Consider the following 72,089-nt stretch of genomic DNA (forward strand, 5'->3'; position numbering starts at 1 on the left):
GGAGCTACATGTATAGCATATTGATGCTGCTGGCTCGATCATGCAATACGTAGCTAAAGATTCACAACATTATTTTTTCCCCACGCTATCATTCATTACATGGTGGATGACAACGTAGGGTCACTAGGACGACTCAATGTCTTCCAATGAAGGTGCTTATAAAAAATTACTCACTTGATTAGTTTCCTTCTTCGTTTTCCTTTCCACGACTAGCTTGATGCACTTTGGCTACACATGGCACTGGCCTTTATATACCTTTGTGTATATTTTCATTTGTGGTAGGCCTCGAAGAAAGATTCTAAAATTCGTAGGTTCATTAGTTGTAAGCATCGCTCTAATTCCTTTCATTTTCTCCCTTCATAGTAGCGGTATCAGTCAAATCAAACTGGCATGCACCTCCTAGGTCACTCACGGGCTAGCCTGGTCAAAGTAATAAACATTAGCAGAGAGTGCACCTGAAGCGCACAAGGACACCCAATCAATCTCTAAGCAAAAAATACAGTCATGCGTGTTGAAATAGCCTCCTTGTATACGATTGTTAGAGAGATGATGTTGTACATTTGTGCTGGACAATAATAGCCCCCTTCACGTAAGATAATAGTTGACATTTTGTACCGTCCCACGAGACTAATCATGGTGATCCCATGGATGACGATTTCATCTGCTTGGTACGCTGCATGGTTGATACTATACCAAACACTAGGTTAAAGCTTTGTTGTGAACTAACCTGGGTTGTTGGGAGCCTATGAACCATGACGCTCCGCCTTTGGAAATGTATGAGCCTGTGTTGGATCTCCAATGTATCGTTTCCTTGGTTGCATTCCCACAATACCTCATGGGTGCTTGGAGTGTAGTCTCTATGATTCCATAGAGTATGCAGTCTTTCATTGGCCCTACACACCCATTTCAATCTCACGTTTCCTTATGTTTGTCCCTCCATTCCGTATCAGCGGGGAGAGGTGCAAAGTAACATGAGGAAGCCCCAAGCCTTCTTGAGTAAGTAATGTGGGTGAATCTGTTGGTAGAGGTTGAGTGTAGATAATGCAATGGGATGCCTGGATAGTTTGACTCCTCTAGACCTTCTGCTACAAACTGCTTCTCCATCCCTTCTACCTAGTGATTATGTGAAGCCCTCTTTCCATCTTGGAACTCAAATGGAATCAAAATGAGATCTGAGTGTTCATTTGAACATAGGGAAGCAGTAAGGATAGTAAGTATAACAAGAGGATGTTCAAGTCATGGGGCTGAGTGCTTGCCTGAGCATAAGGAAGCTTTGGATGTGACAAGATTAGACACCCTCATTCCTTCCTATCCATCTTTGTGTCTAGCTTGCCTCAGATTTCCATCTTTATTTGCAATTTTGAGATTAAAGATAAGGGAAATCAATTACAATGCCTTTAAGAATTGCAATGAACCGGATGCAGGAAAGTTTCATTTATAAGGCTCCTCCAATGAATAAATGTTACGTCAGCCATTATCTCGAATCTGTGTGGTGTGATTATGGTTAGGCGGGAAACCACAAGGCTTGATGATGCTTGCATACCATGAGGCCTAGAGGGCTTGGGACTACTAGGGTTATGCCTAGGCCTAGACATTAATGAAGGGGTGCAAATGGGCTCTATGAGAGGGCTAGAATGGTAAGGTCCCTTATGGCACACATGGCACCAAGGTATGAGGCCAATTGGCAAGCATTGGGCTAGGGAGAGGCTTCTAGAGAGAGATCTGCAGGATGAAGAAGGAAAGAGAGCATTCACGTGGAGATCACTGGAATCCATGACTAGGTGGAATTAGAGAAAGAGCCCTCATGATTGCAACATTCGTATCAGAGCTAGTCTATGAGAGACACGCCTGTCGGAACTCATTAGATGCATTGCAAAAGAGGAGAAGCTACCGCCTGGAACAACTGCAGGTTGACAACCGAATATCCATGCAATTTCTTCTCCACTTGGCGATGAAGGCATCAGAACCAAAGAGCTTATACGCTTGTTTGTTGAGCCCATTACAATAGTGGTTGTGTTTCTAGCCCGCTTTATATTATGTGTGGTTGCTACAAGAGGCCTTGTAATCCAACAAAGTTCAAGATATGATGTTGGGGTGAGGATGTAGGCATCGCAACTGTTTATCAGATCTACTTATACTAGTTGTAGCGGATTGACAAAGAGATAGTCATAAGACATTCTGCTTCTCATCTGTCGCTCACTTCCTCGCATCAATTACAGGCAGCGGATTCATCATTGTTTGCCAACTTGCACATGTCGACCTACATAGAGAAAACACAATTGTCAAGTATGTGGTTGAGGAGAAGTAGCTCGACATAGAAGCAGTAGAGAAGTAGTTCGCCAGTCCATGGTGCACTTGTTGCCTCACTACGAGTTTTTGAGAGCCCTTCGGTGCTATGAGTGACAAGAGACGGGATTTTCTGCGACATTCTTACGGGATTTTTTGCAACGGAAAATTGCCACAAAATGCTTCATCGACCTGCAAGTTTACAAGATAGACAAAGAATAAAGCCACGTCATCCTAAGGTCATTGGACCTTAGGAAAATCCACTTCATCCTTTCTTTTTTCCCTCTCTCTAAAGTTTAAAGCTTCCTTTTATTTTCCAAAGGTCATTTGCACCCCTCTTTCCCTTTCAAATTTTATTACTCCTAAGTTTTAAAACTCCTTAGCCTCGCCAAATTGAAAGAAGATAATTGAAGCGAGGAGTTTGGTATCGAAGGAAGCAAAAGAGAGGGATTGAAAGTAGGGTTTGTGAATAAAAAAGAAAGCATGAAGACGTGAATCCAAGGCCATCGAGCAAATTCCAGGGAAGTGGCAATCATATATTTCTCTCGATAAAGCTTTCTACTTTTTTAAAATATGGAAAACTCACATTTGAAAATGTCAACTCCAAAAAGGGATGAAATGGTTAGGGAGAGTGAGGACAGGGATAAAAAAGGAAAAACTATAGTTGGAGAGGAAATACATGAGGAAGTACAAAATAAAACTCAAGAGGATAACGTGGAAATGGAGGATTTAGACTACAGTGATTATGGAATTCCGCATATGGAATTCACTAAGCTTGAAACTTGAACACAAAATATGGAAACACAGTTAGGAACTATTAGTGGCACATTGAAAATCCTAGCTGAAGCCATAACCAAGTAGGTGATTCTGAATCGGTAACTCCTATGGAAAAATCCCAAAGTCCTCCTAATCAAGTTGAGAGGTCCACCTCTCAACTTAGAGAAACCTCTAACATTCTTAAGAACTTGAAATTGGCAATTTTTAATGGGGAAGAAATAGAGTGCAATAAAGATGCGATTAATGTGTTCTTGCAAAAGTGGCAAGATTTCCATTGACTCGGGAATACCCCTCCTGAAAATCAAGTCGTGGAAGCAAGTCTTTCCCTTCAAAATAAGGCCTATAGATGAGCCTTTAAAAAAATGATAGAATTCCTAAGTATTGGGATGAGTTTGAGAACAAGCCTTCTTAAAAGAGTTTCTACCAAAAAATGAATTAGGAAGAGCATGGGAGGCTTGGGACACTTACACTATGGGTAAAAACAGTCTAGGCTAGTACATAGCAAACTATAGGGAGGCAGTCCTTAGGCTAAAGGGAATTGATGAATTCCAAAAGATAAGGGGTTTTGTGAGAGGTCTCAAAGACACTTATAAGGTTGAAGTGAAAAGAAATGAATCTTCCAAAACCTTTTAGGAAGTAATTAAGTATGCCCAAATATACGATGATACAATGGGGAAATGTAAAGTTGAAACTTCAAAGCAAATAGGTTTTGTTCCTAAGGTCAACAAATTTCCCAATTTGAAAAGGAAGGGGCACTTTAAGAAGGAGGTTCCTCAGGTACCACTTAAGAAACCTCAAATGCAAAATTATCATCTCTTGAAGAAAGAGGATTATAAAAGGGCCAGATAGGAAAATATTTTCTTCAAATGTTTGGGCAAAGACCATGCTACTTGGAACTACCCTAAAAATAAACAAGCAGGAGGTAAAGCTCCAAATAGACCTCCAAAAGAACAAGTACATGCGATGGTGTTGCTTCTTAACAGTACTAAAAAGTACATTGAAGTAGAGGTCTCTCATGAGCATAGCACCCACATGTGCTGTCTATCCCACCTTTGGTCCTCATGATTTAATGAGGATGCATGGAAAAATAAAGGGGCAAAGAGTAAGAGTGATGGTCCATGATAGTGCAACACATAATTTCTTGAACTGCTCATTAGTTAAGAAATTAAAATTGTCTGAGAGTCCAAGTGCCCATAAATATGTGCTCTCTTTAGCAAAGGGCAGTGATATTTAAGTTTGGGACACCATGATACATGGTGTAGAGGTGGATATTCAAGGGTATCAAGATGCCTTGGATTTCCAAGTCATGCATCTTGATCGAATAGATGTGGTGCTTGGTTGAGAGTGGTTGTATAGTCTTGGGCATAGTTTGCAGTGGCTTTATCTTAATAACTCCGTTATGTTTGAAAAAGAGGTACAGTCTTCTAGATTCAAGGAGAACATGATGTGCCAGACTCTCCTCTTATACATTGTTCGATGGAATTAGAATGACTACTACACCAAGAAGAATGCGAGGTATATCTCTATGAACTTACTTTAATTGGTGATTTTATGTCTTCTACATCAGAAAGAAGTAATATTGTTTTTGATAATGTTAAAAAGTATAAATCTTCTTTTAATGATTTAATGTTTGAATTTAAAGATGTTTTTTTGTCTGTTTGCCTGATGGTTTACCCCTTGAGAGAGAAGTAGATCATAAAATAGATTTAATTCTTGGATCCACCCCTGTTTGTAAACCCCCATATAGGCTTAGTCGAACGGAGGAACGTGAGGTCAAAAGACAAATAACGGAACACCTTATGAAGGGCCAAATTCAACTTGGTCTGCACTTGTTTTACTGGTAAAGAAAAAGGATGGCACTATGCGTTTATGCATAGATTACCAAGCACACCATTTAAAAAAAGTATCCTATGCCTCGCATTGATGAGCTCTTTGATCAATTGCAAGGGTCAAAATATTTTACTAAAATTGATTTAAGGTTAAGATATCACCAAGTACAATTTAGGGAAGAGGATGTCCCTAAGACATCATTTCATACTAGGTATGGGCATTATCACTTTAAAGTAATGCCATTTGGATTAACAAATGCTCCAGCAACATTGATGACACTTATCAATAGTGTCTTCAGGCCATATTTAGGAAAACTTACAATAGTATTTTTAGATGATATCCTTGTATATAGTAAAACTAGAAAAAAGCATTTGGAACATTTGCGAAAAGTGTTCTAGCTACTTAGAGATAATTAACGCTTTGCTAAATAATCCAAATGTGAATTCTTTATAAAAGAAATGAAATACTTGGGACATATAATATCCCAAGAAGGGTTTCATATGGACCCTAAAAAGGTAAGGGCCATATTGGAATGGCCACATCCTACAAACCTAGAACAATTACATATATTCTTAGGTTTGTCTGGATTCTATAGGAGATTCATCCAAGATTACGCTAAGATTGCTGTTCCAATGATGGACCAGCTTATGGGGAAGGGAAGCACAAAACAGATGCCAGTGATTTTGTTGTTGGGGTGGTACTTTTACAAAAAGGTCAACCAATGGCTTTTGAAAGCAAAAATTTAGATAGTGCCCAACGGAATTACTCGGCATATGAGAAGGAACTATACACTATAGTTTATGCTTTAAAGAAGTGGAGGCACTATTTATATGGTGCCAAATTTGAGATCATCTTTGATCAAGAGAGTGTTAAGTGGATTTACAATCAGCTAAAGCTTAAAGGTAGAAAAGATAGATGGGCTGAATTAAGGCAAGAGTTTGATATACAATTGACATATCAAAAGAAGAAGTTCAATGTGGTAGCAGACTCTCTTAGCCGAATGCCAATTGTTAATGAATTGAGTTTTACTCAATTTCAGAATGATTTCCTAGATTCCTTAAAGGGGTAATGTGAGTTTGATTCTCACTTCTTTGAAATATGGAAAGCAATTAGAAATAGGGATCCAACTAATCAAGAGGCTTTCACTGAGGAGTCGCATGGAAATGGCGACACACCACAGGTTGGTGATAAAGGACTCAAGTGGAAAAAATATACTATTGAGGATGGCTACCTGATCTACAAGGGTAGAGTATGTGTTTCAGATAATAACGACATTAGGCACCAAATTCTTTTAGAATGTCATAATAGTTCCAGTGTTGGACACCCAGGAATTTAGAAGACATATGCGCTTCTGAAAAGGCAATTCTTTTGGCCTGGAATAGGTAAGGACGTCCAAGATTATGTATTGAAGTGTCAAAAATTTCAGGTCAATAAGGCTAAACGCCTTAAGTTAGGAGGTCTCCTACACCCATTGGAGATTCCATTTGGTGAATGGGAAAGCATCTCCATGGATTTTATTGTGGGATTACCTAGGACACAAAGGGGGCACAACTTGTGTTTGTAATTGTGGATTGGTTGACAAAGATGGCTCATTTTATTCTTATCAATGAAGATGTTAAAACAGCTAGCCTATTTGTGGAGCATATCTATAGATTGTATGGGCTACCATCCAGTATTGTTCGTGATGATTGAGATAGCAAATTTAATAGCCAGTAAGGTCCTTTATGGGACACATGGCACCAAGGTATGAGGCCAATTGGCAAGCATTGGGCTAGTGGGAGGCTTCTATAGAGAGATATCCAAGATGAAGAAGGAAAGAGAGCATTCATGTGGGGATCATTGGAATCTATGGCTGGGTGGAATTAGTAGAAAGAGCCCTCATGATTGAAACAATAGACAAGTTCCAAATCATTCTATGTCACCTATCTAACTAAAAGAATTTTTCTTCCATAAGTGAAACACAGGATATGTCTTATCTTGTAACTTTTACTCTAGCATTTGGAAATTACAAAGAAAGATGTGATTAAGCAGCAATTTCCTCTGTGCTCCAAAAACAATCTCAAGGTGTCTCCATGTAGCATGTGCAGTTTCATAACCATCAATGTGATGAATAAAAAAATCACTCAACCCAAGTGCAATGATATCTAATGCCTTTTCATCCCTAGGTAACCATAATGCTTCTCCTTCCCTAGTAGTAGGATTCTTCTCTTTCCCATTAGCAATATTCCAAATCCCCTTTTTCATGAGAATAAACTTGAGTTTAGTCTACCATGTGTGAAATCCCTCATTCTCAAACTTATCTATTTTTGTCTTGGTGGCCATAGGGAAGGTCTTACCAATAATGGCAGTGTCTAATCCCTTTACAATTCTTCAGAAAGAACCATTGCATATTGCAAGCAAGAAATTTTGAAAAACCAAGTTCCTTTGCATATTGATAGTAGTGAGGGACTTGAGTTTTGGTTGGAAGCTTTGTGACCTTTCTATTGACAACCTTGGGCTTCTTCTTGAGAGGTATCTTTACTCTAATGTACTGATGTACTGAAGTTTTGAAGACTCACAAGAAGTAGCCATTGGACAAGCAAACGAGCATACCACAATCAAGTGAGCATGTCACTCTCATGAATGCACATGAATCCAAATTTGAATCATTTCTATAAGTATGTTGAATGTCTGAGCTAGTCTTGTAAAAGAGCAAGACTGAATCTTGGAAGTATGTTGTTAGTGGAGCAACCTTAACACATATTCAGACTTGCTCTTAGCATCTAATGCTCAAAGTTATCAAAAAGTACTTGAATAAAATAGAGGAAAAGTGGAGGAGTACTGAAGGTGCAAATTCAAGACAAGTCATCAATGAGAAGTCGCTCCAGTTCGACTGGTTTTTTTGGCAAATACACCTCAAGTACTAGACCATTACTCCTTAGATTTGAACATGAGATAGCTCTAGGTGTCTCTAGCCTCCCCTAAGAGGAATTAGACAGATATTTTTCCAGTTGGTCACATTTTGTCAAATGGCACAGGCTGATCTTTGTTTTGGCACAGGCTGATCTTTGTGTCGGCACACGTAGAGGATGCAAGCACTTCTTAATTCCTCCTAGCCAAAGGTTTTTCCCTTTATGAGGATGCTTGGGTGTAGAGGAAGTGGGAAATGGCATAGAGAATAAGGAGAACTTGCTTAAGCAAAAGTTGGGGAGAAGAGGGAAGAATGGAGGAAGAAGGTTGAGGTGAAGAGGAAGATGATGACGTGGCTAAATGGCATGGAGACTCAAGGAGGATGGAGTGGCTCTGATACCACATGATGGAGTAGCAACAGAAGCATGGAGTGTACCAACAATGAAGAAAAAGACTTGTTTATTGATGAGTATAAGTGCCCTTATGAAGGCAACTGATACAATGCATGTGCCCAAGGGAGAGCACCTCTAGATCTACTGATCTCTCAATCAAACACATGAATCTCTCAATCACACCTAATAGAACCTTCGACCACCTAACTTGCACACTAACCACCATGTGGTGGCATACAAACTCACACTAACCTTGTACCCCTTGGTACAACCCCCATTATCTCAATTTGTCCCAACAAGATGAGCCCATGGCTCTTGAATAATTGTGAATCTATGGGGTAATATGAGCTCTAGTAGGAGTCATATGGGCTTAGAATGTCAGATAGCATTTTTTGGTTGTAGGAAATGAGAGAAGGGTATATGCCCTAGAGAGTAGACTATTTTCATGTATTTTATATGAAAAAGGAATTATCACCTTAAATTTTTAATAAGAAGTAGCAAATTTTCATAGGGATTCTCTTGTTTGATTTAGAGAAGAAGCTACTTTTCCATGGCCCTTCTATTTCCATGGATTAATTAATACTAATACAATCAAGATATTTAACTACATTTGATTATGGAGATTATGTTTTAAGCTTCCATGCATTGATTAGGTTAATTAAAGCACACCTAGATGCTAGGTTATGCTAAGAATAGGTTTTCCATTTTCTAGGACTTCCCCCCTCCCTTTCTTATGGTTGAAATGTTGAGATTGACATGGATAAAAACTATGGTTGGGCATGGAAGCCCGCGGTTTCAAGTATAAAACAGTGATGTTGACTTTTGTTTTACCTTGATTTATGGAGGTGAGTCCAACTGATTTTTTCAACATCTTGACTTATGAAGTTGGGGAACAAGCACTCTCACCCTAGACATATGAACATTTTGATGTTTTCTAGATCATAATGCACGATACACTTTTTTGGTAGTAGGGTAGACTGGAACATGCATCAATCTAGTATATGTATTTTCTAGCAGAACCTTGAACTAGAAAAGTAATTTGTCTTTTATAAAGATAATGATATGAAGAAACCCGTTAATACATAAAAACTAGGGGATTTATGTCCTTATGGACCATGGGCATGTTTTTAAAAAAAGTGAGGATTTTTGTTAAATTATGAAAAAATGTCTAATGAAATGAAGGGAATGGTGGATTTCCTAGAAAGATAAGTTCACTCCATAGATCCTACAATTTTTATATTGTTGTTCTTGCACTTTGGTATGTTGAGATTGACCAAAAAATGCGTTAACACAAGGAATGAATCAAGATCTTATCATATATGTACCCCAAAAAAACAGAACAATCGGTAGGGCCCCATGAAAAGAAAAATTATGTAAGGGACCCCATAGAAATGACAGAATATTAGTGACCTCTTGGGCAATATGAGATCTTGGAGCATTTGTAAGCATAGTGTGATGGAGGCATTGGCCGCTAAGGGTATCTCGGACATAAGATTTTAACTAAGGCAATTGAGAATTGGAGAAGTAGATGCAGGGTAGATGCACTCAAAAGATAGTTAGCACACACAAACCTTTGTGCAGCCCTAATATCACTCCAACCAAGAGATTATTGTAACTTCTGCATTTATAATAATAAAGTAGCGTAAGCCACCTCCCTAAACATATGCAAGGTTCACGTCAGACAAAGGCCGCCTCGAGCAAAGTGAGGTGGTAAAATATTGTTTGACTATAGATCCATGCCACAAGAAGGGTTTCACAAAAATCCCTTTTGGCCTCAAGAGGTTGAAAGTGAGACATGACCATCCCATTTTCACGATAGGAATAAACCCATGCAGGAAGAACTCAAGACTAATCACTCAACCCACTCATCAACCCATCGGCTACTTTCCCCCCTGTCATATTAGAAGGGCTTCTTGTCAACGCATTGGCTACCAGGCTCATGGTTGGCAGCCACCTGGTACTGGGGTCGTCTGAACCCATATTTACCCTCAATAGGCTAAGGAATGCCTTTGCAATTCTACTCTCGATGACTGCCCTAGGGACCAGTTTGCAATAAGAGTTAAGCATAGCCTACGAAAACTCCCTAAAAAGAGTTTAAAAAAATGGCTTGCCTATAGCATAAATGCTAATCACGACACTATATGCAAATATGTAAATGCCCCATCGAATGTGAAAGATCATAAACCAAGCTTCCTCCGCATTCAAAGATCCCCCCCCCGACCCCCCCCCTCTCTCTCTCTCTCCCTCTCCCGTGTGCGATTGAAAATTAAAGCAAGTTAATATGCTCCTAGCACGAGGTGTACATTAAAGCAAGTCACTCATAAAAAGTAAAAATAGTTCCCCCTTGGTGTGCCCTTGTATCTATTTTGAGCTTAACCTCCCTACTCTTCATCTCCCTCCCTCATTGTTTATCAGCCCTTCCTCCTCGCTCAACCTTGCTCCTCTCCTCCCCTTCCTTGAATGGCACCTCGCCCCCCTCGTCATTTCCCTCCCCTCTACTCGCCTCCCCTTCCCAGACTCTTCCTCCCCCTTCCCTCCCCGTGTCTCTCTCTCTCTCTCTCTCGCCCCCTCTTCCTCTCCCTCCCTCCTGTTGGAGATATTATAGCCAAAGAGTGTGGTGATGTGATGTGTTAGTTTGAATTACTAGGTGATCTAGTACTAGTCTATGTGAGTGAGTCTTGTGTGAGTACCACGTGTCATCATGGGACTTATCCCATATTCACTAGGTACTAGTGTATGAGTGAGTAGACTTTATAAGGCTTGTACTTCACTTGTCTTGTTACACTTGATGAATGAATGAAAGCCTTCTTCATGTCTTCATTTGAACATTATTTCCTCACACCCTAACTCTCTCTCTCTCTCTCTCTCTCTCTCTCTCTCTCTCTCCCTTCACCATGTTTCTAACATGGTATCAGAGCCACCTTCCATAGTTGCCATGTCACCCTTGCCCTAACCCTAATTCTGCTTCAGCCCTTCTTCCTGTAGCCTATAGCTGCCTTAGCCCTGCTCCATTTTGCCCTATTTTACCTCCATTTTCTAGCTGTTTGCACCCGATTAGAGCCTCTCCACAACCTACCTTCATTGCCACCTCCATTTGAGAGTTTTTGGAGCTTTAGGCGCCTATTACTTGCTGGTTGGCTCATTGCATCTACACGTGGGAACCTTTAAGGGTCGTTTCAAAGTTCTCCATCACCAAAATCATGGTTTTTGAGTTGTTGCTACATACCAAACAACCTCCGAGCAGCTCCAATGCCATAGCCACCACCCCTGAGTAGTCTCCATGCCCGCAAGTGCTGCATATTGCATTTTGGACCACTCTCTTTCTTGCTGTGTGCATTTTGGAGCACACTAGGCATCCGAACATCTGTTGCAGATGTCTACAACACATCTATTACAGAAGTTTGAGGTCATTGAGGTGTCCCTGAGCCGTTTTGAGACTGTTGCATCATAATTGCCTATAACAGAGGAAATTTCAAACTATTTTGAGGCCTCCAGCACATCTATATTAGCTATTTTTCTACATTAGAGACTTGCTATAGGACTCATAGCTGTTCAGGGGAGCTGACTTTCATTTCAGAGACCTACTGTTGTGTTTTGGAGATAGCTGGTCCTTCATCTTAGCTTGTTGCATGCCTTCACGAAGTCCTCTTCAATCTTGACTTCCTTGTCTTCAAGTTCTATCCTCATGGAGAAGTTTAAGGGGGAAGATTTTCCCACGTGGCAAACCAAGATGCAATTGTTGCTTATGCGTGAAGGAGTTTTTTCGAATCGAAAAAACAATTCGAGCAAATTAATGCAGCTTAGCTGAAGGGGGGTGTTGGAGATATCATAGCCAAAGAGTGTGGTGATGTGATGTGTTAGTGTGAAGTACTAGGTTATGTGAGTGAGTCTTGTGTGAGTGCCACGTGTCATCATGGGACTTATCCCATATGCACTAGGTGCTAGTGTGTGAGTGAGTAGCCTATATAAGGCTTGTACTTCACTTGTCTTGTTGCATTTGAGGAATGAATGAAAGACAAGTTCTTCCTGTCTTCACTTGAGCATTATTTCCTCACACCCTAACTCTCTCTCTCTCTCTCTCTCTCTCTCTCTCTCTCTCTCTCTCTCTCTGCACCATGTTTCTAACACCTCCCTCCCTCCCCCCCCCTCGCTCTCTCTCTCTCTCTCTCTTCTTGTTTGACAAACAAAATGTTCACAATGTACATTTTCTATTGGAGCACTAATATCAAGGCAAATTGACCATCTAGCTTGTATGCTTCCGCCTACGTTCATTGTCTCACATCACTCCCTAGCACTTTCATTGTCTCTTTGATAGCCGCTACATCTTAGAGCTCAAGGGAGCACTAATATTAAGGCATTGACCATGTAGCTTGTATGCTTTTGCCTAGGTCCATTGTCTCACATCACTCCCTATCACTTTCATCGTCTCCCTAATAGCCGTTGCATCTTAGAGCTCAAGGGAACACACCTTAGTGGTCAGCTCCTTCTATTGCTACCCAATTGATTTTCCTTGTGCACCATTGTTTGGACCTCTTTCATTGCTACCTTCTCTTGCATCTTCTGGCAAGGGCAGTAGGTGGAGATGATTTGAGAAAGTTGATGCAATTCATTGAGAGTGGAGATCCGATGTGAGAGTGTGAGTGTAGGTGAGAGTGGAAGAAGTGGAAGGAGAAGTCCTTGTACAGTGGCTATATTGTTGTGTCATTTTTGGAGTAAAGAAGGCTTGAACATCACCATTGTGAGCTTCCATTCTCCTAATAGCATGGTCAGACACGCTTGTTGGGAGGAGTAGTTGCAAGCTTATTGTTGACTACAGGCTGGGCAATGCAAATGGGTTGAAAAATGATTGAGGGGACTTCCTAATGCTCCCACTACTACTTCCTCCTGCCATAGCCAAAGGTACAACAACAATAAGAGGAGGTCATGAGGCTGCTTCCCCTCACCTACCATTCCCTTCCCCCCCTCTACCCCTCACGACCTCCCCTTTCGAGGCATTCCCTCGCTGCCCAAAGTGGCCCCTCCCCCTCGTGATCTCGCCGTCCTTGTGCCTGCCCTTACCACGTGCCTCTCAACAGTCCCATCTTAGCGTTAAGGTAGATAGGGTTACATTTGGGCTATGTTAGGGTTAGGTTAGGTAGTTTAGATCGGGTTAGATAAGCTTGGGTTAGTTAGGTTACATTGGGTTACATTAGTTTAGGTTATATAGCATCTTCTATGCTTTGATTAGCATGTATTAGACTTTCAGTAAAGGTCCCATTAACATTGAAGTCTTAAGTTATAGGTTGAAAAGAAAATTCATGGCATGTAATTTTTATATGCAAAAATAGAAAATTTTTGGCTTTGGTAGTATGGTCATAGGAGTTGTAAATTAAAAGTTGGAGATTTTACAAGAAATTGTGCCCCGAATAAGTTACAAATCTATCAACAAAAGCAACTAAGACTTAATATCTATACATACATACATACATACATACATAGGTACGTTCGTGTGTGTGTGTGTGTGTGATATTGAGCATGGCCTTAAATTATCCCCCCCCCCCTCCCTCCCTCTCTCTCTCTCTCTCTCTCTCTCTCTCTCTACACACACGTGTGAGATATTGAGCATGGCGTTAAGTTATTCCCTCTCTCTCTCTTTACACATACACACACACACACACACACACACATGTGTGTGTGTGTGTGTGAGATATTGAGCATGGCCTTAAATTATCCCCCCTCCCCCCCCCTCTCTCTCTCTTTTTACACACACACACAAAGTTCATCATGGCTCTACTATCGGCCAACCAAGATATTACTCCTTCACTAATAGTACTAAAGTACATGAAGCCACCTCCCCATAGCTAAGCAACACCTTTGCAAACTAGGCCTCGATAGGGATGAGTTTGCAATGAGAGTTAAACATAAACCTAAGGAGACTCCCTAAGAAGAGCTGAAACAAGCCATGGCCCTGCTTTAATGAAAGGAAGTAGAACTAAAATAAGGCAACCTTTAATGCCCATTAACAAGTAACACAAAGCAAAGTGACAAAACCACTATGACCTTACTTTAATGAAAAGGCAACCTTTAATGACAACTATCACAAAAATTAAACAGGGCCTACTTTCTCATACGGGAAAAACTACTAACGCTCTTCTTTAAAGAAAATGCCTCTTCTTTAAAGAAAATGCAACCTTTAATGCCCATTAACAATTAACACACAATTAAATATTGACGGACTTTCAAATACTCTCAACTTGATTTAAAAAGATCCTTGGCCAAATTGGCGAAATAAACCTAGCGACTCTTAAAAGGGCTAATTCAACACCAACCTACTTTGCAATATAGTTAGCTTGACCAAAACAAACCAACACTTTCTGGCTACATGCATTCAAGCCATATTCTAAAACTGGCTCAGGTGTGCTTGGGTTGTGCGCAACTAACAATCTCCAAGAATGGTGCAATAGCTTGACCAAAATAAACCAACACTTTCTAGCTACATGCATTCAGGCGATATTTTGAAACTGGCTCACATCTCTCAGAGTAGGCGTGCTTAACTAACAATCTCCAAGAATGGTGCAATGGGTTGGTGGTTCCTTGGATGGAAGCCTCACAAATGGATAAGGATCTCGAACCACATGTCAATCCTTAGTGCATGGGGACTGGAACTGAGGGTCTGTGGTGGACAACAAGCTTGAAGAATTTGCCTCCCAGGGGGGGGGGGGGGAGCCTTCTGCACGAGGCCTACTCAGCGCCGCGATGTCAAGGCTGATTGCCTAGTGGGTGCTCAAGAAATGCGATCGGTGGCGAGGAGTACTTGAGTGCGCGGGATAGGTGGTAGGGGAGATTGTGGTAGGGAAAGTGAGCCGGAGACCCTTGGCTGTTGAGACGAAAGCCAATATATATTAATAATTAATATAGAGGAGGTGCAAGGGAGGGCAATATATATTAATAATTAATGCACCATGGGAGGGCCAAAATGCATTCAATTTAAATATTAATTAATGGCAAGATTGGGACTAATCACGAGGTTATAATAGATAGATGCGAATTGCGAAATGCACCCCAAGGTCGTGAGCCAAGCAAGCTCCTCATCGCCAGCTATGGCGATCCCCTTCACCCCTCGCCATTTTCTCATCACCATCTCCATCTTTTCCTCCTCTCCGCCTCTCCATTACACCACCCAGTTGTTCAGGTTCCCGCCTTCCTGGATTCTACGCTGCGAACTTCGGATATCTATGTGAAACACAGAGAGAGACACAGAGAGAGAGAGAGAGAGAGAGAGGTATCTTTGAATGAGAGAGAGACATGGCGGGACGCCACAGTTGATCATCATTCAACGGGAGCGCGAGAATCGTGTGATCGTGAAATATACCTCCGCCGTTAATTCTCTGCCTCGGTACAGCGGATAGTAGCTCTCCGAATGCGTGACGCTCTTCACGTATTTCAATTCGGAAAGCCAAGTGCAATTCCCCAGTACACGTCGACGGGCAAATCGAAGGATCAAGAATCCCAGCAAGCAGTTACGAGTCACGAGCGCAAGAAAGAGAGAGAGAGAGAGAGAGAGAGAGAGAGATCCTTAATTGGCGGCAACGCTCAACGCGAACACAGGAGACAATGAACACAGGAGACAATGCAGATCTGACTCAATGAAAGATGAGATGCTGCAAAGCCATCGCTCCTTGCCACCACCTCTGAAATGAGCAGGTACCTCCTCCTCATCATCATCTTCTTCTTCTTCTTCTTCTGATCATAAGCAATAGAATATCAAGGTGCTGAGATCTTCTGGCCATGCAGAGACGTTTACGGATTCCGGGTGCAACCTCACATCTTGGAGCTCTATAAAGAGTATGCCATCATCTACAAGGTAGTATTACTCTTAGTTGATCAATCAATCAAGAAGGTTGTTATTCCATCATGGAGCGTGACTTTTTTCGCTGCTCATACAGGAAGAAGAGACCGAAAGATCAGCGGGATGGGAGCGCTTTTTGAGGACTTACGGCGAATCTCCGCCTTGCCCAGAAAAGGATTTGTCCGTCAACGTCGAAGCTGGCAGCACAATTACGATAGAACCGAAGGCGCTCACAGTGCATGATGAGAAAATTGGACCTGCTGCAAGAGATGCTAACGGTTACCGCGACAGGGACCGGCATTTCGAAATATGGGGGCAGATACGCCCGAGTCTGCGTCCGGTGGAACGTGCTTTGCGGTCTCGGTTCAATAACAAAATTCATCCGTCAACGAATGGTGGCTGCGGAGCAGGAGGGCAATCAGCTGAGGAGGCGGAACCCTTCAAAGCAGCAAGCGCGAGCAAGGAGGTGAGAGAAGGGTCGACGGAAAATGGATCGGAACAAGGATGCTACGACGTTGATGCGGTTCAAAACGGCTGTCATGACGTACCGAATGGCATAGCCAGTTCCGAGCAGCAAGAAGAAGAGCTTTGTCAACAAAAACAGGAGTTGGACGTTCTGGTGCGAGGTGGCGTTCCAATGGCATTGAGGGGCGAGGTAGAACGTTACTCGCATGCAATCAAACAACCATTGCCCATGCTTCAGTTCCGGAAATTCAGTGCAACAAATTGTCTGATGGCTGCAATCGTGATTTTGGTAAACAGCTATGGCAGATGTTTGTGGGAACAAGGACACGAAGGATACAAGGTCGCTACCAAGCGCTTTTGTCTTCGTTGGCTGATGCTCGCGGAGAAAGCAATGGTTTTGGAGGCCTTCCCAGCACTGGTCCTGACCACAGTTTTTCGGGATCTGGCACTCTTGAGAAGTGGATCAGCCAAATTGAGAAGGTCCTCGATCTAGTTGGATTGATAAGTCGTTTCCACATGCACTTGATGGATTTCCACAATTCAACCTTTTATGGATCCTGCACTGTGTAGGACTTGCCTAGGACCTTTCCAGACCACCCAGCTCTCGACGAGAATGGTAGAAATGCACTCCGTCGCCTGCTCACAGCCTATGCTTGCCATAATCCTGATGTGGGATACTGCCAGGTAATAGATTGTGTCAGGACGTTTGGCTTGTACGGTACACTCTTGCCATTCTTCCGGAAAAGCAAATTTGCGATCATTTCACAGAATAATGAGTTGATCGTGGTTGCTCTGTCTGTATCCAGGCAATGAATTTCTTCGCGGCCCTTCTTTTGTTGATGATGCCTGAAGAAAATGCATTCTGGTAATGCTTCGTAATCTGTTTTGCTTGTAATTATAAACGTGCGTGCTTTATCGCAACCTTATCGTGCCAGTTAAACGTACAGGACTTTGGCTGGCGTTATAGACGATTACTTTGAGGGATATTACTCGGAGAAGATGCTGGAGTTTCAGGTTTGCGAGTGGACCCTTTATCCGTCCTTTTTTCTATTTAATGTTGAAACTAAGAGGGACTTGAAGTCCGATCTTCAGTTAGTCGATCGTTAATCTGCAGATTCATTCCTCAACAGTCCCTGATTTCTGAAGTAATATGCCAGGTTGACCAGCTGGTTCTAGACGATTTGGTGCGCATGCATTTTCCAAAACTCGGTGAGCATATGTTTGTTGGAGACCATAGGCATAAATTTACAAAATATGTCGCTGACTATGTGACAATTTCCTTTTTCTTGGTCTTTGTCAGTGGCGCACCTGGACAGTCTTGGAGTTCAGGTGGCCTGGGTCGCTGGTCCTTGGTTTCTATCCATATTTGTCAATATCCTACCCTGGGAAAGCGGTTGGTACTCTTTCGATACTCCCTCTATATCCACGTGGTAATGAGAATTCATGCACTTTATAACCTTCAAAGGTCTGAGTAACCCCGGATTGCCCACCAGCATGAAGGTTGCCCACTAGCATAGGGAAGGATACGATGGGTTTGGACTCTTTTTGCTCTCATGTGTTTTGAATTTCATCAGGCTCAGGGTTAGGTCACCAAAAGGAGGGCCTAATGCTTCATTAGTCATTAGCATGGTGCATTGACAAATGTAAACCTTAGATTTGTGAGGGAGCTGCTTCCTCACGTTGCCCTTTCTTAGCTTCAGACCACCTTTGTTCCAGAGAATTTAGAACCCATGTGCGATCAATATCTTCTGTATGGAGATATGTTAGGGTGAGTCTCAGGCTGGAGCCACATGAGCTCTTCTCCACAAGTGCAGTTGTTTTGAGTGGCATGAATTGTGGTACTGTTTCATATCAGCTGCTTCTCTGATCTTTTAGGTCAAAAAGTTGCGCAACCAAGTTATTTATGTGATATCCTCTCATTAGCCAAGAAGGGTGTATTTTTGGCACAGATAACTGGTGCACTCACTCATTTACATGAATTGATGGGGTTTTGCAGTCTTACGAGTGTGGGATGTGCTTCTGTATGAGCAAAATCATAGCATGCTTTTCCGAACAGCACTTGCCCTCATAGAACTTCATGGTGAATCTCGTTTGCTTTAGTCCATATGTTATATCAGGAATTTGTAAACATTTCCTTTCCCAACCCTGCCCCTTGTGGGTCATTTCCCACTCTGCATCTTGTTAGTGCTTTAATTGTGAACAGTATTATTCTTGGTATGATTTTGTGATACTTTTGTACAGGATCAGCACTAATGACCACAAAAGATACAGGAGATGCTGTGGCAATGTTGCAATCTCTACCTGGTTCAACTTTTGACAGCAGCCAATTAGTTCTGAACGCTTGCATGGGTTACCAGTCAGTACATGAGTCAAAGCTGCAAGAACTACGCTTGAAGCACCGCCCTCACGTGCTTACTACCCATACTGCAAGTTCATTGAAGCAGTCTCTTGGTTGGCAAAGTGCCAATGGATCAATCTCTAACAAATTGTACAATTATGAAGAATCCAGAGGTGACATAAGCCAAGTGTCTGAAAAGGACCTGAACAGAAAGATCATCCTTCCAGGGCAAGGTTCTGAGCTAGTTTTGCCTACTGTTCCCTTCCTCAACAATGGTGAAGCGCCAATTAGCTCTGCAAGCTCACTGGAAGGCAAGCCTGAAGGTGCAGTGCTTAGCGAAGAGGAAACCAGTGTTGCAGACCTACTAGAACAGGTGCTACACGTGTGTACATTCTATTTTGCATTTGTGGGCTTTGCGGGGAGTTGTATGCAACCCCTGTGCTGAAATTTTCTCATATAAAAGTTGAAAATTGAAAGATGAGAAAATTCTATGTTTAGGGAGAGCCTTAGATGCAGTAATAACCAATGCAAGAAGGCTCTAAGAAAAATTTCAGATGACATTTCTTTCACTCAGTATAAGTATTGAGAAGAGTCTTACGATTGCCTGTCCAATTTTCCTCCCTTTCAAATCTCTCAAAGAACAAGCTCCTTAATATAGGCTGCACCTACAACCAAGATGACTTTGGTTGAAAGAAGATTTCTTTGTGGACTCTGCATTGGTTTGGTTGTTCCAGTATTTCAATTTGTGCTTTGTTACCTCTCTTTGTATTTGTAGCACGCATGATCTACCATAAGTTTTTTCTTTGTTATGTAAGATGTTTTGTTTTTGTTTTGACTTCAGTTCAGTCTTAAATTTACTTTCACCCTTCCTTATTTCTTTAGTTTTTCAATTCATATTGGTCGCTTTTGCAAAATCCCTCATGTGGAGACCATGTGTTTGGTGTACTGGTTGTGAAACGGCAATATTTGGCCAGCTGTCGGAGTCACTAGGCAGTGAAAATATGCTTGATTAAAGGTGCCCACTGCCACGTTGTCAAATAAAAATCTGTTGTGGGAGTCCAGCTTGTCATGAATTGCCATAAATTCTGAGGGTAGGCAATCTTGTTGCTTTGAACATGAACATTTAGTTCCATGAATATCCGATTTATATACTGTGAAATAGACATGCATCCTACCTTATCATGTAGATCTTACACTTAACACTCGGACAGAAGTCATCAAATACTTGTTTTCAAATACCCATTTGGTGAGAGGGGAACAGAGAGCTGTTTTTGTTAAATCAGGAACTCCCTAAAATTTCCTATGCATCTTCGTGATCAATACTCTCGGGGCAATATATAAACTCTGCTGAGTGTTGACGTATCTTCACTCAAGTAGTAACTTTGAGAAAGTGAATTTGGGATTTCTATCAGTTTCTCATCCCATTTGGCTTTGTCAATGCAGCGCTTAGTTGTACAGACTACGATAAATCTAACCTGTACAAGCTAGCGTTGGAAAGAGCCCTTTAAGACAACCACTAGTATAGAGAGTAACCAAAAGCTGACAGAGATCAATAGTGAGCAAAACAATAGAGGGCGATTCCCTGCAAGTTCAGCAAATCAACAGAGTTGTACCATTTTCAGCATATCCGCCCTTTCTTATGTCCTCCCCATTCTTTTCCATGCTTGGCCACTCCACCTTTTGTGCCATCTGCAATCTTGTTGCTTTGAACATGAACATTTAGTTCCATGAATATCCGATTTATATACTGTGAAATAGACATGCATCCTACCTTATCATGTAGATCTTACACTTAACGCTCGGACAGAAGTCATCAAATACTTGTTTTCAAATACCCATTTGGCGAGAGGGGAACAGATAGCTGTTTTTGTTAAATCAGGAACTCCCTAAAATTTCCAATGCATCTTCATGATCCATACTCTCGGGGCAATATATAAACTCTGCTGAGTGTTGACGTATCTTCACTCAAGTAGTAACTTTGAGAAAGTGAATTTGGGATTTCTATCAGTTTCTCATCCCATTTGGCTTTGTCAATGCAGCGCTTAGTTGTACAGACTACGATAAATCTAACCTGTACAAGCTAGCATTTTGAATGCGAGTGGCTTGTTTGCTCTGTGGAGTTATTATTGTAACCAGACCTTTGATCTCCTCGGCACCATGTTGAGCATGAGCATTACTACCTGATTTGTGTCCACCTTCTGACCAGCTTTTCAAAGTGGTCCTTGATCACATCCACATTGATGAGGTTATCATGCATAGAATCTCATTCCTCCATCCTTATGGTGAACAATTGATTCTAAAGTATACGGATCCTTACGAGTATTAAGGTGACTGTTGAGTCAATTCAGTTTCAATGGAAGTCAATGTCCTCGTCTTATTGAGTACATGTATCCACAGATTTGTGTGTCTCTAGAAGTATGACGAAATAACTGGATGATCTTTCATGGTAGCCAGGGTTGCAGTGGAACCATGAGTAAATTAGGTCAGTTGCTTCATACTCAAATGTTGTTTCTTATGTTGCGCAATCTTCAAGATGCCTTCATGAAGCCAAGGCTTCATGTGCATTTGTTTGCTGTGAAAAATGAGATGAGGGAACCGTTGTTAATAACCTACTTTACCTCGATAGCCTTTACAAAGAAATGCTTAATATGGCAATATATTCTTCATGCCATCATTTATCAACATCCTATGCTTTGGATATGTGATCCTTTCTAAAAATTACTTGATCCTATTCTTGAATTTATTTGCATTTGTTCTTCTAATTCTGATCATGTAGTATCACCAAGTTTTTTATGCATGAAAGAACATTTTATTATGAAAGACATTTATGATCAGGAGGTGACCAAAATAATGGTTTTCTGTTGGCATTCAGCTTCTTCCATGGAATATGTGCAACACAAGATGTTCTATATCATGTTGCCAAAGTGATATGAATTTCATGGATTATGGCATTTAGTCAGCCATGGTATCTAAAGACCAGTTTGAGTTTAACATTAAAATTCTGAGATGTGTGAGAAAATTCTTTAACAGCTCAATTTGTGTAGGTGAAATGTTTGAAAATGGAACTTTCTCAAGCTCTTGAGGAGAGAAGAACAGCAACTTTAAGGTTTCCATCCTTTCTTAACTTGAAGCATATAGAGTATGGAAATGAAATTCTAGTTTGCATAGAATCTCTTGTGATGAGATAAAAATTTATTCATTTTATGCAGGGCAGATGAGTTGGAATCTGCTTTTATGGAGTTAGTAAAAGAAGACAACAGGCGATTGCTATCTGCAAAGGTGGGAATCTCCTTTTTGTCCATCCGCGGAAGTTAAGAGATGAAATGGGAGGCTTACTTAATTGGGTAAATAATACTGGTTGATATACAATTCGCCTGACAAAGGGAACTGAGTTTCTCCTCTTACAAAGTAAAATATAAGAAATGGAACAAGAAAAACGGTAATGAATTATAGAGATGTCCCAGTACAGGTGTTAAGGGAAGGACTAAATTTTAGAGGGATGAGACACCTTTCCCTAAAGAAGAAAAGGAAAGCTGGAGTCTAAGGGTACATGAGGTTTCGAGCCTTTCTTTGAAGTTTTAAGATACCTACCTTATATAGATATAATGGTTTTTGCATACAATTGTAGAGTCTATACACAATTTAAGAGGCTCAAGGAAAAATAAGCATGTGTGCAAAGTATCGTACGCATCAAACAAAGGCACATACGTTGGGAGCAAGTAGATTCGTATTTTTTAATACTCAAGTATGAGACGCAGTGGAAAACAAGAAAATAATCATGCCCACCCATGCAAACGGCTATATAACCCACATGTGTGCACATGCATGAAACACAGACTAGAAAGGTGAACACACATAAAAACATATGCATCTAATAAGTTGCCCACACTTTGTATACTAGGAGATATGCGTAGATTTATCGATACACATGTATATACTCCCACAATCTAGGCATTAGTTCACCATCCATAACCTTCTCAAAAACAAAGTCAAGCAGTCTTAGAGACCTCTGCAAACATGAGCAACTTTATAGCTGCCTGCATGTGCCAATAGTTTAGGGCACCGGTCTGCATCAAAGCAACTTCTAGGTCATCCAAATTTATGTTAATACAAGTTATCAACACTTTTTTTTTGCCCAAAAAAAAAATAAAAATTTATGGTCAAACTTACTCATGAGCCTGCAGCATGCAGTCAAATTGTTGCCTTTTTTATGACTCTAGAGTAATGTATCCTCTGAGTAATGTTGCCTTTTTAACGACTCTAGATTGCATCTAATAAGTTGCCCACACTTTGTATACTAGGAGATATGCGTAGATTTATCGATACACATGTATATACTCCCACAATCTAGGCATTAGTTCACCATCCATAACCTTCTCAAAAACAAAGTCAAGCAGTCTTAGAGACCTCTGCAAACATGAGCAACTTTATAGCTGCCTGCATGTGCCAATAGTTTAGGGCACCGGTCTGCATCAAAGCCACTTCTAGGTCATCCAAATTTATGTTAATACAAGTTATCAACACTTTTTTTTTGCCCAAAAAAAAAATAAAAATTTATGGTCAAACTTACTCATGAGCCTGCAGCATGCAGTCAAATTGTTGCCTTTTTTATGACTCTAGAGTAATGTATCCTCTGAGTAATGTTGCCTTTTTAACGACTCTAGATTGAGTAATGTATCCTCTGAGTAATGTTTCCTTTTTTATGACTCTAGACTCTAGACTGAGTAATGTATCCTCTGGCTACCTCCTCCAAAAATCCTCACATAGATATGTGTGTGTGTGCACACGTGCATGTGTAGAGAGAGAATTCCACAAAAAAAGAGTGTGTCGAGAGAGGAAAAAAGAAACGTATACTAACGTCTTTGGGAGGCTTCACGGGCTTGAGACAAGGTTCAATAAAAAAAGTAACTCATAGAAGCCACTATCGGATGAGGCAAGGGCTCGTTGGGGCCCTTGCTGAGTGCTATACTAAGAAACTAGAACTCAAAAATCCAAACTCAAAATCCTAACAGATGTAATTGACTATCAACTATGATCCTGGTGCATGGCAGGCCACAGCCCTTTGGTGGGATAAGAAGATGCCTCATATCTTCTCTATCGGGTTGTCTCTTGTTTGGGTGGGACGCGTCGTCTGCGTAATCTCTATATCCGGTGGGCCATATCAAGAGTGCCACCTTGACTTTGTTGATCCCATCTGAGTAGAGTCAGGATAGGTTGAACCTCTGTCGTGCCGCGTGTGTGCTGTGGCAAGCCTCTGCTCTATGTCTCTAGCTTCACAACTCCATGTCGTCTCTTCCCGCTAATCCACTCTGCCCTCAAATCAGCCAGCTCCTCCACTCAACTAGTGTCATGGGGCCAACTCAAATGTGTAGAAGTCTGTGACATGTCGTTGTGTCCGGTCTAGCTCTATCCCTTGTGCCACCGTCACCTCCTGTTGTCTAATCTATTTGAGCAAGGTCTCTCTGTGTTGTCGCATTTCAATCAGGTAGAGACCAATGCAAACTTAATCATGTAAGTGGACCGGCTGACAAAGTGGCCCAAAACCGTGTCCCTCTTGGAAAAGATAGTGGTATCATCCATGAATCTCATAGTAGACTAGGCATGTATATAAGAAGTTCTCTCTGTCCCACCTCTTCTAGTGTGCATAGCCTACAAATCTACCGCTCTCTAGGAGTGCCTGTGGCTCTCCTTGTCTTGACCCGCTCTCTAGGTGTGCCTGTTGCTCTCCTTGTCTTGACCCTCAGTTGGTGGGACGAAACCCGTAGCTTCCCAATGGCAATCCTTAATGCATGTGAGACTCGTCTATCCTCCAAGTGTTGGAGTCTGATAATCACTCCATTCTCTGATACTCTCAAGAAGTGATCGCTATGGAATCGGATCTTGGTGGGAAACTCTTGGTCTGCCCCAAGTCTGTGATATATAGACCTGTAGTAGATCCAATCGTACGATGTGTTTGATCTCGTCTCGTGGGATCTTGGGGACAGGGCATGCAAATTGCATTGAAAGTGCCAACCTCGGTAGTGTCCAGCTAGACAAAGCGCAAACCCTATGAAGGTATGTCACTGCCTGAACAACTTGCAAAATTCTTTCTATCTTAATTGTGCATTGCCCTATCAGCTAGACAAAGCCCAAACCCTATCAAGGTATGTCATTGTCTGAACAACTTGCAACAAATTCTTTCTATCTTAATTGTGCATTGCCCTATCAGCTAGCTTGTCTAAGCATTTTTTGCTTAGAAATCTGGTTTGGGAAGACTAAAACGAAATTGTATAGTCTTCAATAGTAGTTGTAGCAAGAAAGAAGAGAATATGGACTACTTTTTGATTAGCACTAGCCATTGTCAGGCTAAGTCTAGCCTTCATTGTTGGAGTGCTGACATAAACTCAGTATGAAAACCTTTCTATAGATGGATGCTCAAGTATGTGTGGTGTGTGAATATGTATGTATGAGAGCTATGTTTATATTATCGTCCTACACTCAGTGTTGGGCATTTGGAGACGTCAATGGGGATGTCATAGTAGCTGGTCCCTACTATATGTGATGGGGTTTATGGTTTTAAACCTTGTGAGTGACTATCATGAGATTGAACCCACATATTTTGTTGCATTTTCAGACGATGAGTTTGGGCGTGTTCCTTGATTCAACCAGACATATATTGGTGGCACAAAAGGTGGCCCATTTATCTTTTTCTCCTCCGCCTCTGCCTCCATCTTCATATGCATTACACATGTGAAAATGTATGTATGTACGCAAGTATGTGTGTACACACAAACGCGTGCGCATGCACACACACACACACACACACACTTTTTGTGGGAAGAAATCTTTTATTGCTGTAAAATAATTACATTCATAGTTACTTCAAAAACGAAGTAATTACTATTCAACTAAAGATCTCAGTATAAGCTGTATACACATCTTGATCAATCAAACGAGTCTGAACACAATCGTAGAATGATTGTTGCAGAGATCGTTTGAAAAAAAGAAAGGATGAAAATAGTGGATCACCAAAGACTCTATGATTTCTGTCCATCCATAAAGTCCATAGGGTCCAGTAGCGCACCCATACAAAAAATAAATCAAAACCCTGTCTCGGTGGATGAAAACCAAACAACCAGAAAAATCTGCCAAAAGTAACAGTAGGAAATCTCGCTCGAAGCCTCTATCGGATGAGAGCGATGAAATCACAAGTATGTGGACAGAACCAAAAAATGTGAAGCACAGATTCAGTAGAGTGCTGGCATCTGTGACAAACAGCTGGAGCAATATGTCTGTGTGCGAGTAACTGGCCGGATGGAAAAATGCCAAGGAGAACTCGCCAAAGGAAAAGCTGTTGCCGAAGAGGGACTTTGTAATGCCAAAGGAGACGCAGCCTTTTTCTCCACCACTTCATTGGGCGATCCATATGCCAAACAGTATTTGCTCTGTGAGAAATCCAAGGCGGAGGTAATAGCACTTTATACAGAGATGACACTGTGATATGTGAGAGCTTCAAGGGACGGGCGTATGAGGAAGAAGAGCGTAAAATCCAATCCTCAAGCCGATTCTGAAGTTCCAAACGAGGTACCGGCAAGTACGGTTGAAGCATTGCTGAAATCCTATGCCATAAAGGACGATAATGAGCTCCCAAGCCGTATTTGCTAGCAGCCATAGAAAAGGATAAAATTGTGCCATCATTCTGAAGTACATCCGCGACAGATGAAATGCCTTTGAAGGAGAGAAAATAAGAACGTCTGGGTTCTTGTATGGCCAAAGGAGGGTGGAATACTTTAGACAAAAAAATATTCTCAGCCCTCAAAGAGTTTCCCGACAGAGAATCCTTGCCATGCCATTCCAAGTGGGATAAGATATGTTTCCAATCAAGAAGCAGACGAGAGACAGAAGGGCAGCCTCTGATCTTGCCTTGGATAGAGCCAAATAAGAAATCCCACTGAGTAGGCTGCCAATGCCCAAAGGTAGAGGTATGAATATGTAATAAGAGAGAGCGGATCATGAAAGCCCAAGGCTGATCTCCTTGCATAAACTGTATCATCATTTTCCCTCTGTGAGCAAGTAAATGCATTTGAATATTGAGAATGTTTAGACCCTCGTACATCTTTGGAGAACAGAGACGATGCATAGAGAGTAATCTGAGACTTTTCTTGCCATTTTTTGAACACGTGAAAATTTCCATGATAGCTGACATAAAGGAAACCAGATCTGCCTTAGTGAACATAGTGAGAGGCAGATAAAATTGTATGTATGCTATCAAAATGGTTTGTGTAATTCACAAACGAACATGTAATGGCCAAGTTGCAAGCTTCCAATATTCAAGTTTTTCCCTTAACTTTGTTAGCACCCAATCAGTTTGTTGGGAACGGTTGTTGGGAACGGGTGAGTCCCCAACCTAGAGGATAACCGAGATGCCGAATGAATTGAGAAGCGGGGACAATTTCCCCAGGCCACAGAAGGCTGTGCCATTCCTGTGCATGCAACGGCAACAATTTTGATTTCTGAAAATTTACCCGAAGACCAGCAGCCAATCCATATGTAGAAAGAGCTTGCATAATCATGGACAGATCAGCCCGAGTATTTTTTGGAGTAAAGAATGAATCATCAGCATATGCCTGAGCAATCATTCTATGACTGCCAAGAATCTCCAAACCGTGCAACTGGTCAGTGTCCAAGAGGTGGTCTAAATATTGAAGCAGTGGATGAGTGGCTATGGCAAAAAGTAAAGCACTTAGGGAACATCCTTGCCTGACAGAACAACCAAGAGTCCAGGATGGAGAAACATCCCCTGAAAGTATGCAGGCAGCTTTACTATCTTGATATAGCCAAGTGATGAGTTGCTGCATTTTTGTGCCAAATCCCAATGCCTGCATAGTCGATGAAATAAAATCCCATTGAACAGTATCAAAGGCTTTGGCAATATCAACTTGCAATAACAAAACATCCTGCTGCGTGTATTTGGCATATTCAATTCCAACATAGGCATTAGCAATGTTATCTGTGATATGCCTACGCGGGACAAAGCCATATTGGGCATGATGCAACCCATCATGTAAAAACCCCTTTAGCCGATCAACAATCATTTTGGTAGTGACTTTGTAAATGACGGGCATAAGAGTGATAGGTCTCCAGTCTGCCAAAGACTCACAAATTTATTTTTTTGGAAGGAGTTTAACAAGACCTCTCTTCCATGTGTCCAGCATTTTCTGATTTTGCCATGCAGCGTTCACCATATGTAGCAATGTATGCTTCAAAATAGGCCAATATTCTAGAAAAAACTCGACTGTTAAACCATCCCATCCTAGAGATTTCCATCTGCCACATGATTTGATTGCATCCGACAGTTCCCTCTCAATAAAGGGTTCCTACAATTCCAAAGCTTGAGTAGGGGAAATGATAGGAGAAACATGTTGCAACAGTAAATTTCGTGCAAGCAAAATCTGTTGTGAAGGAGGAACTGCAAAACCAAATTGCTGAGAGAAATGATGCACACAAACAGAAGCAAGCTGTGACCGTGAAGTGGTCCATGATCCATCAGGCATAAGCACTCTGCAAATTTATGTTTTGAGTCTCCTCTGATGCAAACTTTTGAAAAATTCTTTGGAAGAGCAACCTTTATCTGTAAAGGCTCTTTGTCTTGCTCTAGTCTCCCATTTGGCCAGTTTCCTGTGATCATTTAGTTTAAGACAATGTCTGGCCTGGCATAGTGTTGTTTGCTCATGCATGGACAACGAACGATAATGGCTGAGTTCAGTGAGGTCTTGACAAGTGGATTTGGCCTGAGCAATGGTTTCCCTCAGAGTCTTCATGTAAGACTTACCATAAGCTCTAATCACAACTTGCATTTTGGAAATAAAAGAATCCGAGGCATCATCAATATGAATATGGCTGCTAGAGGACAGACAATGAGATGCTTCAGTAACCATTGCCTTGAAATCAGCATGTTGCAAATAGCTATTGTTTATGATTAGATGTCTCCTTTGTGGCAATCTATCATCTGGCATATCATGAAAGGATAGCCGCAACCATAGAGGTGCATGGTCTGAATGCACAAAGGCATAGTCAATCCACATTTTGCATGTAAAATCCCCATTTTGTTGTGGAGCTACACTATACCATCGATCCAGACATGCCTGATAAGAGGAAAAGGCATTATGTTGAAATGTGTAGCCCGGTGACAAAGGCTGCAATTCCTTCCAAAGGTCAACCAAATCCAGATGCAATAGTAATTGAGACCATGCATGCCTTTCAGGAGTTAACATATGGTCATGTCTGGAGGTGTTGTCACCCTGTTGTGGAGCATTATTGAAATCCCCACATATGTAGGCATGATATCTCCATGGATATTGTTGCATGGCATCCCAAATTGCAGTTCTTTCTCTAGAGGACTGAGGTGCATAAACAGAAGCAAATTCAAACACCTCTCCTCGAATAATGCATTGGAGAACAAGCCATCTGCCTTTGTTGTCATTTAAAGCAATAACTGGTTGAAGCTCATGTTTGATCAGAAGGACTACCCCTGAGAAAGAGTGCTCCCCAGCATAGAAAATATCATAACCACAGTAGTGTCTTGTCTTTCCTGCATAGACATGTTGGTTGTGTTCTTGTAATGCCACTATGTCAGGCTGAAAACTATTGATGTACAGCCACACATATTTCCATTTCCTACTGTCACACATCCCCTGGACATTGAGTGTAAAACATTTGATATGAGCAGTCATATTTACAGATATTTATAGGAATATAACAACTATGTGAAGCAGCAAAATTTATGAGGTCAGCCTTGCATTTCTATCTCAGGGTCAAGGCCTCGCCCCTGAGAAGAAGTAGCCACCTGAGAAGTAGACAGCAAAGCAGCAACCTCTTCTTCAGGGAAGAGTGTTCTGCTGGCTGTTACTGCAGCCCATGTAATCCCAATTCCTGTATTTATCTCTGGGGTATTTCCACTAGAAGATGCACCATTCCAAGTGCGGGGGGGTGGAATTCTTTGAGCAGAAATAACTTTTCTTGGACTTTGCCATCCATCAGTTGGAGGTTTCTGTCCTTTGGTCAATGGTTGAATAGCAGGAGGTGAATGTGAAAAGATATTCCCATTGGAAACCATTGGAGCTTTGCCTTTATCTTGACTTCCAGAAAGCTGTCTACTGCCTTTGTTTTTATTTGCAACTGGAGTAGGAGCATCCTTGGTAGGCATTTGAACCGGCAAAGTGGTATGAGGCATTTTATGCTGATTCATTGGACACTGTGAAGCCATGTGTCCAAATTTTTTGCACTTAAAACAAGCCCCTGCAAATAAACCCCATTTGAGTTTATAAAAAGCACTTCCCATGTTCACATTATTCACCGTGACTGAATAAGAGTCGGGTGTGGGATTATCAGTATCCCAGAGAATGCAAAATCTGTTCGAGTTGCCATTTGGCCGTGGTGGGCAGACCACTTTACCTAAAGATGCTGCAATTTTAGGCAAGAGTGAGGCCATACATTGTGGGAAATCGACAACTTCAACCCAAACCGGGCATCTGTGTCGGATTAAAGCCTGAAAATCCCTTGTGGGAGACCATGGCAATACATGCACCATTTGCTGCCCAAAAAAGAGAGGCGAATGTTCCAAGAGCATTTGTCTATGTATATCATTCACCATGATAACCTCAAAAAAACCCCTGGCTGCATAGTGTACTTTACGAACAAACGAGCCAGCCAGTGTGCGTGTCAACCAGTTGCCTATCTTTGCGGCATGTGGCATCCGGCCTGGAAAAAATAATATGACTGCATTCTTAGCATATTCTTTGACTGGATCCACAATTTCATCTACCTCAACCATGAGGCCAACTGAAGGAACCGAGTCTTTCCACTCTTTCCTCGTGTCTGCAAATCCTTCATGCATGACATCATATACGAGTTGAGCCTCAAGAGTATCATGCATCGGGTCATGCTGACCCTCAACCTACTTTTGCTTCTTGCAGGGAACTGAACGCTCCTTTTGAAACGTTTTTTCATATGAATATTCTGCCATAGCTTTGTAAGAAAGGGAACTCAGGAATGAAGTACCTGTAAAAGGGTAGTGGAAGCAAAAAACCAGTCCCAAAGAAATATCCACAGGAAGCCCACAGAGAAGAGAAAAAGAGTATATTGGTAAGGAGATAGACAGGAAAGAGGGATGTAGAGGTCGAGAGAAGATAATAAACAGTTTTGTAGAAGGAAAAGAGGGAAAAAACAGTAAAAAACCCCAAATGAACTATATTTCAGAGGAAAAGGTAAGATTTTGGCGATGGGAAAGGTGCAGTAGATCCAAAGACTAAAGAGGAGAAAAGCAGGAGCAAAAGCGTTCAAAGTCAGCGCATGGAAGTAGTTCGCAAAGGAAACCCTGCGTGGAAGAGAGCCGAGAACCGGGGATGATCTGTGAACAGGAGAACTGCTGCAGGCGGAGATGTCCGTACAGGCCATACACCTGTACGGAAATTGTACGGCGCTCTGATAGGACACACACACACACACTTTTTTTTTTAGTAAAATCCAGTGCAGTGTATTTATATTCTCATAAATTTACAAGATGAGAAGTCTCCAAAATGGAGAGTATCCCAAAGATCAGAAACATAAAAAGAAAAGCTCTATGCAAGAAGCATGTATATCACCCTCATGGCAGGCATTGTATAAGGATTGCCGCAATGAGGCTCGGAAAGATTCATATGACTTGTGAATCTGCCGACCCAAGTATGCCAAATTATGCTCACTCCAGATTGTCCAAAGAGCCCAATATCTCACCCATGAGAGAAATAGTGAGTATTGAGACAGTGACCTCATAAATCTGCCAAATATCCAAAATTGTTTCCCAAATCTGTGACTCGGGAAATGGAGCCGAAGATGATCTGAAATTCTCCCAAGGAGATTCCTAGAACACGGGCAGTGCCAAAGCAAATGAGGGACAGTCTCTAAAGGAGCCTGACATCGTAAACATGTGGATGGTGCAATGTGACGTTTGGCAAGTGTGATTCCCACTGACAATGTGCCGGTCATGCATCTCCAAAGAAAAAGTCTTTGTTTCAAAGGCACACACTTTTTTTTGTGAAACCAGTATCTATAAAATTAACATGAAATCAATGTACATGACATTAGACTCCAAAAAAGAGCCTAATGGAAGAACTCAAAAACAGTCAGAAAACACTTCAAGGCTAGTAGCATCCAAGTCCCTCGCAGCATAACTATCATATAGAGATTGCTTGAGGGACATTCTGAAGAAAGCATATGCCTGAGGAAACTGTTGTCCCATCCTAAAATGCAATCTCTGTGTCCAAATAGTCCATAGTACCCAAAAACGAGCCCAGTGAAAGAAAAGGAGGAATGGAGACATCTGAGATGAGAAGCATCCAAACATCCAGAAGAGTTTTCCGAATCTGATAGAGGGAAACTGAAGCCGCAGCAAATGAGAGACATGAGTGATCAATATCCGAGAGTGCGGGCAAGACAATAACAAATGGGGAACTGTCTCACGGTGATGAGAGCAACGGGGGCAGGAAGAGGAAGCAATACGACGTGCTGCCAATTTCACCCCAATGGAAAAAGCTCCCACTATACATCTCCAAAAGAAAAGCCTCTGTTTCAATGGCAATTTAGCTTTCCAAAATTTCTTGAGTCGTGATTGCCACCAAGATAAAGGCCTATCCAAATTCCAACGAGTGTTGGCATGCTTATCAATCCATGGCGGTGGAAGAAGAAATCTGTAGACCATCGAGGAGGCCAAATTATGCATTGAAAGTGGACAGGTAGTAGAAGATAAGGAAGTCAGATTCCAGTCCAGTAATCTGTCCTGTACAAACAATGGAGGAACAGGAACAAATGGCTGCAACATAGTTGTAAGTATTCTCCAAATGGGCCTATGATGCAGACCCAGTGGGAATGTCCTGCAAGCTTGTGGAAATGAAAGCACATAACCATGTTGATCCACAACATCTCCGACAAATCTTATGCCCAATTTCATAAGATTATATGCTTTAATAGGTGCCTGTAAAGCAAGAGGCGATTCAAACACCTTGCTCCAATGGATGCTTTCCAAGCGAAGAGAATTACCATGGTGGGAAGAAGCACCTGACCATTTAGCATAAGAGAGAATTCTCTTCCAATCATGAATAAAAGCAGTAGAAACAGGACAACCAGGAATTTTCTCCTGAAATGTGGTCATGACTGCTTCCCAGTGATCTGTAATCCAATGCCCATATGCATGGGACGTCATGTTTCCACACATAGCTGCTAACATAATAGCCCATGGCTGTTTTTGCTGAAAAAAATCAGCAATCATAGTGCTCTTTCTTGCCAACATATGAAACTGAAGATTGAGAATATTCAGTCCCCCATGAGTCTTAGGAGAACAAACAGATTGCATGGGAAGTAGTCGCAAAGCCTTTTTGTGAGATTTGCTTTTCCAAAATATCTCCATAGCCTGGGACATATAGGAAGCCAAATGCTTAAAAGACCAGGTAAGAAGAGGCAAATAAAATTGCACATATGCCATAATGATAGACTGTACTATCCGAAGTCGAACATGTAGAGGCCAAGTGGACAAGTGCCAGTATTCCAGCTTCTTGTTAATCTTTTGAAGCACCCATTTGAGCTGTTGTTGAGGGGTTATATTCCAGCCAATGGGATACCCTAAATGCCTCACAATAGTATGGGAAGAAATAATGTGCCAATCAGCTTCTTTCAATGCTAGAAGATTCGATTTCTGAAAGTTGATATGCAATCCAGCAGCTATGCCAAAATCATTCAGAGTATGCATCAAATGAGAGAGGTCACTTTGAGAATTCCTGGGCATGAAATATGAATCATCAGCATATGCCTGTGCAAGAAACGGCTATGCCCCTGGAATTTGCAAGCCATGAAGCTGCCCTGTATCTGCAAGATGGTCCATATGCAACAATAACGGATGAGTAGCAATGGCATACAGTAGCGAACTAAGAGGGCAACCCTGTCTCACTGAACGGGTCATAGTCCATGTCCTTGACAACCCACTACCAAGCAAACACTGCGCAGTGGCATGAGAATAGAACCAATAAATAATATGGACCAGCCGAGGGCCAAATCCCAATTTATGCATAGTTTGAGAAATAAAATCCCAATGGACAGTATCAAATGCTTTCGCAATGTCCACTTGCAGAATGAGAACATCTTGTTTAGAATATTTGGCATACTCAATTGCAAGCAAAGCATTGGAGATATTGTCAGTAATCTGCCTTCTGGGAACAAACCCATACTGCCTGGGATGAAGTCCGGCTTGCAAGATAAATCGAACCCTGAGGACAATCATTTTGGCAATGAGTTTGTAAATGATTGGCATAAGAGATATGGGCCGCCAATCAGCCATTGTCTCACACAACCTTTTTTTGGGGATCAATTTGACAAGGCCATGTTTCCAAGAAGGAGGAAGAGATTATTCTGCCCAAGCATGATTGATCATAAGAAGAAGAGTGTTCTTGAGATCACCCCAAAATGCACGGAAAAATTCAACAGTCAATCCATCCCAACCAAGAGAGCTTCCTTTACGTAAATGACTCAAAGCATCGTCTAGTTCATTAAGAGCTGCTCCAATGCATGAGCTTGTTCCCGAGACAATATAGGCTGAACATGCATAAGAAATTGAGACCTAGCTGCATTCACTTGCATGGAATGATCAGGCTGAGGAGAAAAGAGATGCTGGAAATGACTAGAGCATTGCGATTCCAATTCTGATTTGGAGGTGGTCTAGGTGCCATCATCTTGCCTGATCCTGCAAATATCCTCCTTTCGCCTATCCGCATGGAGACTTTTAAAGAAGGCTTTGGAGGAGCAGCCCTTATCCAAAAGGGGTTTCATGATCGTACTCTAGCATCGTACATTCACCCAAAAGTACTTGATCATCTTCTTCAATAAAGTGTGATGATTCTTGATGATCGTTGTCTTCTTCCTCAATATTGTGATCTCCATCTTTTCCCGTGCGATGTCATTATGCGCATCTTCCTTTTGGCTCATATTGTGATCATCTTCTTCGCTAGATTTATTGGGATCAATTGGATCGGGCATTGGTAGTGGCATCTTCATATCCACATCTGTATCTTCAAAAATTTGCTTACTTCGTGGTGCAACTTGGATCATGTACCACCATCTTGGATAAGAACGATCCGGATGAAAAACCACCTATATTGAAGATGGGTGCCAAATGTCATCAATTATATATATGAAATTATGCTTAAGTACATGTGCCAAATGTCGTCAATTATATATATGAAATTATGCTTAAGTACATGCATGGGGACTGTTGTAAATAGTTCTAAACCATTTTACATGCAAGTAAAAAAAAAAATATGACAACTAAGTTGGGACTTGCATAATTTCGAGAGTTTGCAAAATTTCTAACAAAATTGAGAATTTATAATCATATTGAGTTTGAAATAGGAACACAAGATCGGCAAAGGGCATTAAATTCATTACATAGTCCAAGTTCCAAGGTCAGGGTCCACTTACCTACCACCATCCAAGAAAAACTATGTGTTAGAACATCATAGTTTCTATTGGGTAGATAGGTAATGCATGTATTCCCTAGCATGTTATTGCTTTGCCTAGGAACAAAGACAACCATCTAAATTCACAAATATCAATTTTTTGCAAATACCATGTTATATGTATAGTCAGTGTCACAACAAATCCATCATTACCCTGCCACCTAAGTGTTTCCACTTCTTTAATTTGCGAAGATCATTTTGATGGATGATATGAACCGCATAAGCGCAAGAATCCTGTTCAGAGGAGGTGAGCTGCCTGTAAGAGCTGATTACATCCATTTGTTGCTTGTGAGATTGAGCCCATTTCAGCTTAAGCCTGAGGTTTCCCATGTAACTCCGTCCATAATCTTGAATAACAGCCTGCAAGCGATGGGCAAGACTGATCCAAGCGAAATCCATGTCCTCCTGAGCATGTAAGAGGAGGGGGCGGATAGCCACTCTCACCATGTTCTGAAATTGTTGATGGAGCAAATAAGCACTATTAACATGGAGTAGGCGACGACCAAAAAAAGGCATATCATCTGTCAAACGTGCTATAGATAATATCAAGCATACTGGAAAGTGATCAGATAGCAAGAGGGAATGGTCAATCCATAGTGCACATGTGAAACTAGCATACTGCTAAGCATGCAACAAATACCATCTGTCAAGTCGAGCCCAGTAATGAGTAAAGGCATTGTGACGGTATGTATAACCCATATCTCTATCTCTTGTTGAGAGCCATAAATCTTCTGCATGCAAGAAAGAAAGCATATCCTCCCAATGTCGAAGCTCAGTGGGGATCATGTGAGAACAATGAGTGGTGTCGTCTTGGATGGCAGGCGAGTTATTAAAGTCTCCACACAAAAAGGCATTAGACAGCCATGGATATTGTTTGAGGAAGGCCCACATTTGAGCTCTTGTCGCAGAAGTTTGAGAGGCATGAACAGATGCTATTTCATAAAGATCAGCATGACAGATGCATCTGATCACCATCCATCGACCCTGGGGGTCATTGTGAGCAACCGTGGGCTGCATATCATGTTTCACCAGCATGCATACCCCTGAAAAGTGCATTGTACCAGCATAAAAAATATCATAACCAGCAAAGTGGCCTTGCTGGCCAGCCAAGAAGTGTTGGTTGTGTTCCTGTAAAGAAATTACATCGGGGTGCATTCTATGTACATAGTGCCAAAAAAGTCTCCACTTATTGACATTGCAAAGATCTTGAACATTGTATGTAATGCAAGTAATTGAAGTAGACATAGAAGATATGTACAGCCGAACCAAAAAACATAGTAAAGGTATAAGCTGTCAGGCCTCAGCCATGACATCAACGTCCACCTGGCTTCCTGGATCATTAGCTCTATAGTCCTCATCATTGTCACATATAGGGATGCTCCTCTTGAGCACATCAACCCACAGTTGAGAAGTCAGGCTATCAGCAGGGGTAGAGGCCTGACCAGGGGTGGAAGTAGAGGCATCCCAATGCCGAGATTGTAATGGTCGTGGCTTGAGCGCAAATACCTTTTTGGGTTGCTGCCAGGCACCTTGGGGAGAGGCATTAGATTCTGAAATTTTGCCCTTTCCCTTATCCTTTTGCTTGGCTGAAACCTGGACCACATTTTCTTTGGGAGGGACAGATTTAGATGCCACATCACCCAACTTGCCAGGCATAGCCTTAGGCCCTGGACCATAAGTTGGAGGGGAAGTATTTTCTGGAGCAATAGCTGTAGGTGGGAGCTGATGTAGGACTGCAGGACACTGTGAAGCTAGGTGGCCAAACTTGTGACATGTGAAACAAGCACCTGCAAATACTCCCCATTTCAAGTCAAAATATTTTTCGCCCAATGGAACATCCTCCACCTCTACCGCAATGGAAGGAGGGGTTGGGTGATCTGTATCCCAAAGAACACAAAACCAATTTCGATTACTCGAAGGACGGGGTGGGCATACAACTTGCCCCAAAGTAGCTGCTAGACTTGGTAACTCAGCCCTCATATAATCCGGAAAATCCACTACCTCAACCCATACAGGGCAGTGATGTCGAATGAGACCGTGATAATCCTTATTTGGCGACCATGGCATGACATGCACCATTTGTCTGCCATAGAATAGAGGGGACATCTCCAATATCTGCTGACGATATGAGGCATCCAAAAAGTGCACTTCATAAAAACCTCGAGAAGCAAAGTATACTCCTTCAACAAAGCAACCTCCCAACAAAGCCTGAACCCACTGAGCTACATCATTTGCTGAAGGTAACTTCCCAGGGAAGAAAATGATAACTGCTTGCTGAGAGAACTTCCGGAGAGGAGTGACCAATGAGGGCAGCTTCAGCTTATACTTAAGGGCCGGGGGAGGTTTGGCCCACTCCTTCCGGCTGTGGTGAAATTCATCCTTGAGCATGTCGAAAACATAGTGAGCATCTGCAGAGGTTGAGGTAGAGAAATCGACTTGCTGTCTTTTGGAATCCCGGGACAAGTCCTTCCGGGAATAACTTTTAAGATGGTCCTCCATGGAGGTAAGCAGGGCAGGATTGATGAAGTGGTAGAAAAAAAAAGAAAAAGAAAAAAAAACCAGAACTGTACAGCAGGGTTTGTACGGGGTAAACAGTACGAAAAAAGTGCAGGATTGTACGGGCAAAACGGGACTGTACGGTCTGTACGGATATACGGAGGAGGCTGGACGGAAGAAACTGAACCATACGGAGATGCTGACAGGGCACGCGGAGACTGTACGGGAGAAGCAGAACTGGACGGAGATGCTGACGGGGCACGGGGAGACTAGACTATACGGAAAAGGACAGGGTCGTACGGATGTACGGACGGGGCTTCAAAAAAAGTACAGCGATGGCGATGCAAACAGGTACGGGACTGCTCGGAGCTGCGCAGGGGTGAGCCAGGCCTGTTTGTACGGCCGTACGGTAAACGCACACGGCGACCGTACAGGTGTACGGACAGGAGGGGAAGCTGTACGGGATCCTGGCGAGGCTGAACAGCAGAGACCCTTCTCTCTCTCACACACTTTTTTTTTTGGGTAAAATCCAGTGCATTGTATTTATATTGTCATAACTTTACAAAATGGGAAGTCTCCAAGATGGAGAGTATCCCAAAGATCAGAAGCATAAAAAGAAAAGCTCTATGCAAGAAGCATGTATATCACCCTCATGGCAGGCATCATATAAAGATTGCCGCAATGAGGCTTTGAAAGATTCATATGACTTGTGAAACTGGCGGCCCAAGAATGCCAAATTATGCTCATCCCAGATTGTCCAAAGAGCCCAATATCTCACCCATGAGAGAAATAGTGAGTATTGAGATAAAGACCTCCTAAATGTGCCAAATAACAAAAAATGTTTCCCAAATATGTGACTCGGGAAATGGAGGCGAAGATGATCTGAAATTTTCCCAAGGAGGTTCCGAGAAGACGGGCAGTGCCAAAGCAAATGAGGGACACTCTCTGAAGGAGCCTGACACCGTAAGCATGTGGGTGGTGCAATGTGACGTTTGGCAAGTGTGATTCCCACTGGCAATGTGCCGGTCATGCATCTCCAAAGAAAAAGTCTTTGTTTCAAAGGCATTTTACACCTCCATAATATTCGGAGATTCTTCCGCCACCATGAAAGGGGCTGCCTTATATGCCACAGAGTATTAGCATATTGATGAATCCATGGGGCAGGCTAAAGAAGCTTGTAGGCTTTGATGGAGGTCAAAACAGGCAGAGGAATAGGATGAGAGCATGTAGCAGAGGGGTGCAATTGCAATCCATAAGCCTGTCTGTGTCAGCCACAGGAGGAATAGGTAGAAAAGGATGCAAGAGATCAGCAATTTTCTTCCATATCAACCTATGATGCATTCCCAATGCATAAGAGGCAGTGGCCTGAGGAAAAGATAAGACATAGCCCTGATCATCTACCACATCATTGATATATCTAATTCCCAATTTCATGAGATTATATGCCCGAACAGGTTCCTGTAAAGCAAGTGGAATGTCAAAGATGGCACTCGAATGAATACTTTCTTTCCTCATTGAGTTTGTCCCTGAGCGATTATCAGGAGCCCATTTGACCTTAGAAAGTACTTGTTTTCAGTCCAGTATCAGAGCAATAGAGAAAGGGCAGCCAGGAATCTTCCCTACAAATCTCCCAATGACAACCTCCCAATGATCAGTAGTCCAATGGCCATAAGCAGATGTCCTCATGTTGACACACATGGATGCTATCATACAAGTCCATGGCTGTTGTTGACGGAAAAAAGTATGGAGCATAGTTGCCTTCCTTGCAAGTACATGATATCTGATATTGAGAACATTAAGTCCTCCATGCATCCTAGGAGAGCACACCATTTCCATCTTCAGCAGTCTCAATGCTTTCACAGCAGTTTTTGTCCTCCATAACAGCTCCATAGCTTGAGACATAAAGGCTGAAATATCTCTAGAGGACCAATGTAGCAAAGGCAAAAAGAACTGAACATAAGACATTACAATAGACTGTACTATTCTGAGCCTGACATAAAGTGGCCAAGTAGAAATTTTCCAATATTCCAATTTATGTTGAAGTCTTTGGAAGATCCATTTTAGCTGCTGCTTCCTGGTGATATGCCTCTCTCTCTCTCTCTCTCTCTCACACACACACACACACACACACACACAGACACAGATTGCAAGACAGACACCTAATTTTCTTCCATTTCAAAGGCACACACACACTTTTTTTTTTGTGGGAAGAAATCTTTTATTGCTGTAGAAAAATTACATTCATAGTTACTTCAAAAAAACGAAGTAACTACTACTCAACTGAAGATCTCAGTATAAGCTGTATATACATCCTAATCAATCAAACGAGTCTGAAGACAATCATAAAATGATTGTTGCAGAGATCGTTTGAAAAAAAGAAAAGATGAAAAAAGTGGATCACCAAAGACTCTATGATTTCTGTCCATCCATAAAGTCCATACTGTCCAATAGCGCACCCATACAAAAAATAAATCAAAACCCTATCTCTCTGGATGAAAGCCAAACAACCAGAAAAATCTGCTAAAAGTAACAGTAGGAAATCGCTGTCGAAGCCTCTGTCTGATGAGAGCAATGAGATCAGAAGTGTTTGGACAGGACCAAAAGATATGAAACACTGATTCAGTAGAGTGCTGACATCAGTGACAAACAGTTGAAGCTATATGTCTGTGTGCGAGTAACTGTCCGGATGGAAAAATGCCAAGAAGAACTCGCCATAGGAAAAGCTGTTGTCGTAGAGGGACTTTGTAATGCTAAAGGAGACGCAGCCTTTTTCTCCACCACTTCATTGGGCGATCTATATGCCAAACAGTATTTGCTTTGTGGGAAATCCAAGGCGGAGGTAATAACACTTTATACAGTGATGACACTGTGATATATGAGAGCTTCAGAGGACGGGCATATAAGGAAGGAGAGCGTAAGATCCAATCCTCAAGCCGATTCTGAAGTTCCAAATGGGGTACCGGCAAGTACGGTTGGAGCATTGCTGATATTCGATGCCATAAGGGGCGATAATGAGCTCCCAAGCCATATTTGCGAGCAGCCATAGAAAAAGATAAAATTGTGCCATCATCCCGAAGTACATCCGCCACAGATGAAATGCCTTTGAAGGAGAGAAAATAAGAACGTCGGGGTTCTTGTATGGCCAAAGGGGGGTGGAAAACTTTAGACCAAAAAATATTCTCTACCCTCAAAGAGTTGCCCGAGAGAGAGTCCCTGCCATGCCATTCCAAATGGGATAGAATATGTTTCCAATCAAAAAGCAGACGAGAGACAAAAGGGCATCCTCTGATCTTGCCTTGGATAGAGCCAAATAAAAAATCCCACTGAGTAAGCTGCCAATGCCCAAAGGCAGGTGTATGAAGATGTAATAAGAGAGAGCGAATCATGTAAGCCCAAGGCTGATCTCCTTGCATAAACTGTATCATCATTTTCCCTCTGTGAGCAAGTAAATGCATTTGAATATCAAGAATGTTCAGACCTCCGTGCATCTTGGGAGAACAGAGACGATGCATAGAGAGTAATCTGAGACTTTTCTTGCCATGTTTTGAACGCCAGAAAATTTCCATGATAGCTGACATAAATGAAACCAGATCTGCCTTAGTAAACATGGTGAGAGGCAAATAAAATTGTATGTATGCTATCAAAATGGATTGTGTGATTCGCAGGCGAACATGTAATGGCCAAGTTGCAAGCTTCCAATATTCAAGTTTTGCCCTTAACTTTGCTAGCACCCAATCAGTTTGTTGTGAGCGGGTGAGTCCCCAGCCTAGAGGATAACCAAGATGTCGAATAAAATGAGAAGCGGGGACAATTTCTCCAGGCCACAGAAGGTTGTGCCATTCCTGTGCATGTAATGGCAGCAATTTTGATTTCTGAAAATTGACCCGAAGGCCAGTAGCCAAACCATATGTAGTAAGAGCATGCATAATCATGGACAAATCAGCCCGAGTATTTTTTGGAGTAAAGAATGAATCATCAGCATATGCCTGAGCAATCATGCTGCGACTACCAAGAATCTCCAAACCGTGTAACTGATCAGTGTCCAAAAGGTGATCCAAATATTGAAGCAGTGGATGGGTGGCTATAGCAAAAAGTAAAGCACTCAGGGGACATCCTTGCCTGACAGAGCAAGCAAGAGTCCAGGATGGGGAAATATCTCCTGAGAGTATGCAGGCAGCTTCACTATCTTGATATAGCCAAGTGATGAGCTGCTGCATTTTTGTGCCAAAACCCAATGCTTGCATAGTCGATGAAATAAAATCCCACTGAACAGTATCAAAGGCTTTGGCAATATCAATTTGCAGTAATAAAACATCCTGCTGTGTATATTTAGCATATTCAATTCCAATGTAGGCATTAGCAATGTTATCGGTGATGTGCCTGCGCGGGACAAAGCCATATTGAGCAGGATGCAACCCATCATGTAAAATCCCCTTTAGCCGATCAACAACCATTTTGGTGGTGACTTTGTAAATTACGGGCATAAGAGGTCTCCAATCTGCCAAAGACTCACAAATTTGTTTTTTGGGAAGGAGCTTAACAAGACCTCTCTTCCATGTGTCTGGCATTTTCTGATTTTGCCACGCAGCATTCACCATATATAGCAAAGAATGCTTCAAAATAGGCCAGTAGGCGAGAAAAAACTCTACTGTTAAACCATCCCATCCAGGGGATTTCCATCTGCCACATGATTTGATCGCATCTGACAGTTCCCTCTTAGTAAAAGGTTCCTCCAATTCCAAAGCTTTAGGAGGGGAAATGATAGGAGAAACATGTTGCAACAGTAAATTTCGTGCATGTAAAATCTGTTGCGAGAGAGGAGCTGCAGAGCCAAATTGCTGCGAGAAATGATGCACACAAAAGGAAGCAAGCTGTGACCGTGAGGTAGTCCATGATCCATCGGGCATAAGCACTCTGCAAATTTCTGTTTTGATTCTCTTCTGATGTAAACTTTTGAAAAATTCTTTGGAAGATCAACCTTTATCTGTAAAGGCTCTTTGTCTTGCTCTAGTCTCCCATTTTGCCAGTTTCCTTTGATCATTTAGTTTAAGACAATGTCTGGCCTGGCATAGTGTTGTTTGCTCATGCAAGGACAAAGAATGGTGATGACTGAGTTCAGTGAGGTCTTGACAAGTAGATTTGGCCTGAGCAATGGTTTCCCTCAGAGTCTTCATGTAAGACTTGCCATAAACTCTAATCAACCACTTGCATTTTAGAAATAAAAGTATCCCAGGCATCATCAACATTTAGATGGCTGCTGGAGGAAAGACAATGAGCTGCTTCAGTAACCATTGCCTTGAAATCAGCATGTTGCAAATAACTATTGTTGATGATGAGATGTCTTCTATGTGGCAATCTATCATCTGGCATGTTATGAAAAGATAACCGTAACCATAGTGGTGCATGGTCTGAATGCACAAAGGCATAGTCAATCCACATTTTGCATGTGAACTCCCCATTTTGTTGGGGTGCAACACTATACCATCGATCCAGACGTGCCTGATAGGCTGAAAGAGCATTATGTTGAAAAGTGTAGCCCGGTGACAAAGGCTGCAATTCCTTCCAAATGTAGTTGAGACCATGCATGCCTTTCAGGAGATAACATATGATCATGTCTGGAGGTGTTGTCTCCTTGTTGTGGAGCATTATTGAAATCACCACATATGTAGGCATGATATCTCCACCGATATTGTTGCATGGCATCCCAAATTGCAGTTCTTTCTCTAGAGGACTGAGGTGCATAAACTGAAGCAAATTCAAACACCTCTCCTCTAATAAAGCATTGGAGAACAAGCCATCTGCCTTTGTTGTCATTTAATGCAATGGCTGGTTGAAGCTCATGTTTGATCAGAAAGACAACCCCTGAGAAAGAGTGCCCCAGCATAAAAAATATCATATCCACAGTAGTGTCCTGTCTTGCCTGCATACATATGTTGGTTGTGTTCTTGTAAAGCCACTATGTCAGGCTGAAATCTGTTGATGTACAGATTTCCATTTCCTACTGTCACACATGCCCTGGACATTGAGTGTGAAACATTTGATGTGAGTAGTCATATATACAGGTATTTATAGTAATGTAACAACTATGTACAGCAGCAAAATTTATTAGGTCAGCCTTGCATTTCTATCTCAGGGTCGAGACCTCGCGCCTGAGAAGTAGACAGCAACGCACCAACCTCTTCTTCTGGGAAGAGTGTTCTGCTGGCTGTTACTGCAGCCCATGTAATCCCAATTCCTGTGTTTATCTCTGGGGTATTCCCGCTAGAAGAGGCACCAGTCCAAGTGCGGGGGGGTGGAATTCTTCTAGCAGAAATAACTTTTCTTGGACTCTGCCAGCCATCAGTTGAAGGTTGTTGTCCTTTGGTCGAGGATTGAATGACAGGAGGTGAATGTGATGTGAGATTCCCATTGGGAGCCACTGGAGCTTTGCCTTTATCCTGACTCCCAGCAGGCTGTCTACTGCTTTTATTTTTGCTGACCACTGGAGTAGGAACATCTTTAGTGGGCATAGAGACTGACAAAGTGTCACGAGGCTTTTTATGTGGATTCATTGGACACTGTGAAGCCATGTGTCCAAACTTTTTGCATTCAAAACAGGCCCCTGCAAATAAACCCCATTTGAGTTTATAAAAAGCACTTCCCATGTTCACATTATTCACCGTGACTGAATAAGAGTCCGCCGGTGTGGGATTATCAGTATCCCAGAGAATGCAAAATCTGTTTGAGTTTCCATTTGGCCGTGGTGGGCAAACCACTTTACCTAAAGATGCTGCAATTTTAGGCAAAAGCGAGGCCATACATTGGGGGAAATCAACAACTTCAACCCAAACCGGGCATCTGTGTCGAATTAAAGCCTGATAGTCCCTTGTGGGAGACCATGGCAAGACATGCACCATTTGCTGCCCAAAAAAAAGAGGTGAGTGTTCCAAAAGCATCGCTATCTTTTGCATTATAGCATTTATCTGGTGACTATGGCAGACTTCTAGATGGCCCACACTATATTGACTGGATCAAGTGGATGTGAAATGTGCTCCTGACAAGTTTGCAGCTTTATACTATAGGTTTAATTTGATCTAAGGGTTCGATACTTGAAATCTGGTATCTTCAGAATCTAACCTTGACCTTGTGTGGCAAACTGTGAATTGTAAGATTAGTTTTGCTCTTTTTGTTAGGCATGACTAGCCTCACACAAAAAGTGGTTATTTACCCTGAAAGGAAACGATGATAACAATTGATATGTGGCATGAGGTTGAGGTGTTCTGGTCGAGGAAAAATATTGTACTTACCTCTTGTGCTTTTCTATAAATTCAGTGATTACAACTTTTAAGGAAGCATGCATCGTATTATGCTTCCAGTTTCACATACAGTTTGATATTTTCTCTGCATTTTACATTGCATATTTTCCTGGATTCCAAAAATGGTTGCTTTTCTTTTTTATGAGATCCTATATGTGTCTTGAAGATGTATTTTATTTCTCTTGTGTTTTTCTGTTATTACAGGTGGAAACAATAGAAGCTGAAATATCCCAGTTGAGCCAAACACTTGCTGAGAAGGAAGAGCAAAAGCAGGCTATGGTCCAGGTATTGTGGACTTGTAGTCAGCAAGAAAATCTGTTTATTCACTTCTATGCATGCAAGTTAGTGGGGGACGTTTTACAAGCTGTGCAGTCATTCTATCGTTTGAAGAACATTGGGGATCTCCTGCTGGGCTTTGATATGTGTTGATTACCTGGCGACACTCTATCAATGGCTTTATTAATGTAGGACAATTCTTAACAATTTACATTAGGAAAGGCCTTATGTAGATAGTTACAAACCGGTTCATGGTAACACTCTAGGGTTGGTGTATCCAACCAAGAGGTCCCAGCCACCTGGCACAATCGGGGCAGTTTGACCTAATTTCAGAAGATTATCAGAGAAAATTGGGTTAACTGCTCGGTGCAATTGGATAAATCGACTCAATGTTTTGAGTTGCTCAAAGCAAACAGCCCACCACAGAGTGCCCACGGAAACAGACAACCCTGACCAGTCAACGGACTCTTCACTCTAAACTCGTTGGGTATGCAGTGATCCACACACATCCTGGCTGAACTATCCTTCTTTTTTACAAAAAGGATGGGAGTTGCATATGGAAAATTGGCCGGTTTGATGAAGCCATTCCGTAGCAACTCCTCTACTTGGAGCTCCACCTCCCCTGTGGCTTTGCTGAGCCGGTAGGGATGCTTGCTAGGTGAGAGGCTCTTGAAACGAGCTCGACCCTTTGATCCTCTGACAGAATTATCTGTAAGAATGGCAGTAAACTTAAAGTGAAAAACATCTCCTTGTATTCTTGGAGTAAGTCTTCTTGCTGTGTGTTGGTGGCTACTCATAGACGGATTAGGTGGACTACTTCTCTATTTGTCATCTTGATTTGAATATGGTTCAGACATGGATTCGTTTGGCTATATTTTTAGTACTCTGCATGTGAATAAAACTCTTCTTGAGATATATAAAGGTTGCAAGTGGAACACGCCATGTGTAACCTAAGCTGACTACTTAGTTCATTGATATGCATGTGCATGTGGTAGTGTCGGGGATCTAGTTTGCACAGCAGGTCCAGATTTTCCTACACTGATGCGTTCTAATTTTTGTCTCTGTATGAGAAGCATGCCACCCTCTACTCCTTAGTTGGGGGTGAACCTGGCCTGATGAGTAGCTCTGAAGAGATAGCTGAGGAATGTGAGGGAAGGGTATCGCTCTCCTAGATGCTGTCTTAGAGCCACCTTGTGTGAATAGGATATAGTGTCATTAAAATTTCAGGAATTCTCCGCGTTTATGTCTTAATGATTCTCTCAGAAGGGGTTTAACAAGGACAGCTGGCGAAAATACTTAGTCTAACTAGACCTCCAACTTCCGTTTTTGGAAACAGACTTGGCTAGCCAAGCTGAATGACAGTCCTAGGGCTATTGGATGTTCCTATGAGACTCGTTTTTTGGTGACTATGTACTTAGGGCACAAACAAATATTCAAACCCTTAGCCTAAAGGGCTCTCTCTTTGGATCCTATGATGCTAGCCAGAAGAAACCATGTTTCTGTCCAAATAAAACACTGAGAAAGGGCACTTCACGTTTCATAACATTTTTTATAACTGTGCCTCTTTAATAAAGAGTTTGGCTAGCTCCCTTTTATCAGTGTTTCTCGTAGAGTGTCTGTGCATGAGCAACTTTCTGTTTTGTGAGGGAGGAAAGTTTGCTCCGGCTGTCTCAAAGCGCTCGCCTTTGTCTAACTTGTCATTCAATGGTTTGTAACTTCATTCAATCAGGAAATGTACTAATTCTCAGGTGCCTAAAGGAAAACCAATTTCTTGCTTTCGTGTGGCTTGGATTTTTGCAGTTTTATCAAAATAAATGCAGGAAATTTGCTCCTCGATTAGCTCACTTGTTCCTGCGTAGTTTCCCTGGAGTGATGACGTACAATAGGAACATTACCATGTGATCAATATACTGTGTATGCAAAATATTTTTTCTTTCCATTCTAACCCCAATCACGGCTTCCATGAAATAATCATCATTTTATTTGAACAAGGTCACCCAAGATACATACTTGAGTATTGCGTTTGGTAATATGACCTCCAAATATTTGTGGAGCGTATATAGTTTACAAGGCAACAGTACACGAATGACAACTTCTGAGAAAATGCAGGGGACTTTGATTCGATAAGTGTAATGAAAATTAACTCACAGTGATGGTATGTAAAAGTGTTTTTGGTGTGCTCACTGCTCAGGTGATGCTACGAATGGAACAAGAACAACGAATAACAGATAATGCTCGCCGATGTGCAGAGGAAGATGCAGCAGCACTGCGACATGCTTCCAATGCATTGCAGGTATCTAGTGTTTGAGAATTGCATGCTATATTATCATGGAAGTGATTGCTTATGATGCCAAACTTCTTTTTCCTTTGCAGGGCAAGATGCAAAACATACAATTTCGCCATGTGGACTATCCTAAAAAATCATAGATATGGTTAAAATCATAGATTTTTAAATTAATCCTATGAATTGAGTTTTGCTACAAACCCATGCAAAACTGGACTGAATAATCTAGACCTTTGTGGGGATTCACATGGAACCAAATAACCTAAAAGGTTATGAAGAGAATCTAATATTAAAAGAATTCTCAGCTAAAACTGTTTGGAGCTCTTGTGCATTTATCCAGAAGCTCTTTGTCTACAGGTTTTTTCTTATATGTTGGAGGAATTTGTCTTTCATTTGAGGAATACTGTGGAAAAGAGAACCTCATGATTGACTTTGCTTCTCTATGCTATCTTACATCATGTCTACAGTTGAAGCTGCAAACAAGTAAGGTATGTAGGTACTGACCACGTCTTGATATGCAATTAGCTCACGCATTGCCTCCCATGCATGCCATATTGGGCTGTCCTATAAACCAACCCTATGTAAGGTTAGAGTTTAGCCAGCCCAGCTTACCAAGAACGTACAATTAAATATCCTAAAAATGGACACAGGGGTTTCCATTATCATGCCTGTGTCACTAGGATTTGTTCAACCCACCTGACAAGCGAATCGATGATGCAGAGAAGAAGTATAAGGATAGTCCCTCATGTAGCACTAACATGTGCCAGGTGCATAGATATGTCAAGTAGGTAGAATAGGATGTTCGGCCCGCTAGACCCTTTTCAGGCATGGAATTGAACATCAACATACGTGTTACTTCTTGGGGAATATGATCTGCCACAATCTCTTCCATTATATGCAATCATACATTTTTGTCATAATTTCCCACACAATCTCACCCCTGTCACAGAGGGCAGCTACCACTCAGTTTGAGACTCATGGCAGCTAGCAAGAGACTAATTGAATTAAACGGTTGCTGCCTGCTCTGCCTCCTCCCTGCTAGCCCTTCCTGCCTCTCTTCCTGTTCACCCCTCTTCCTTTTCTGTCCCCCTTCTTTCCCAGCATAGCCGATTGAGGTTGTCTTCTTCAGGCATTCCATACTAGCTGGAAGCTCTCGTTTAATGTAAAGTAGATGTACTTTGTTGGGATGAAGTGGCTTTTGATGGAAAGCTTCTGCCAGAACGTCCAGAAGTAGAAAATGGAAGACACTCATTGCCATTAGAGGGGTATGAAAGGAAAAAACGAGCAAAAGTTAGAAAGACTTTCTCGATAAAGGATGCATGAGCTGTGTGACAGAGGAAACAAGGAGGTGGGTAATAGAGGGGATGACAAAGAGGGACGAGAGAAAAGGTAAGTCCTGATTGGTAGGATTGAAGACACAGGAAAGGAGGGGAAGAACAAGAGGGGGTGGGGTAATATAGGGATGGCAAACATAAGAGAGACATGAAAGGTTGAATAGGAATACTATAGTTGCCTCTAGGTAATGGGTAGACAACTCTTTGAAATTCCTGATAATCTGGACAGACTTCCTACTTAATTTATCTCCATTGCCAGGATCATACGTGACACCTTACTCTACTCTATTATTGCACACAGCCTGACTTGGCATTACTTTCCTATAATATGGTTTAGTTTGAAGATTCTTTTTCCTTGGCAAATTGTCAACAGATTTGGGCATCTTGGTTGAGAGTGTGCATTTCAATACTTAATAAAAGGATACTCATAACAAGAACAAGAAGACTACGAGAGATGAATAGAAAGGCTAGTTAATACAAAGCAAGGATCAAATCTGCATACTTAAACATGAGCTGTTGTCAACCAAAGGTCTTGCACACAAATGCCGGTTATAGAATCATGACTTAAATATGAAATTTGTAAAGTAATTGTGGGAATGCTGTAGTAGATCATTCACAGAAAAGGGAATGGTGGCAAGACTGGGCATACTAATGGAATTTTTTTGGCAGGCTCAGTATGAGAGAGTGATGTTCGCACTCAGTGAAATGGAAAAAAGGACTCTTATTGCTGAAAGCATGTTGGAAGCAAATTTGCAATATCAGGCAGCCGATAATTGCCAGGTTGCTCCCTCCAAGTGGACTATTGGTCCTGCTGCAACACATAAAGGAGAACCATCACGATGGTCATGGCCAAGAATTTCCCCGAAGTAAACCTCTTTGATTAAAGCTCTCTTTTTGTTTTCTTTCATGTTTTCAGAATGGGGTGCAACCACATTATCTATACAAGGATATGTGCATTGGGAAAAGGAACTTACATGGTATGATATATTTAGTTGTCAAACGCCCAAGTGCAGTGAGTTTCAAAAGATATAAGAAGAGCACTACAGAAAAGAAAATATAACAAGAGGTTTGCTTCATGGCTGCTGGCAATTTCCCACGTACTCTAAATTTAACCCAAAGCTTTTTACACGCTTATGTACCTCTCATATCAGCCATTCATATTCATTGTCACATGAATGCTGATATCTAGGAAGGGATTCTACAGAATAGACACTTACATTAGCCTATGCATCTAAATAAGATAGAAGGGCGGAAAGTTGTAATGGGAAGAAGACGGCATTAGCTTATGCATCGGACGCAGATCAGTCTCAAGGTCCCTTTTGTTGTCTTGGCACAAAAAGCAACGTTTTACGCATAAAAAACTTTTAAAAGATTTCTCTTCACACAGTTGAAAAGATGAGTACAAGTAAAATGAATAAAGACCATTTAACAAATAGTAATGAGAATGCATGTACGGCCAGCAAGTACCAGAGAGAACAATATTTACCTAGAGAAGATGACATGATAGGGAATGTGGAATGCATTACCAATTCCTCATTGGGCTGGGAATAGGGACCACTTGACCATTTGACAGATACATGTTCCTGTGTGTTTCAGGCCTGTCGATTCTGATGTTTCTTCAGCTGGGTCACGTGGGTCTTTGCTTCCAAGATTAGATGGTGACAACCAGCAGCTTGCTGATCCTTCTCAAAGGCAGGGTTTACTATTACGTCGGTTTTCTCTTCCTTGGTGCGAAAGCCCCAAGGTGCTCTCTTTCCCCATACTCATTTTTGTCTGTGTACTACGTCTAGACTTAATAAGCAAGTTCCAACTTTTAGTGGCAGGGGAGCATAGGCGCTGATGGGCAAGGGGTTCTGTCTCCTCCTGGGCAAAGTTCAGAGCATTTTCCTGGCTGCTATTCTCCAACCACGAGTCCTCAAACCAGTTTTAAGAGTTCACAGACAACTCCTGAATGTCAAGATGAACCAGGAGTCCAGACCAACACATCCACAGTGTAGGAACTCAATAATTTGATTGATGCACACTCTAACAAGGAAACAGGGGCTAAAAGAGAGGACTACGGAATTGTTGACTCAAAATAGCTACTTCAAGCTACAATGAAGAGCTGCGGATATTTTCAGCTGCTGTCCAACGAGAGCACATAATGAGGCCAAGGTTTTTGAAATTGGATTGCCTTCATCTATTTGTTGATTTTTCTCTGTGCACTTTCACTGTAAAGGTGGATCCTTCTGGACAAAGCTGATTCCATGCAACTCAGAACAGAAATTCCTCTCTGTGTGATTGGCTGCTAGGACACTGATCAGAAAAGATTCAGGCCTCATAGATATTGCTGAGTTCCTGATGTGGTAGCACTTAGTTTTCAGGAATCAATCATTTTGAATATCTTGATTCAAAGGCCAACTTTGCCAAGGCAATGTGGTCATTAAAATTGTCCGGAAGAGTGTTGTTTCCTGATTTCATCATAGTGATATCTATTCTTTGATTGGCATATTTGAATGAAGGATGACAATACTGCCAGATATCATCTTTTTCTTAACTTGAATTTCCATTTCTATGAGTGAACTTTTTGCTTCTCAAACCAAACAAATGAAAACCTACGATGTTAACGAAAAGGAGATGAAAAACAAAATATACAGGGGTGCGATATGTCACAAAAAAGTGCTTTCCTAGAAACATGTTCAAGTTGTGTGTGGGTGCATGAATGATGAAGATATTATGTTTATGCCCATGACCTTCCACACCCAACTTTGGAGAAGAAAATTTTGCCTTGTCTACCTACCTGTTGTGGACAATCAGGGTTGAGATTCTCACTCATACACATCTGACATGGCACAAATCATGAACGGAACTATAGAAATGCTCTAGGGTCTACTCCGCATTATAAAAAAGGATGACCTACTTTCGTAAGGCCTGCCCCAAAAACTTTAATCTTGATTTGAGTTGATGCCACCACAATGACATGCCCTTCTCAATGGTTCTACGTGCTTTGTTTTGAGGATGAAGGAAAAGAGGCCGATGCCACAGCAATTGAATCCAGTTGCTCCATAGAGAAGAAAATATACCTAGTAGTTGGGAGAAGTGGCAATGAGCTATGTTGAGAGCAGCCACGAAGAGTAGGAAAGGACGGACAACAAGGATGTTTGCAAAAACATATGACAAGACTCTGTAGGCTCCTTTGGATGTCTCCTTGAGCAAGATGTGGCTCTTGCCATGAAGATGGGAAGGCCTTCGGTGGTGGGCGAGAGGAAGAATATAAGGGTGAAAGCAAAAAAGCCAACATGAATATGAGGGTGAAAGCAAAGAAGTCCTTAGTCTTTCGCTCGCACCTTTGAACTCCTTGACACTCACCAGCCCTTCCTCATAGTCCAATATCATCGATGCAATTGTATGACACCAAGATTCGTTCAATCAAGATGCATGGCGGTGCCTACCATAGAGCTAGTCTATGAAGAGCATCAGGAATTGTAGTGCACATAATAAATGCTGAAAACTCCTGCCAACCACACCAAGAATAAATAATACCAATAAACTCTTATTTTTCTCTTTAGAAAAAGGCAAATCGTTACTAGGCCCTTCCCATGGAGGGGTAGGCCAACAAGACATCCTCCCTTGTGTGATGTCAATCACCTAGAGTTCGGAACTCAAGGGGACAAACACCTAGCTTGCACTTCTCCACTCGAGGTTGTTACTTGTGTGTGTGTGTGTGTGAAAGAATTTCCCATTGACAGATTGCCTTGTCGAAGGCTTTTGCTAATTAATAATAGTCATCTGGAGCATGTTGACTTTAAAGCCTTGGTCTCTGATGCTATTCAATCTCTCTCTCGTCAGATACGCATTGGTTAGGATTATGCTTGACAGGTTGTTGTTGCTCGGATGCAGGCAGTTATTCGAGATTATGGCAAATCCTATATGCAAGCCACAAGGGAGACTGTAGCACATGCCAAATTTACTTGTCAGAGTTTGACCGAGCTTGCTCATCTTCGCCCTTTGTCTTCAGAGGAAAGCATGCTCTTATGTTAGGCTCAATTCTCTCTTCAATCCAATGATCAAAGAAAGCTTGCTAAATGGGAAACTCGATCCAGACAATGGGCTTTTTTGGATAAAGGCTGCTCTTCCAAGCAATTTTTTAAGAGTTTACACTACAAAAGACAGGCTGTCAATATCTGTTGGATCCGGATGCTTGATGGTTCTTGGTCAACATCTCGTTCAGAGCTTGTTGATTTATGTGTGCAGCACTTCTCCACTCATTTTGGGCATATGGATACTCTTTCTCCTCGGGTTATGTCTGCACATCAGCTTCTTTTGCAGCATATTCATCCAATTCTGTCTGATGCTCAGGCTTTGGGACTTGAACATCCTTCACTGAAAGGGAATTGTCTGATGCACTGAGATCCTGTGACAGATGGAAATCTCCAGGATGGGATGGTCTCATTGTTGAATTCTTTCTTGCATTCTGGGATCTTCTTAAATTCACCTTGCTAGAAATGGTAAATACAGCATGGCAAAATCAGCAGATGCATGTGTCATGGAAAAAGAGTCTTCTCAAGCTGATCTCAAAGAAGCAGCTATGTGATTCACTTGGTGATTGGAGGCCAATCACGCTCATGCCAGTCATTTACAAGATCATTGCCAAAATGGTGGTTGATCGGATTAAAGGTTATTTGCATGATGGGTTGCATCCCTTCCAATATGGCTTTGTTCCACGTCGCCATATCACAGATAACATTGCCAATGCTTATATTGGGATTAAATATGCCAAATACATGCAGTTGGATGTTCTACTCTTACAAGTAGATATTGCAAAAGCCTTTGACACAGTTCAATGGAATTTCATCTCGCAAACTATGCGAGCTTTGGGGTTTGGACAAAAAATGCAGCAGGCTATTTATTAGCTTTATAGAGATAGCAATACGGCTTGCATTCTTTCTAGGGATATCTCTGATGAGTGGACTCTTCGTTGTTCGGTCCGCCAGGGATGCCTTCTCAGTGCTTTATTGTATGCCATTGCTACTCATCCTATGCTGCAATATATTGATCATCTTGTGGCTACAGGATCACTTCATGGCTTGGAATTGGATGCTAATTGCAGCATGGTTGCTCAAGCTTATGCTGATGATTCTTTCTTTACCTCGAAGAATACGCCCCATGATCTTGGTGCCTTGATTATGCCTCTCTGTTTATGGTTTGGTAGCTGGTCTTCATGTTAATTTTCAGAAGTCTAAGCTACTCCCTTTGCATTCCAAAGACTGGCATAGTCTATTATGGCTCGGGGATATCATTTCACCCACTCAGTTTGTTCGTTATCTTGGTTACCCTTTGGGGTGGGAACTCACTCGCCGACAACAAACTGATTGGGTTTTGGCTAAGCTTCGAAAAAAGCTTGAGTATTGGAAACTGGCAACCTGGCCTTTGCACGTTCGTCTTTAAATAGTGCAGTCCATCCTTGTGGCATATATTCAATTTTACTTGCCATTGATCATGTTCACTAAGGCAGATCTTACATCTTTCATGTCTGTCTTTACGGAAATCTTCTGGTGATCCAAACATGGCAAAAAAAGTCTCAGGCTGCTTTCGATGCATCACATTTGTTCTCCCAAGATGCATGGTGGATTGAACATCACGGATATTCATGTGCATATTCTTGCCCACAGGGGAAAAATGTTGCTGTGATTTCTGCAAAGATGATCAGCCTTGGGCTCTTATGATTAGGACTCTGGTCACTCATATCAGTATTTCTGCATTTGGTCATTGGTAACTCGATCAATGGGATTTCTTTTTTGGCTGCATTGATGGCACTTTGCCTGGCTGCCCTTTTGTCTCCCGCTTGCTTCTTAACTGGAAGCATGTTCTTTCTCATTTGGAATGGAATGGATGACAATCTTTGCTTGGGAATTCTTTGAGAGCTGAAAGCATTCACTGGTCGAAAATCTTTCAGCCTCCCTTGGCTTTACAGAAACCTCGAAGTTTCTACTTTGTCTCGTTTAAAGGCATCACCTCGGTTGCTGATGTTCTAGATCATGCTGATACTGTGCTCCCCTTTTCTCTAGCAGCCACTACATATGGATTGGGCTCTCATTATCGTCTTTTGTGGCGATAAATTACTTCTATGCTTTCGCCTTTTATTCCGATTCCTCCTTTGGAACTCTAGGACCGGCTGGAAGATTGGACTTTGACTTCTCCAGGGTCCTCTTATCGTCCTTTGAGGCTATCTCAGATTACTGTACCTGCATTGTGTAAAATCATTTTGCTTCAACCTTGGGTTTCAGAGAAAGGTGATTCTATTTGGCGAATGCATCGCCCAGCCCAGCCAAGTGGTGGAGGAAAAGATTATAGCAACTTCGGGCCTATAAAGTACCGCTTTGGCAACATGTTTTCTTTTGGCGAGTTCTTTTAGGAGTGTTTCCATCTGGACAGCTATTAGCTCATCGACACATTGCTCCTGCACTTTGCCACAGATGTTCTGCTTCTTCGGAGACTGTGCCTCACTTGTTTTGGCATTGTCCATGCTCTCGTGAGTTTTTTTAACTGCTTCGATAGTGCCTGCGAGCGAGATTCCCATTTGTTCTGTTTGGGAAGTTCTTCTGGCTATTTGGGTTTCATCCATCCAGCAGACCGGAGTTTCATCTTTTCTTCATTTGGGTTCGCTACTGGGCACGATGGACTTTATGGACATGTAGGAATTGTAAAGTCTTTGGTGATCCTACTTTCTCTCTGTTTGGCTTTTTAAGGCGTTCTCTGCAGCAATCTTTCTTTGATTGCTTGCAGACCCGCTACATAGATCATGAGGTCTTTTTGGCATATACTGATTGCTACTCATATAATATAATCAATCAAAGATTTCACCAAAAAAAAAAAAGTGTGTGTGTGTGAAATCATGAAGGGATTTTGTGGTTCTGCTCTTGATTGAGCTGCTGGTTCCTTGCTATGGCTGTTGTTCATATCATCTCTAATCATCCACATCTCTGCTCCAGCTCATTCCTCCTTGATTCCTTTGTTACACATTGTTAGCTTTATGGTGCTTCATCGTTTGCACAGTTCATTGCAGAGTTTTCAAATTCTCTCTCGTTGCTAGTCAGATTTCTTAAAGTTTCTTTCTTTGATTTTCAACTACCTATGAGAGGTGACACCCATAATAGTTTATAGAACTTTAAATGCCATAAAAAGGAAGGTTCATTTATGTAGAAGAATTTAAGCTCCATCATTTCAACATTTATGTAAAGCTTATACAAATCACAATTTCAAAATGAAATGAAAGCTGGTTTCAAAAGACAATGTTTTCAACATTCATTAATTTTTGGAAATAAAAGAGAGCATGACCTCTTATCACATCAAGCTTGCTTCTACCCAAACTTGTAGAAAAGCCATTTGCAAAGCAACTTCATATAGCATGCAAATCAACTTAAGTGTATCTCAAATTAAATAACAAAAACCCTTTCAAATAGGTTTCACAAGATTGATTATATCTCAAATGAGAATCCAAAACTTTCAAATGGATAAATTTCAAGCTTCCTTGACAAGCTTTATAACAACTCTAGCAACTCACAAGCTTCTATTTAACTAGATTGTTAAGCAGCAATAATCTCATAATGTAATGAGATTCTATTTTTTAAGAACATCTCTTAACAATGTTTAAAATCTTTTAACAATATTTAACTTTCTAAAATCATTATCTCAATGTTGGTTTACATCAAGCTTAATCAAAAAACTAAACCCATATATTAGCTTAGAGTAGATCATCATACTATACTGTATTTAAAATTTGAACTTGGACAATTGGCCTAAGTCATATCTCACAATTGGCTTATAATTGAAATTAAGGATATCTTGGAGCTACATATTGTGGGTTGTGGGCTTCACAGGGCAGCTACGTCTACTCACTTGCATGATATTCTAGAACATCCTCTTGTGTGTCGTAAAATGCCCTTTATATTATTTGAGAATGAAAAACACGACCATAGATATGTCATCGTGAAACAAAGCTTCCAATCTCCATATGCCTCTCATCTTCTCCCATGTTGGGGAAGGCTTTGGAGACCATAAGAAGCTTTTTGGTTCAATACTTTTATGACCATAATCTTGTGTTGAGGTGCTTATTGTTGTGCATGCATGCATCACATGCACGCTCAAAAAGGTACTATATGGTCATAGAGACTCGAGAGAGTCATAATCAGACTCTACAGCGCCTACTTCTTTCTTATTGAATGTAGTAAACTTATCCTCATGAATAGTCACAAACCCAAACAACCTCCATTGATGGTCCTTCATTCAATGTATTTTCTTGGTGCTTCTTTTGTTCCTTCTTCCCTTTGGCTTATCTTTTTGGTCCAATAGCTTCTAATGCTTCATCACTTCAAGATGTTGACATCACTAGTCAACCCAAAGAGTTGAGATCTTTCCCTTACATACCAACCTAATAGAATAGCATTCACATCCTCCTCCTCTAGATTAGAGTCCAATGCCACTAGCTCTTTGATAACCAAATCTAAGAATTTAATTAGTATCATCATATTCTGGCAACAAACTGAACATTGATAGGATAGCTTTCACATCCTAAGAATTTTAGTAGTATCAATATATTTACTGTATATATATAATTAATAATAATAAACAATAGAATAGATTTCACATATGCTTCCTCTGGATTAGGGTCCAATGCTTCTAGCTATTTGATAATTGCTTGCATAGCATTCAAATGCATGCATGAATTAGATTTTTCAACGATCTCCAATCCAAACAACTCTTGCTTCTTAGATTTTTTCATCTTTGTACCAAGCACTTCCTTCAACAGTAAGATCATGTATCCACTACCAAAAGATCAAAATGATGTAGCCACTCTCAAGAGATCTTTCTAGAATACCACATGTGTACTCATTTCTCATCTTCCATATTCGTAGTTACATTGCATTCTGAGTCCATTTTGGAGTGGGATAATCATTTAATTCATTTTGAAATGTTATCAAATTCTTGTCAAATGTGTTCATGCCCATTTTAGTTTCTCCTTTGTTGACTTGTAGAAGATAGTCATCATGAACGAATTCCTATCCCTTTGCAATTCATTATATAGATTTTTTTAAAAATCATGTGATGATGAGTCTATTGTGGAATTGTTGTGTTGATGTGAGCTTGCCTATTATAGCTTAAAGGGGGGTTGAAACGACTATGGGATCAATATTAGTTGTATTTGTAACTATCATAGTGAGTCTCTATTGCTGAATTGTTGCATTGAATGGGATTTTACCTACAGCTTGAGGGGGGATTAAAAGGGTATGGTTGTATTTGTAACAGTCATGGAGAAGAGATATATATGTCATAGTGGCATGCTTCTTGCTAGACCAAAATACACAATAAGATTTAGCATAAAAGTGTGTCTTGAAATATAATTACGTTTGGGGCCGTCTATCCAATCTACATCATAGAACCGCTCAAGTTGTGGTTCTGCATATGGGTTCTCTTTGAGGTATGCCAACCTATGATTGGCTATCCCACTAAGGTATCTAAAAATCCATTTCTCCCCATTCCAGTGGTGGACAAACAACTTTTCCATAAACTGGCTCAATAGCCCTATTGCATAGCAATTATTAGCTCGTGTCGATGTCATCAAGTGGATGAGCTTACCAATCGTTTGTCAGTATAGTGTAGGATCTAAAAATTTTGCACTTTGCAGTTTCAGCTTCCTTTGCTTGGTGTCAATAGGTACAAAGGTATGGCATCCAACATCCCAAATTTCTCCAATGTAGAGTTGATATACCTTATTTGGCTGACAAATATGCCTTCCTCTGTTTGAGCTATCCCAACACCCAAAATATAATGCAAGAATCCCAAATCATGCATTTCAAACTGTCTGCAAAGATTGTCCTCCTTGATTACCTTGTTGTGGCTTTCCACTATAATCATGTCATCCACATAGATTGCTATGAGTGTGAGAGCATTTCTATTTCTCTTTACATACACCCCATGATTAAGTTTGCTTCTCTTGAAAACAAGTGTCAATCTTGTTGTACCAAGCCCATGGGGCTTGCTTGAGATTGTAGAGTGCCTTTTTCAACTTGTACATCAAGTGCTTAGATCCTTTGTCCACAAAACCTTCTAACTGCCTCATCGATACCTCTTCTTGTAGCTCTCCATCAAGGAACCCAGACTTGACATCCATTAGATGCAAGTATAATGGCAGTGACTAACCCCTACTACAAGCAAGAGAGAGAATAAGATAGTTTGTTTTCATGCTTGTGATTGGTGCAAAGGTCTCCTCATAGTCAATGCCTTTGGCTACACATATCCTTCACCACAAATCTTGCCTTATACTTGTCTACACTCCCATTAGCTTTCTGCTTGACTTGGTAGACCCATTTGCATCCAATGAAATTCATTTTTTAGAATGCCATTATACTCCTCTTCCATGGCTTCAATCCACTCGTTGGATTTTACTGCCTCTCAAAAGTTGATCGGTTCTCACTTGAGCCACAAAACACAAATAGGCTATTTGCACCCTTCAAGGCTTCATGTCCTTGACAATGTCCTCAACCTTATCCACTAGCTTCTTTGCCTACCTTCGCACCTACTTGAATGTTAAAGCTTCTTGGTCATGCTAACCATGAAATGCATTCTCCACTTGAGAGGTTGTAGAAGGTCTAGGAGATAGTCCCCCATTCTATGGATTGCTCCTACTCATGCTAGGTAGCTTGTTATCAGATATTTCCATGGATGTCTAAAAATCTACATCCCTAGCATTGTCAACAACTTGTTTCTCAGCTCTTCCCTCAGATTTTGCGTAACCATGATGGCAAGTAGCTTGCTTTATCTCATCAAACACCACATCACGGAAAGAAAACATTTTATGAGCTATAGGTTTTTACGTCTTGTAAGCTTTATGTTCCTCTGCATACCCAACCAAAATACACTTCTCACTTTTGGCATCAAAGTTACCCCTCTTAGCCTTTTACAGATGAGCATAGGAAATTGATCCTAATATTCTGAGATGCTAGACATTTGGCTTATGTCCACTTCATGCTTCCTCTAGTGTCATGTCATGTAAAACATTTGTAGGGGATCGATTTAATAAATAAACCGATGTGTAAATTGATTTTGCTCAGAACTTATCAGGCATGTCCTTTGTTTGCATCATGCTCCTTACACACTCAACAATAGTGCAGTTCTTCCTTTTTGCTAATCCATTTTATTATTGTGTTTTAGGAAAGGAGAATTCTCTGCGTCCATTGCTTGAAGTACTCTGTAAACTCTTTGGAGGTATATTCTCCCCCATTGTCGAATCTAAGGCATTTGATTCAAAAACTAGTCTGAGCTTCTACCATGGTCTTGAACTATTTGAACTTTGCAAGTAGCTCAGACCATTTCTTCATGGTGTAGACAAATATCGACATCAATAAATGTAACAAAATATTTGCTACCACCAAGTGATGGCATATTGGTCATATACCCTACAATATTAGTATCCACTAATTCTAATAGTCTCGTCACTCTTCTAGCTTGACCCATGGGAAAAGGTTCCCTATGCTGTGTCCCATAAGAGGGGAGTCCTTTCACCATGTTCTTGCATTTAAGCAACCCCATGGATCTGAAATTGAGATGCCCATACCTTTGGTGCCATAACTGAGAATCTGTGTAAGCAACCATGTATGCTCTCTAACTAAGAGCACACAAGTTTTGAATCTGGATTCCTAAGCAAAAAGTTATGCTCCCCCAAAAGATGATGCCCATTTATGCCAAAAATGAGCCTGAGTTAAAATCATGTTAAAAATGAGCCTTGGAGTAAAAGAATAAATGGACCTTAAAGAACTTTGAAACACCCTTGAGCAAGTGATTGTTGAATGTTTCAACTTGACCAAAACAAAAAGATTGCTGAATGAATCAAAGTATATTTCTAATCATTTTTTTGATGATGATTAGAAATCTCGAGATTGAGATTTGACATTTCCTTGTGAGGGTTTAATTTTTCATTTTAGAGGCCCTTTGGGAGACTAGGTCCTCCAGGTTCTAAAAGCCCCTAAATAATCATCGTTGATGATGTCTAGAAAGGGGGGCATGAAGACTGGAGAAATTTAATTCTTTAAGAGACTTTAATTTATGGGCCTTGAAACTTTTGGAGCCCTTGAATAATTGTTATCAACGATGATTAGAAAAGAGGTCAAAATATGGCCTTGTGCTAAAAGGGCTCTTGAGTGCTTCTAAGGAAAATCGAAATCCTAACCACCTACATGTTATATGATAGGCTTATTGAGACAAATTGTCTCATGTGGGAGTCTAGAAGAAGATAAAAAATATAAAGAACCTTTTTTGTGAGGCTTTTGGAGGTGCCATGTGGAAGAGAGGAAAATCCTTGGATGTATGCCCTAAAATTTTAAACGTTGTTCCCTCCTTGTCGTTGAGTTACCACTCATGTTCATCTCCTTCCTCATGACTCTTTGGCTGCCACCTTTTCTTTACATCTTCTTTCTGCCTTCTTGCCAAGCTCCTCCTTTCCTTCTACACCACTCCAAGCCTCGCGTGGCTATTGCTTGGCCCACTGTTCTGACTTAGCTCATAGTTACCCTATGCTTGCCTCTCCTAGGCTACACAATGGTCTTCTGTGTTTTGTTGTAGCATGTATTCATCGAGTTCACTCCACAAATCTTCTTGTTGTTGCATCTACTCGAGGACTTTGGTTGAAGGTGCTTGTTGTGTTTGTTGGTTCCCTACTACTCGCTCCGGCTTGTTACATCTACTTCTTGAAGCTCTTTCCATAAAGCTTACCTTTATGAGCTACCATGAGCTCCCAAACTTGCTAATGGAACTGCTGCTTCTAACACAAGCTTGCTGTTGTTTTCTCCTTTCTTTAAGATCCAACTCACGACAACTCTCCTTTTTCTCTTGTTCAAGACTCAGTGTGTCTAATTTTCCTTTTGGTAATGAGGTGAGGTTGTTGCTATGTGTTCACAAGTGCAGTGCCGAGTGGATCGTAGTGCCATTGATATTGAGTGATGCTTTTCTAGTGTATGCTAACATGAGAACTGTAGGCAAGTTGTAGTCTCTTTTGGAAAGGATTTGATTGTAATGCCGTAGAAGCCCTTGCACTATAAGTAGCAATAGATATGTTTTTCCCATTCCGATCCCTCCAGTCAGGAATAAGTGTATTTTTTCCATAGTTTTTTTCCATTTTTGAGTCAATATGTTCGAAAATAGCTTGCATTGCTCTATATAAAGCGAGTGTAGTCTTTGGAAGCATTCATCATTTTGGAGCAGCACTTGTTTCTTTATAGGTATAAGGAAGTGGTCATTTCTTTTGTGTGGCAAGACTTTAGGCATGTCTAGTCTGATGTCATATAAATAGCTATCTTGATTGTTGTTCTATGATAGTGGAGCATCCTCTTCCTCCCCATTGTCCTAGAAACTATTCCATGTGTTTTTTTTATTTTTGGGAAATTCAATCCTTCACTATGCATGTCCTTCAAGATCCCCTAGGGATTTTGATTTCCAAAAGGGGCCACACAAGTGGCTTGGGACTCAAAGTCAATGACTTGCTTCACACTTATCAAGTTGTGTACTAGTGTGCCTGTTTCAATTTCTTTTCAGCTTCGGAGGTGCTAGAGTTTTCATTTTCTTTCTCATAGCTTTGATCTTGTGAGGGCCTTGTTGCTAGGACATGTTGGTACCATGTACAACGGGGTGTTTACAAGAGTTTTCAAGGCTTTCATAAGAGTGTAGGGGCAGACCTTCCCAATCGCAAAAGTAGATTTATATTCCATTTTCTTCTTGATTCCTATGACTATCGAGTGATCCTCATCTATGAGGCATATCAATACATGTATCTTATTTTATCCACCCCAACACATTTATAATGCTTCCAGTGACACCTAGTTGCCCATTGAAAGTAATTTCCTTGATTTGTGTAAATGCCAAACATGGAGCCACTAAATGCTCCTCAATCTTGTTAAGTGTATTCACAGCAGAGATCATGGCATTTGTTGTTATTTGGGTTGGAGTGAAGTACTTGGGAAATGCATTTTGTTTTTGCCATGATGAATTGATTTGAGGTTGCACTGCTATGTAACTACCTGGAGCCATGTAGACTCCAAGTAAAGGAATCACACATTCAAGTGGATCTTTTGTTGGACTACTTTGTCAATGCCGCTTGGTCCTCTTGCATGGCCGTGTCACTCATAGCTTCTCTTGTAACTACTTTGAGAATGGTTTGTGACTAGTTTCTGCTTGTGCTTTACAGTGTGCTTTGCATGTACTTTAGCAATGTTAGAAGTGTTTTCACATTTGCCCAATTGGATCTATCACTTTAGAAGTGCTCTTGCAAGTGCTTTAGGGCTGTCTTTTCACTTTAGAAGCTTCTATGGCATTGGATTCATGTTCAGTGAGATTGCTTTACCATTGTTTTCTTTTTAAAAACTGTTTTTTCACAGCTTGATTTTTCAACTGGTTGTCAGTGCTTTAGCACTGCTTTGTGACTGCTTTGGCAGTGCTTTGCATGTGCTTGTTATTGCTTTGGCAGTGCTTTATGACTGCTTGTCCTTTTCTTAATTACTTTAAGAGTGCTTTTCCACTGCTTTCTACTTGTAATGTGCTTTGCATGAAATTTACAACTTCTTTGTATGTGCTTTGTGATTGCTTTGAAAGTGCTTTCACATTGATTTGTGGCTGCTTGTACACTGCTTTCTATTTGAGGAGTGCTTTACATGTGCTTTTCAGTGCTATGACAATGCTTTGGTGTTGCTTTGTCATTGCTTGCTTTTGTGATTGGTTTGCTAATGTTTTAGCAAAGCTCTATATGTGGTTTGGCATGTTATTTGCGTGTGCTTTTGACTTCTTAGATTCTACTAAGAATTGTTCAGTGGATTGCTTTACCCTACTAATTTCTTTTTAAAAACTGCGTTTTGATAGCTTGATTTTTTGATTGTATGTCAGTGCTTTGGCACTGCTTTACATGTGCTTCTTACTGCTTTGGGAGTGCTTTATGACTACTTGTCCTTTTCTTGACTGCTTTATGGGTGCTTTTTCACTGCTTTCTACTTGTAATGTGCTCTGCATAAAATTTACAAGTTCTTTGTAAATGCTTTGTGACTGCTTTAAAAGTGCCTTAACATTGATTTGTGGCTCCTTGTCCACTACTTGTGCTTTACATGTGCTTTGCATGTACTTTGGCAGAGCTTTATATGTGCTTTGGCATGCTTTGCATGTGCTTATTACTGCTTTGGCAGTGCTTTATGACTGCTTGTCCTTTTCTTGACTGCTTTATGAGTGCTTTTCCACTCCTTTCCACTTGTAATGTGCTTTGCATGATTTGTGGCAACTTCTTTCTATTTGAAGAGTGCTTTGCATGTGATTTGGCAAAGCTTTACATGTGCTTTGGCAGTGCTTTGCATGTGCTTTACATGTACTTTGGCAGTGCTTTGCATGTGCTTGTTACTGCTTTGGCAGTGCTTTATGACTGCTTGTCCTTTTCTTGACTGCTTTATGAGTGCTTTTCCATTGCTTTCCACTTGTAATGTGCTTTGCATGATTTGTGGCAACTTGTCCACTGCTTTCTATTTGAAGAGTGCTTTACATGTGCTTTGGCAAAGCTTTACATGTGCTTTGGTAGTGCTTTACATGTGCTTTGGCAATGCTTTGCATGTGCTTGTTACTGCTTTGGCAGTGCTTTATGACTGCTTGTCCTTTTCTTGACTGCTTTATGAGTGCTTTTCCACTGCTTTCCACTTGTAATGTACTTTGCATGATTGTGGAAACTTGTCCATTGCTATTTGAAGAGTGCTTTACATGTGCTTTGCATGTGCTTTGGTAGAGCTTTATATGTGCTTTGGTAGTGCTTTGCACGTGCTTTACATGTACTTTGCATGTGCTTGTTACTGCTTTGGTTGTGCTTTATGATGATTGCTTGTCCTTTTCTTACACCTTTATGAGTGCTTTAACATTGATTTGTGGCTCCTTGCCCACGGCTTTCTATTTGAGGAGTGTTTTACATGTGCTTTTCAATGCTATGACAATGCTTTAGTGGCGCTTTTTCACTGCTAGGGAATTCCTTGAAACCATTTTCATATCAAAAGCTCTTTGCCCAAGTCCTTTACATGTGCTTTGGCAGTGCTTTGCATGTGCTTGTTACCACTTTGGCATCTTGGGCTTTTCTTGACTGCTTTATGAGTGCTTTTCCACTACTTTCTACTTGTAATGTGCTTTACATGAAATTTACAAGTTCTCTATATGTGCTTTGTGACTGCTTTACAGGTTCTCAGTATGTCCATGGAGTGCTTTACATACGTGCTATGATTTCTATCCATAGAGTGATATCTATCCAACTGTGCTTCCTTTGTTTTGTGCACTTGATCGAGTAAAGGGAGCTCTAAATGTTCATCTTATAGATTATCATCCACTTCCAGTTAAAGGAATTAGTGGCATTCTAGTTCAGCTTTCAAATGGTATAATCAAATCCATTTGTGATGTTCTTTTTATATGTCGAGACTTGCCATGACTCTAGTATTGAGTATACAATGTGTTGATCAACAAATTTGGATTCATTTCAATGACAAGAATGTGCACTTGTTACTTAAGAAGAGACCATTAGACATGGATTGAGAGATGGCATTATTTAAGTTGGTAGTCATACCTCCTTGGATACAGAACATGCAATGATTACACATATAGACTCGTAATTATGGTACCAACATATGGACATCTTCACTTCTAAAACACAAGAACATGGTCAAATGGACTCCCATTTGTCCAAGAGGGAGATTGATGTGAAGGATGCCTTTATGGGAAACAATGCATAGAGTCTTTCCGCAAGGGTTTGGCCAACAAAGCTCAAGAGACCATTGGAATTGGTGCATAGTGCAATTGTGGGATACATGACTAATACACCATCAATCGGTGCAGCAAAATTTTTGCCATATTCATTAATGACAATACAAAGAGATATTTACCTATAGCATGAAGCAAAGATTTGACCTTCTTGAAAAGTTTAAAGAGTTCAAGACTAAGACCTCAGTCTGGTTGTTAAATCAAATAACTTAGATCCAATATGGGGGAGAATTTGTCTCCAAAGCATTTGTTGGATTTCGCAAACAATGGGGAATATGCAAAGAGTTTTCCTTATCAAGGACACAAAATGGAGTAGCAAAAAGAAGAACCACACCATTGTTGAGTGTGCAAGGATGCAAACTAAGGACATGCTTGACAAGTATTAGGCAGAAGCAGTTTGCATAACAGTTTATTTGTTGAATTAGTCCGCTACTAATGCTTTACGTCAGTGATACTAGAGAAAGCATGGAGTTGACATAAGCCAAATGCCAAACATCTTAGAGTTTTTGGATTAACGGAAAATGCCATTTAAAAAAAAAACACTATTGTATAGAAGGAAAATGCCCCTACATGCCATAGAGTGTCAGAAGCAAGGAGCATTGTCAAGGACATGAAACCTAGAAGATTGCAAAATAGTTTTTAGGCGTTAAGTGGCAACTTCCAAGGCAAAAGATTCCAAGGAATGGTTTAGAAGAAGAATATAATGGCATTTTGAGAAATGAAGCTTGGGAGTTGGTGAAACTACCCAAGGCAAAGAATATCATTGGCTTCAAGTGGGTTTACAAGGTCAAGCACAAAGTTGATAGGAGTGCAGACAATTAGTATAAGGCAAGATTGGTGGCAAAAAGGATATGCTCAACAAGAGGGCATTGACTATGGGGAAACTTTTGCACCAGTCACACGGATAAAGACAATGCAGCTTATTTGTTCTCTTGTATGGATATGGTGTTACATCTAATGGATGCCAAGTCTGCATTGTTTATTGGCAGCTAGAAAGATTTGTGGGAAAAGGATCCGAATACTTAGTGTGCGGATTGAGGAAGGTCTCAAGCCAACCCCAAGGGGCTTAGAGGGGATCCCGCGCGAGCTAGTAGGGTTGGATTAGCCCCACTAGCAGGGGAAAAGTCCATCCCCCTAAAGGAAAAATGCCCAGCTAGCATTTTGGCTTGGCAGTGGACTGTTAGCATATTTTGGGGATTCTGACCTAGCAGTGGAATGCTGGACTAGTTGAACCAGTGAAACATGTTGAAACTCCACTTTCATTGCTGGTTTAGAGTAGCATATTTTGGGGATTCCGACCCAGCAGTTGAATGCTGGACTAGTTGAACAAGTGAAACGTGTTGAAACTCCACTTTCTCCACTCTTTCCACAGTTTTCTACCTTCATCGGAGACTTCTCTAGCACGTTGCAAATAGTCCATCCAGGAGCCCCTCTCCTACTACCCGGCAGTCCGACACGTGGGGAACTCTTGGCCTAGAGTAGCATATTTTGGGAATTCCAACCCGGACTGGTTGAACCGGTGAAACGTGTTGAAACTCGACTTTCTCCACTCTTTCTACATTTTCCTACCTTCATCAACTCCACCCTTTCCACATTTTCCTACCTTCATCCCAGACTTCTCTAGCAGGTTGCAGACACTCCATCCGGGAGCCCTTCTCCTTCTGCCTCGCAGTCCGACACGGAGGGACATGGTTTGTCTTCGCTGTGCAAGCTGCCCAAAGGCTCTACGCGGGGAGCTGCTCTTAGCACAACAAGATTGACATGAATTTCAAGCAGAAGGGTTCACGAGGAGTGCGCTTGATCATGGAGTTTATGTGAAGAGAAATGCTCTTACAATTGTTGTACTCTATGTGGAAAAGGAGGTCCAATAGTTCGAAATGCATGATTCTGGTAGTTAGGAAGAAATAGAGAAATAGTATATTTTGTATAGCTATCCTCCTCATCAGTGTGTGTTGAGTATGTGAGCTCTGTGTTCACTTTAACATATCCACGCGATAATCACCGGAGCTCGTGCTGCCAATTCTTGTAAGTGGAGAGTTTTTTCCCTTACCTGCTGCGAATATTTTCTTAACATGCATTCACCCTTGCAGATTTCGCATTTTGTCAAACAGATTATATGCATAATTGCTTGTGAAGTAAACGTAGCCTCTCTATTTCCCGCAGCAAATTTAATGATCACAAATTAGGAAGCGTCTCGCATGAATCTGGAATTTGGCAAGGGACGACCGCCATACCTACTGTTCATCGGAAACTTAAAAGTCGATTAATGTTCTACGTTTTGGCAAGCAGCCATTGGGTACCACCTTGGGAGGGCATGCCATCTGTATGTTTGCGTGTATGGGAGTCTATAGAGGCAAACCAAGTCTTTGAAAAACTCCCTGCACCCAGCCCTGACTTGGAACGCTATTATCTTTAGACAATGTGCGCAGGTTATCAACCTATACTCTCAGATGCAAAAAAGCAGTTACAAACCATTTGAATATGTTTTTGTTACTGTCCTGAAAGCATGTGCCAAAGTAGCAGCTCGAGAACAAGGCAAGCTGATTCATATTGACATTGTCAAAGGTGGTTATGATTCAAATATTTTTGTTGGAAACACGCTCATTAGCATGTACATCAAATGTAGCAACCTCAGTGATGCACGAAGGTTATTTGATAAATTGCCAACGCCAAGCACAGTGACATGGAATGCAATTATTGCAGGATATGCTCAGGTTGGACATGGTCAGGAGGCTCTCCAAATTTTTTGGCAAATGCAAAATGAGGGATTTAAGCCCGACAATTTCACATGTGTTAGCATCTTGAAAGCATGTTCGAGTATAGAATCTTTAGAACAGGGAAATCTGATCCACTCTCTCATCCTTAAACGTGGTTATGATTCTGATATTTATGTTGCAAGCATCCTTATACATATGTATGCCACATGTGGATTCCTCAAGGAAGCTTCCAGGGTATTTGACAAATTGATGAATAGGACTGTGGTGATATGGAATGCAATGATTGCAGGGTATGCCCAGCACGAACAAGATCAGGAAGCTTTTCAAATGTTCGAGCAAATGCAACAAAGATCCATCGAGCCAAATGCTGTCACATTTATATCTGTCCTGAAAGCATGCTCCAGCATAGGCATCCTAATGCAGGGCCAAATGATCCATGCCCTCATCATTGAAGGTGGGTTTGAATCGGATGTAATAATTGGGACCACTCTGATCAACATGTATGGCAAATGCAAAAGCGTGAAGGATGCATACAGGGTGTTTGAGAAACTGTCTAAGCGAAATGTAGTCTCATGGAGCGCAATGATTGCAGGATATGCGGATAACGGACACGGATTGGAAGCTCTTCTCCTTTTTGAGCGAATGCAACAAGAGAGATTGGTACCAAATGATGTTACATTTGTCAGCTTGTTGAAAGCATGTTCCACCATAGTTGCCTCAGATAAGGGCAAGCTGATTCATGCCTGTATCATCAATAGTGGTTATGAAGAAGATGAATTTGTGGGTAGCACCGTCATCGATATGTATGTGAAGTGCGACAGCCTGAAGGATGCATTCTGGGTTTTTGGCAGATTGCCAAAGAGCAGTGTAGTAACATGGAGTGCAATGATTGCAGGATATGCTGATGATGGGTATAGCCAGAAGGCCTTCCAATTGTTTTGGCAAATGCAAGAGGAAGGTGTGAAGCCAAATAGTGTCACATTTCTTAGCATTCTAAAAGCATGTGCCAACAGAGAAGCTCTGGATTATGGTAAAGTGGTTCATTCCCACATTGTTGAGAGTGGTTGTGACCTTGATTTATATGTTGGGAATACCCTCATTGATATGTATGCAAAATGTGAGAGCATCATAGAAGCTCGCAGCGTGTTCAACAAATTGTCACAGCAAGATGTGGTGACATGGAATGCAATGATTGCAGGGTATGTACAGGTTGGGCATGCTCAAGATGCTCTCCGACTTTTTCACCAAATGCGCCAGGAAGGTATTGAACCGAACAATGTCACATTTCCTAGCATCTTGAAATCATGTTGTAGCATGGCAGCTTTGGATCAGGGCAAGACGATCCACACCCACCTTCTTAATGATGGTTTTGATTCAGACGTGTTTGTGGACAGTGGCCTCATTGATTTTTATGCGAAATGTGGTTGCCTTAAGGATGCACATACGTTGTTTGACAGGCTACCAAAACAAAACCTAGTGGCATGGAATTCCATTATTGCAGGATATGGCCAGCAGGGACATGGTCACGAGGTGCTTCGATTGTTTCTGCAAATGCAACAGGAGGGTGTGGAGCCTGACAATGTTACATTTGTTAGTGTTCTACATGCTTGTTCTGGTATAGCAGCCCTAGATCAGGGAAAGTTGATTCACACCCACATTATGAAGAGTGCCTGTATGATGCACCTGCTCATTGGGAATGCCCTCATTGATATGTATGCCAAATGTGGGAGCCTTGATGATGCATGCAGAGTTTTTGAAACATTGTCAAACCGTGATGTTATTTCATGGAGTGCAATGGTGAGTGGTTATGCCCAGAATAACAACTTTAAGATGGCTTTGCGATATCTCAATAACATGCAACAGGAGGGTCTGAAGCCAAATAATGTGACATATGTCAGCCTGTTTTCAGCATGCGGTCATATAGGCCTGGTTAATGAAGCCTTTTGCAGCTTCATGTGTATGACAGATTTACACAGTATCATGCCAGGACCAGATCACTATAATATCATCATTGATATCCTTGGTCGGGCAGGATGCTTAATTGAGGCAGAAGACATACTTCAAACCATGCCATTTCCATTCAGTGGTGTGGGATGGACATCTTTGCTGAGTCATTGCAGAACATATGGCAATATGGAACTAGGGAGACGTTGTTTTGACTGGTTTGTAAATTTTGATTGTACGCATGCTGCTGGTTACATGCTTATGTCAAATATACTTTTGGATGCTGGCTTGCAAGAGGATGTAGATAAGATTCAAGATTCAAGAAAAAGGGCAGATGCATGGAAGAAGCCAGGGAGGGCCTTTATCGAGGTAGACAGTAAGGTGCATAATTTTAATGTGGCAGAGACGAGGCACGCATGCATTGATGACATCCATGCAAAGCTAACCAGATTGAGCTCTGGGATAAAGATAGAAGGACACATGCCTCATTTGGACTTAGTACTGGGTTCCATTGTGAATGAGGTCATGGAAGAGGTCTTCCCTGATGACTGTCAGCAGAGTTTTGCCACAACGTTTGAGCTTATCAGTAAGTCTGCAGGCACAACTGTAGGTAGTCAATAAACATTTACTCAGTTACCACTCTGCAAGCAAGTATATCATGGAGATTGAACATTGTGATCCAGGCTCATCACTGTCATCAATTAAGAAAGGGGGAATGTTATTGTTTAGGAATCCACCACAGCCACTGATGCAGAGAACTTCGAACCCAAAGGAGTCTATCTCTGGAGTGAATTTGTATCTATCCTGGGGCCTGGGTTGGTAAAGCTCAGATATAATTGTTTTATAGGGCCACAGAACAGAAACAGCTAGATCTCAGGTGGTATTCACCTTAAGTGGAAGCCTGACATGTTCTTCACATAGGCCTACCTCAGGCAGCCCTTGTGCCGTGCGGATCTGGCTGAGGATGCAGGTTACAGGCCATGAGGAGATCTCTATGGTAAAGAGTGAGCAGCCAAGGCTATATCTTACGCTGTTTGTGTGACACAAGTTGTTGGAGGGAGCACTGCAGGTCGATTCCTTTCTCAGTATCTAGTATCCTGGTGGGAGGGGGAGATGACTGCAATATTTCCTGGAAAGGAGTTGGATCATTCTGTAAACAAGGTCTAGTTCTTGCCTACATGTATAGATTGTTGATCTCAGACAGAGGCGTCTAGGTCTCTCTTCTTTCAGGTGCACACATACCCAAAGGCGTCAGAGTATTTTTTAAATCCATCGTGGCTTCTATAGATCAGATGGGGATTTCCATAGGTTGATGCATTACATATGTTATGAATAATGGAATCCTAGGGTTCGGTTATGTTACGGTGAGGAACCATGAGGGCTTGACAATGCTTCTAGTTATTGGGGCTATGACCTAGGGGCAGTCCTGGGTCTAGGCACTAATGCAAGGGTGCATAGGTATGCTCATGATACCCCGCTAATGTGAGCACTGGGCTAGGAGGGAGGATTCTAAGGGGAGCTCAATAAAGGATTTTCAACATGGAAACCTCATGGATGAACATACAGATAGGCTCACTGTAGAGGGATCCATGGCTGGGTGGATAGCTGAACAACAGCCCTG

At 41.4% G+C, this 72,089-nt stretch overlaps 2 protein-coding genes across 4 annotated transcripts in view; both read left to right on the forward strand.

The window, feature by feature from the left end:
- Nucleotides 1–15,573: 15,573 nt before the first annotated feature.
- LOC147905984 (uncharacterized) lies at nucleotides 15,574–51,007 on the forward strand. Its single transcript, XM_087381359.1, has 19 exons — nucleotides 15,574–15,672; nucleotides 15,823–15,857; nucleotides 15,948–16,017; nucleotides 16,100–16,657; nucleotides 16,765–16,947; nucleotides 17,038–17,151; nucleotides 17,274–17,332; nucleotides 17,415–17,481; nucleotides 17,625–17,676; nucleotides 17,768–17,860; nucleotides 18,464–18,547; nucleotides 18,709–19,178; nucleotides 21,850–21,911; nucleotides 22,015–22,084; nucleotides 45,321–45,401; nucleotides 47,584–47,685; nucleotides 49,680–49,876; nucleotides 50,607–50,754; nucleotides 50,834–51,007. The coding sequence occupies exons 1-19, from the start codon at nucleotides 15,574–15,576 to the stop codon at nucleotides 51,005–51,007; spliced, it is 2,718 nt and encodes a 905-aa protein (XP_087237485.1).
- Nucleotides 51,008–67,332: 16,325 nt separating this feature from the next.
- LOC147905985 (pentatricopeptide repeat-containing protein At5g27110-like) overlaps nucleotides 67,333–72,089 on the forward strand; it is a 5,490-nt gene continuing 733 nt past the window's right edge. Inside the window, exons 1-2 of one of the 3 annotated variants that reach the window (XM_087376042.1) lie at nucleotides 67,333–68,978; nucleotides 69,117–72,089. The exon at nucleotides 69,117–72,089 is cut by the window's right edge and continues 733 nt beyond it. In XM_087376042.1, coding sequence (XP_087232168.1) covers nucleotides 68,258–68,978; nucleotides 69,117–71,089 — 2,694 coding nt within the window. In that variant the 5' untranslated portion in view covers nucleotides 67,333–68,257 and the 3' untranslated portion in view covers nucleotides 71,090–72,089. The other 2 variants (XM_087376050.1, XM_087376058.1) reach the window with 2 other exon arrangements.

This window comes from Dipteris shenzhenensis, chromosome 1 (genome assembly GCF_047967505.1).
Source record: "Dipteris shenzhenensis isolate YYH24624 ecotype China chromosome 1, Dip_SZ_1.0, whole genome shotgun sequence".
Lineage (NCBI taxonomy): Eukaryota > Viridiplantae > Streptophyta > Polypodiopsida > Gleicheniales > Dipteridaceae > Dipteris > Dipteris shenzhenensis.

What these genes read in the sequence shown, in the direction of transcription:
- LOC147905984 (XM_087381359.1), top strand. Translation starts at nt 15,574, where the DNA reads ATGCGTGACGCTCTTCACGTATTTCAATTCGGAAAGCCAAGTGCAATT. An exon ending in GGATCAGCCAAATTGAGAAG is followed by an intron (nt 16,948 to 17,037) that starts GTCCTCGATCTA and finishes TGCACTGTGTAG; the next exon opens with GACTTGCCTAGGACCTTTCC. An exon ending in TGCCCTCATAGAACTTCATG is followed by an intron (nt 18,548 to 18,708) that starts GTGAATCTCGTT and finishes ACTTTTGTACAG; the next exon opens with GATCAGCACTAATGACCACA.